Here is a 72,089-nt window from a genome sequence, read left to right as displayed (position 1 = left end):
TAGGCTTGAGTCCGAGGACCATGCAAGGCCTTGGTTCTGTCCAAAACTTGTGTTTTTTCTTTTGAGTACTTGGTTTCCCCATAGGCTTGAGTCCGAGGACCATGCAAGGCCTTCGTTCTGTCCAAAACTTGTGTTTTTTCTTTTGAGTACTTGGTTTCCCCATAGGCTTGAGTCCGAGAACCATGCAAGGCCTTGGTTCTGTCCAAAATTTGTGTTTTTTCTTTTGAGTACTTGGTTTCCCCATAGGCTTGAGTCCGAGGACCATGCAAGGCCTTGGTTCTGTCCAAAACTTGTGTTTTTTTCTTTTGAGTATTTGGTTTCCCCATAGGCTTGAGTTCGAGGACCATGCAAGGCCTTGGTTCTGTCCAAAACTTGTGTTTTTTCTTTTGAGTACTTTTTTGTACCTATTTGCTTTTTCGAAGGTCAGCCCCTTGACCATGGCGGGGAAAGTTGGCTTGAGGCAGGAAGCCCCTAGAGCTGCCCGTGCCGTTGGCACCGCAGGACGTAGCCCCTGGTAGAAGTTTATGTCGGAACAACAACTACATGTCACCGGAGATGGGGGAAAATCCGCGAATCTCTGCTTGCTAGAGAGTTGACTCAAACGCCACCTGCGCCAACGCACAAGCCTTCCCACAGACGGCGCCAATTGTAAGGACACGATTATTTAACGGCCTAAGAATGACGTTGGGCTCGCACATGAAAGATCTCTCACAATATGAGTGGTAGAGAATGGGCTTAAAAGGCTTGCCTTTGAACACGGGGCGACGGTCCGTTCTTGATTTTAGGGGGACTCATGTAAGAAAGGGTTCAGCCTGAACATCCAAGCCTTACAGCGTCGTAGCCTGAGGGGTTGGACTCCTCGGACTTAGTCCGAGGAGCATTAAGTTCTTCCCCCTCTTCTCCTTTTTCTCCCCCCCCCCCCTTTTCTCTTGGCTTTCGTTTCCTTTTATACTCGTATTCCTCCCTCTCTTTAGGGTCCACGTGTGAGCTTTACCTTCGGGGCAGAAGACTTGTCCCATCCGCCCATACCTCAAGTGGTTGGGAGTAGACGTAAAGGTTGAGTAGCTTGGTCAAGAATAGAGGCTTGTCAGGCACAGAGTTCTCTACTACAGTATGAGCAGTCTTTTCACTTATCCTATCCGTGCATTAAACTCCTCCTTGACAATTGGTCTCCTCAGATCAGGCCCTGGGCCTTGATATAGGATGGGCCTGGGCCATGAATTTTCTGGCCCACATATATATATATATATATATATATTAAGCCATATTTTTTTGATATAGTCTCTCTTAACCAATAAAGTCATCCCAATAATTAAATCCCACACAATACAATTTATGCTTATGGTTTTTTGATATAATCTCTCTTTTCCAAGATGCAACTTATGCTTATGTTTTAATCTAATAAATTAATTTCACTTATTGTTCCTTACTTCTGATAATTAAAAGTCTATTATTAATATTTTAAGAAAAACTAGTTTTCTTTCTATAAAAAATTATTAAAAAAAAAAAAAAAAACCCATGTTTTAACTTCTATTCCAATTAAAAGTCTATTATTAATATTTTATGAACAACTAATTAGTAAATTGATTTTATACATTTAAATTTCAAAAAATTTAAATTAATATTATTAAATTAATATTATGAATAACTCACTTTTTTTTTCCTCAAGTTGCATCTTATTAAATTAATATTTTATTAGGATATTAAATTACAAGACTCTTGACGAAGGGATAGGATTTAACAATAATTTAATTTAGATAAAACTTTATCATCTAAGTTTTAAAATTTTAAATTCTATTCCCACTAATAGTCTATTATTGAAAGTTATATATAAGTCATGGCTTTTCAATATAATCTTTCTTAACCAATAAAGTCTTTCTTAACCAATAAAGTCATTCCTATAATTAAATTTTCACACAATACACCCCACATTGTTGTATTTTTTTTCTTTTTTTTCACTTTCTTTTTCCCAAGATGCAACTTACACTTATGTTTTAATCTAATAAATTCATCTTACTTATTGTTCTTATTTTCGAATTTGCGTGCAGGATATTATGCCAAATGAGGTTTACTATAAAGAAGCAAATTAATAATGGACACTCATCTAAGTTCTTGGTTTTCTTATATAAGTTTTCAAAATATATATATATATATATATTTTTTTTTTTTTTTAATTTTTGAACTGTTTTTGTGTATGTTTTGATTTTAGGTTTTGGTTATTGTATTTAATTTGTGAGTGTGTTACCTATATACCTTGACAAAAGGTATTCCTTATACTTGTAACACGTACACATATCATAATAAAAGGTATTTACTATACTTGTGACCCATAATAATAAAAATCATATAGATTTGAAAAAAAAAAAAAAACTTACAATTAAATAATTAATGCTAAAAATGAAAGTGAAAGTTCAACAATGTAGAAGGGAATTGAATAATGGAAGAGACAACAAATGAAGAGTAGTGAATTCGGAAGGATAATAGAGATTATATATTGTTGAGGATTTGAAATGAGAAACATTAAAAAAAAAAAAAAAAAAAAAAAAAATTGATAAGATAACACAATGAAAACAAAAATAATCTGTTGGGATTTTCTGAGAAAATATTGTTACATTTTAGTGTTTTAGGTGCCAAAATACTATCATGTATAATATACTGTGATTGGCTATATGTCACTTTCACATGAATCGACCACTTTTTTTCACATTCACAATCAATCACATCAAATAATTGTGAAAATTGATGTGAAATTAATTGTGGTCCTAGAAATTTTCTTTAAAAAATAAAAAAATAAAAAAAAAAAAGAAACCGGCCTTGTTTTAGCAACTTTTCTGATCAATAGACTCGAGTAGTAGAGCAGCAAATCAAACCAGGCAGGAATGCACTGCACTAGCAACAAACCAGGTAGAGTATTTCAATACAGAAATTTGTGGATAAAAAAAGTAGTAGAAAAAAAGGGATAGCTCCATATAAAAGTAACAAACACCCAAACATAATCTGCCACGTAAAATATATAATTGTAGCAATATTATGAATACCAAATTTGTGGACTCAATTCAGTATTCAAAATGCCGAGCTATATGGACCCATTTCTCTCACTTTTAGCCAAACAGTGTGAAAAGTAAAGATCAAAGGATAAACCAATTTTGGTACTCATTTTACAGAAATTTATCTTTCTCCTCTTTCCCTCAAATAACTACATGTAATAAAGTGATGTTCTATTTACCCATAAACAATATTCCGCAAATCAATCTTGGAGAAGGACTATTTCCCTTGTTTGTATGTGTTTAATATTTCTATTGCCGCAAAAACAATACAGATACACTTTTCGTTTTTTTTTTTTTGAGAAGGAAATACATACACACTTTGATGTAAAATTTAGCCACCATTTGTTAGCTAAATCAATCAAATCAAAGATAAACTAAAACCAAACAGCATTACAACATTCTTTCTCTACTATTTTTTACTTTTGGAGAATCTGCATTTTGTAAATGGGTTTACTTTATTGCAAACTTGCAAGCTTAACTCTGAATTTTACATTAAAAATTAATATATCGTTGTCTACACCTACTACTTGAATTGACCACAGTTGTCCACATTTCTCAACCGGAGCCAGCAACTGCCAGCAACTGCCAGCAACTGCGGATAGCAGCAAATTAAGGTCACATTCATTTTTCCTCTTTCTGGATAACCTAGTATATATAAATTAATATGGGCATAAATATTCTTGTTAAATAAAAAAGGACTTCTTCTTCTTCTTCTTTTTTATAAGATAAAAGTGTTTAATTTAAACAGTATTCTTACGTTTATCAAGAAATAGGGAAAAAAAAATCCTATACAAGGTAGTCCTAATTCTACTTATAGTACAAGTTTTACATCACTCGGCTTAATCTAATGTAAACTTAGAGTAAGCTACTATATATACGCCACACTAAGTTCAATGCCTAATACATAGATTTTAATAATTAGGATGTAATTATTTAGGGTACTTCGTTCTAGACGTAAGTTATCAAGCCGAATCCAGTGAAGAATTTATCTAATTCAATATAACCTTTTTTTGTAGAAAATATCAAACATAATCTAATCAAAATTTCTATTTAGTTTAAACTAACATAATTTAAAACTATTATATATATAATGACTTGAAAAGAAATATGGACTTTTAAAGCTTATCTAAATGTTAGAAAACAAAATTCGAGGACTTTTAGAAAACAAAATAAAATTCGAGGACTTTCATTTTATAGAAAATGTTAAAGATATAAACTTAAGTTCATATATTATACAGTAGGTATTTTACCCTTGGTGCCACTTTGACATGTTCACAAGATTTGGCTTAAGATTTTGTTTCCTTTACATTTGATTGGAATTTATTCCCACAAAAAAGGAACTTCTTGTGGTGCTTCTTAAACAAGTATGATCTAAACTGAGATATAACCTTGTTACTTGTTAGGTAAATGTTATTATAATATTTCCCCAAAGTGAACCACAATTTCAAAATAAAACCAACAACTATGATAAGGGTGTCTTCCATTTCTCTAGTTTTGTTTCTGTTTATTATTGCTTGCACGAGTCGGCAATGAATTGTGAGACGCACAGATCTAGTAAGTTACAAAAATTATATTGAAAATATATGCAATAAGAACAAAAATGATTTAGACTGGTTGCTAACTACAAGATCTTCCAAATTCCAATTACATAAATTGATAAGATTAGCAAGTTAAGTCAATATGCCCGTGACACATTAGTTAGTGCTGATTTTAATAATATTCAAAGCAACCTACTATATAACAAAAAAACATCTTGACATTCTATAATCACAATAATATATGAAAAAAAAATAATAATGTATGCTAGAAATTAAAGTGAAAAGGAAGAACCGACACAACCTTGAGCAGCACATTTGCATCAGCTTGATTGATTTTGTCAATTTGCAATCCAGTATCTTTGACATCAGTTTTTGATTTATATGAAATTCGCATATGTTCTAAGAACGAAATTTCAAAATACTACCTAATTAATTTATTTAAGTTTTGCAAACTGCTACGACGGTTGAGTGATGCCCTGTCAAATAAGGAACTAGCAGCTGATTGTCATGTCATTGTATCTTTCATTGATGCATGTGTTAAAAAAATAATAATAATGAAAATAAAACCGTAAATCTCCATGTCATTATATGCATTTTTTTTTTTTGTAAATTATATTAGAATATTTTTCTATATACCACTTTTTAATGCGGCATATCTTACAAAAATATCAAGAGTTTTTTAACTCAATCAACACTTTTTAATATTTCTAGTATAAATGTTCAAGATTCAAATCTCACTTCCCTTCCTTAACTGTATATATTTGATAGAAACTTTTTTTTTTATCTAATAATGTGACAGACTTGTTTTTGTAATGGATACTGTCACAATGATCATCGTTCGGAGCTGATACATGGAGTAACCATGACATGTAGCCAATCAAGTTCTCAAGTTGGGACGACATTTTTATTAAAAGCAACAGTGGGGGAATGATGGTGATCACGTATATAATTCGGGATGTCGTTGGCACAGCATTCAAAACATTTGAGCCGAAGGGGACAATGATATGAGCATAGCGTCAGCTTATTTATTAGCCATGTAGAAAACATGTGTTATTTAATTAGTTTGTGTATGTATGGGTGCCTTCTTCTTCTAATTTATATTTAGCATCTTCTCAAAGTTATTCATAAAGTTTTGTTGAAAGTTGTGTATTTACTGGTTAAGAAATTATAATAAAGGCATAAATATTATTTTAGTTCTTACGTTATGATAGCAGTTAAATTAGTTTATATTATTTTCAATTTATAGTCAATTTGGTTCATATTATTTTTAATATATAGTCATTTTAGGTCCAAATCTGGTTTTTCTTTTTCTTTTCTTTTCTTTTTCAGTTTCTAAGTTGATATGTATGTTTATCGGATTTAGAGATTGACAAATTTGATTCATGTTTTTGTGTTTAGTTGCTAAGAAATATAAAGATCAAAATAATAGTTTTACCCAAGAGTTCCCCATCAACTATTTTGGAATAAATTTTAATAATACCTACTTTGTAACCGGAGGAAAAGGTGGTGCACTAATTTGTTTCGACTGAAGGCCAAGTGGTTCGACCCAAAAGACTTTCTATATAGACAATAATGGATAGTAATAGCATTCTTGAAGGGGGTAACACTTTTATTCTACGAAGCAAAACTTGGTGCAGAGGTTCTGTTTCTTGTCTTTAAAAATATACCATCATATGGCACACTATATTGGATTGCTTGGAAAAAGTTTATTTAGTCATATAAAATGGACATGTCCCCATCGTTATATCAGTCATACAAGTGGGTTTGGTAAATGTGAAAGGAGAGTTAGGAAGAAGATTAGTTTGGTACATTTTCCATGTGGACGCGTTCTTGATAATTCATATACTGAGTCCCCACATCCAATGAGAGAAAGTCTCTCTTTTCTTTTCATAAACATATCAAGTTACCCATTTAACAAGGTACTGATAATTGAGTGAATGTCATGTGATCCAATTTTTTACTTCTTTATATCAAAGTTGATTTCACCAACTTTTCATGTGATATTTTATTATTTGGTTTGTTTATTTATTACGTAAGTAACTCGATATATTTGTCACAAGAAATACTTTTTCGGCAATCCAACGGAGAGGAAAGAATTGCTCACTCGATGATAAGATATCTAATGCACCTACATGTTGTACTAGTTACAGACACAAAGACTCAAAGAGAAAACTATGGAAATAGGAAAAGAAACTTGTTCTATTATTCGTGCTTGAATAGATAAATGGCTTGGATCATTACTTTGATATTTTGTGAGATCATTTAAAAGCCATACTTTTTTTTTTTTAACCCAATTATTGTCTAAACTCTAAAGCATCTATTCCAAGTATTAATTACTTTGATATTTTGTTAGATCATTTAAAAGCCATACTTTTTTTTTTAACCCAATTATTGTCTAAACTCTAAAGCGTCTATTTCAAGTATTAATTTATCTATGGCCCTAGTTTGGACCCCAACCTTGACTATTTTGTGTTTGCCTACCTTCATAATCAGAGGGAGCAAATTACATCAACATTTGAGAAAGTCTACATCGGTCTATTAGTACAACGTGGACTTTGGTTGCGGGTTTACCTAAAAGAACATTTAATTAGGTTGAATATCATAAGTGGCGTACAGCATAGCTTATTGATAGTTTTGGTGTTAGCGTGTGAGTGTATTTCCTTATTTCATCCCCTTCTCCCACATGTGTGTGTTTCTCAAATAAAAATATTTTATATTTTGTCTTCAATCATTCGCATTTCTTTTTTAAACCAATTTGGTAGAGAATAATTATGTCAACAAAATGTTAAAAGGTGTGAAAAACATTTTTGGGAAAGTTTAACTATTCTTTGGTATAATTTACTAATTTAGCACCAATTAGAATGGAGTTTCTTTTGTTGATTTTTTTGTCAACGGATGTTTTCTCTATGTAATTATAATCTTGCATCAAGTTGCTTGTTTAAGATTTGTAGTTATAAGTAATTCATTTTTCATAATGTTGAAGTTGGACCCTGACTATATGTATTAATTTACAATTTATAATCAAGAATTAAGTTGATATATTTAATTATGGTGTTAACGTTATTTTCTAATTGAAGTTATCAAATTATAATTTTATATTTATTAAAATATATTGATTGTTTTGAAGTTATCAAATTACTCTGACTATAGTAAAATATATTTAGTACTCAATTGACTATTGAGGAGCCATAAGCAATCTTAACTCTTAAGCTATAAAGTAAATCAGAAGAGATTAATCGTGTCTGTTCTTAGGTTAGGCCACGTCCTTCTTCTTCTTTTTTTTGAGATCCAAGATAGAATATATATTAATATTATTGATTGAAAAGAGTGTTACAAGTAAACTTCCAGCAGGTTACATAGAAGTTAACAAGGCTGGATATAGTTACAGTACACGTAGGCCTGTTACAGAGACACTAGTTTTTAGTTACAAAATTGCAAGCCTGTTAGGCCACGTCCTTCTTCTCAAAAAAAAAAAAAAAAAAAAAAAAAGGTTAGGCCACATCCTCTGTTAACAAAATACCTCAAAATTACCATAATTGATGACTGTATACACTTTTTTTTCCTTGATGACTAGGTACACTTTTTTCTTTCCTTGACGACTAGGTACATTCTGAATGTCTCTGTTAATAAGAAACACTGGAAGATGTCAATTACCAACAACCAACTAGTTAAGCTACTTCTCTTGACTATGAATAATGATAATAATAGGAATAACACATAATGAAGAGTCTTCTATCAAGATTGATTGCTTGTCTAAATCATTTTTATATATAAAGATTGGCACTTGTAAATTTAGGTCATTTAAACAATTATGGTCATTTTTTTTTTCTTTTTTTTGAGGAAATTACGGGGTTTTTTTTTTTTTTTTTTTTTTGAGGAAATTATAGGCATTTGTTTTGAGGGTAAGTAAGTGAAACAAATATAATTATATAATAAAAAATCTTCTTATTATAAAATTTATAAATGCATTATTCCTTTTTTCTCATATATGCAATATTATTCAATATCTATAATCTATAATATCTATAAAAATAATAAAATAAAAGTCATTTGGCTATTGATTGACTTTTTTTTTTTTTTTTGGGAGAGATGGCTATTGATTGACTTTATAATATTATTATGCGCATAAGCTTTTGAGTCCTTACCATTTTACACATTAATATCTTCATATATTTTAATTAAAATTATATTCTAATCCATAAATTTAAATTTTATTCCATAATTAAATCCTCCATAGAATCTTGGTACATCATTTTTTCTTTAAATAGTATATTACATGATTTCATATACAAACATAATCATAATATATATACACAATGGTATAATATATAATCTCATATATTAACACATTTATATTAAATGTCCATTAATAATTATCAAATTTGATATTTAGACCCAAAATAAATAAATAAAAGAGAAAAGAATCCTATTATGTTTTTTTTCTTTTTTACCCCAAAAAACTTGTACTGTGTTAAACTTTCCCATAAATTTCATGGGTTACTAAGAGTGGGAGGGCTAATTAAGAGAAGGGATGTATATAAAATTACTAAAACAAAGTTATTAAATAAATAGTAATAACAAATTATAAAATAAGTACATAAATTTAATAATAATAAAATGGTTTAAGTTCTATCTGTTTAGATTTTGGACTTTATTAGTATTTATCTATTTTTATATTTGAAAATTCTCTTTGTGCTTTGTGTTAATTTCTTAATATGAGATATGAAGTGATTTTTTTTTTTTTTTTTTTTGAGAATCAGATATGAAGTGATTTTGATCATTCCTATTTTGGTTATATTTAATCTATGCTTTAGTTATCACAAATAATAATAAACAAAATAGTTCCTATATACAAATTTTTTTCTAGTTATAATCTAATCAAAAAAAAAAAAAATCAACACACTCATAAATTAAATATAGGGTCATGCTAATGAGTGCCCTTAGGACATTGGTTAACAATCTATTTTAGGAAAGTTTTGACACCATTTTTATGAAAAATAAAAAAAGCTGTCAAAACATTAATTGTTTTTTTTTTTCTTTTCCTATAAAAATTTTATTTAAATAGATTATTAACCAACGCCCTAAGGGATTCACTAACATTTCCCTTAAAAATATAATACCCAAAACCCAATATCAAAACATACACAAAAGAGTTCAAAAATTAAGAATAAAAAAACAAAAAACAAACAAAAACTTACATAAGAGAACCAAGAACTTAAATTGCCGGTATCCATTGTTTTGCTTTTCTATAGTAAACTTCTTTTGACATAATCTCTTGCACACGCAATTCAAAAACAAAAAATAATAAGTAAGATGAATTTATTAAATTAAAACATAAGCATAAGTTGCATATTGAGAAAAACAAATACAACAGCATGGGGTGTATTGCGCGGGATTTTACTATAGGGATGACTTTATTGGTTAACAAAGATTATATCGAAAAGTCATGGCTTCATATATATATATATATATATATGAAAATTTTAATAATAGACTATTAGTTAGAGTAGAATTTAAAATTCTAAAACTTACATGATAAATTAAAGTTTTATCTAAATTAAATTATTCTTAAATCTTATTCCTTAATCAAAAGTCATGTAGCTTAATATCCTAAATCCTAATAAAATATTAATTTAATAAGATGCAACTTGAGGAAAATACAAAAACACAAACGTGAGTTATCTGGGATTTAAGCTTAGAAAATTTTGATTATAGACTTTTAGTTTTATTTAAATTAAACAGTTGTTAAATGTTATCCCTTAATTTGAGGAAATATATCATAACATAAATATAAAATTAATTTACTAATTAGTTGTTTTTAAAATGTTGATAATAGACTTTTAGTTGGAGTAGAAGTCAAAAGTTTTTTTTTTTTTTTTAAGAAAGAAAACATGGGTTGTTGTTTGGGAATTTAAGTTTAGAATTTTTTATAATATACTTTTAGTTTAAATAGAATTTAAATTTATTTAAGTTTAAATGTATAAAATTAATTTACTAATTAGTTGTTATTAAAATATTGATAATAGACTCTTTGTTGGAATAGAAATCAAAACATGGGGTTTTTTTTTTTTTTTTGAAAAAAAAAAAAAACATGGGTTATTGTTTGGGATTTAATTTAGAATTTTTCCATAACAGACTTTTAGTTTTTTTTTTTTATAAAAATAGACTTTTAGTTTGAATATAATTTAAATTTGTTGAAATTTAAATAATAATGTTTTGCCTAAATTAAAAAAATTGTTAAATATTATCCCTTAATTCGAAAAAATGTATCCTAACAAATAATATAAAATTAATTTGCTAGTTAGTGGAAGTAGCCACTTGACGAAACTACAGCTTCTGAACTCAACTTTTATTATATAATATATGACATTGTATGGTTTTTGCTTATAGTGAGTGGATATAATGTACTCAAGAATAAGGTTCTTGACTAAGAAGAGAAAGAGATACCCAATAATAATGTTTTACCTAAATTAAACAATTGTTAAATATTATCCCTTAATTCAAAAAAATATATCCTAACAAATAATATAAAATTAATTTGCTAGATAGTGGAAGTAGCCACTTGACGCAACCACAGTTTCTAATCTCAACTTCTATTATATAGTATATGAAATTGTATGGTTTTTGCTTGTAGTGAGTGGATATAATGTACTCAAGAATACGGTTCTTGACTAAGAAGAGAAAGAGATACCCCTTGTTGTGTAGCCCATAAATAGTAGACCTCCTGTAGGCAAAATGGAAATTATAAGCAGAAAGATATTAATTGATTTCCTTCACTGATTCAAGAACTATTTTAATCAAACGTGTCAATCATGGTAACATGTCGTCTTATTGAAGTGTTCATGGCGTACACCAAGGCATTTTCAGTTTTTAGAGACATAATATGTATACAGTTACACGTAATTTTAAACTTTATTCCACGAAATAAAAATAATCTATTTTTAAACAATGTCACATGCACCATATATACTCTTAGATTTTTTTTAAATAATATTTTGATCTTGAAATACTGAGAGTGTTGTAGTTTTCTTTTTCTTTTTTGAAAAAAAAAAAAAAAAAGTATTGTTGTTTAGTGGTATTATTCAATTCTCCCATGTAATTTCATCATTTTAGAGGTTCTCTGGAGAATTACTATCAGTTTAGAGTTTTTGAAAGTATCTATGTAATTTTGAAGGTATCAATGGGTTTTTAAGACTTTGAAGATATTTTGATCATTTTGATATTTTGGGCATATTTTTGTTATTTTTAAGGTTTTAGTGGTATTTTTTTTCATCTTGAAGGTTTTTGAAGGGGTATTTCAATTATTTTGTAGGTTTTGAGTTATTTTGATAATTTAAATATTTTAAGGATACTTTTATAATTTTGGAGTTTTCCATGGTATTGTGGTCAGAGGGGGAGGAGGGTTCTGTTGTTTTACACCTTTTGAGGGGTAAAGCATTATTAGTCCAAAAAAGGATGTTTGTCTTAACTAATAGTAAGTGATTTTGATTTGACCAAGTTTTCCGGTTGATCCAAATGCTTGAAAATGATGAAATGTTTTTCTGAAAAAATGATGAAATGTTTCCTTCCACAAATCCACCTAATTAAGAGCATTCACATCAGTCTTACCATTTTAATATTTCAAAAAAAATTTATCTAAACTCAACCAAAACAAGTGTACATCAACCTTACTAAATTAACTAAAGTTTTTAAGGAAAATAATCTCATCTCTACATGTAGTGAGCATTTATCATTACTACATTAAATTTCAATGTTGATAAAGTATTGAGGCTGATGTATGTGTATGAAAATAATAGATAGCTAAACTAGCAAAAATAGAGTTTTTTGAGTTAATTTAACTAAATATTTGAAGAGACTGATGTGAATACTCTAAATACTCCCAAAAAATTAGTTTAAAACCTAGTAGTTTCCTCTCTTAACTTTTCATATTAAGTATTTTGTGCCCTCCATTACTATTTTACGTCAGTTAAGCAAAATATTAAATTAAAAAAAAAAAAAAAAAAAGTATGCCCTGTACATATACGAAATTAACCCTAATATCCTCATCACTTTCTTATAACTAACAAGGGCATATTGGAATTGTTGAATACTTGGGGTGAGTTCGGCATCAGTTTTTAGCTTTTAGTTTTTATGTACAGTTTTTTAAAACTTTATTTTTTTCCCGCATTTTCTCACATTTTTCAAATTTTTTCAAGAAACAAGTATACTTTAGCACACTCTCAGTAAAAAGTTTTTGGCAAAAAACTAAATAAGTTATTCCCAAGCAAACCCTTAATGGTGGCAACTTACAATCCATCATTTTTTTTTGTTTAATTATTATTATTTTCCTAATGATTATGCCAACACAATTGTGGCAAATTACAAATCATCCACCTTTCTTTTCTTTTCTTTGGTTTAAGTTATACATTTTACCGCAACACAATTTTTAATTAAAAAAATTGCCACAACAAAGTTCAACTACTCTTTTTTTTTCTTTGAAAAAAGTAAAATAAGATGCCAATATTCCCCCCCCCCCCCCCCAAAAAAAAGAATATAAAACATATCAATTCAAAATTTCAAAACTAGAATAAGCCGATCCAACACAAAACATTGTCATGAATGATTGTAATTTATAATCTTCTAACATGACTTTTGAGTTGAGTTGTGGTGTGCCTTTATTTTAGAACCATTTCCCTCTCCCTTGTGTGTGTGTGTGTGTTTTTCAAAAAAAAAAGTATTTAACAGTTGCCATGTTCCCTCTTAATTATAACATAGTGGTGATGATATTAAGGTCAATTTAGGATAGGAATGGACAAAAAAAATTATTAAAAAGAAATTCATTAAAGAGAAAAAAAAATAGTCAAAAAATGGTCAAAATGCTTATTATGAAAAGTTATTGAGGGGGGGGGGGGGGGGGGGGGGGGGGTGTGTAATTACAATATATTCGATGGCACCAAAGCCTCACCACAATATATTCGATGGTACCAAAGCCTCACCACCAAATATCCTAACAGACAGATTGATTGATGTTCGGCTCTTTTTTCTTTTCATGCTTTGTACTCTGTTTTTACTTTTTGGGCTTTTCCAAGCTAATTTCAATGAAATATGCAGGTTGCATCAAAAAATTAAGAATAATAAAAACCACATAATAGAATAATGAATTCAAAAGTCACTAATGAGGTTTTCAAGTCTAAAGCCTACCATAATAGAATAATGAAACTTGACCCGACCACCACAGCACAGGGAGACCACGTAAAAATCCACTTTTGTTTTTTCTATTTATGTTCTTGTTTTTATTTTTTGAGATCCACTTCTTTGTTACCATGTTACCCAGTCAATAATTCAATTAAATTGAAAAATTATTTATTTTAATTTGTAAGGGTTGACTCTCACAAATGATTCCAATAAGTAATTAACTAAATAGTAAAAATTTGGATTAGGATCTCGAGTAATACATAGTCTAAGGTATTATCTATTTATGTTCTTGTTTTTGTTTTTATTTTTTTAGATCCACTTCTTTGTTACCATGTTACCCAGTCAATAATTCAATTAAATTGAACAATTATTTATTTTAATTTGTAAGGGTTGACTCTCACAAATGATTCCAATAAGTAATTAACTAAATAGTAAAAATTTGGATTCGGATCTCGAGCAATACATAGTCTAAGGTATTACATCGGAGCAATTACCAATAATTCCCCTAAAAAAATTATTTCTTCACCTTCTTCTTCTATTTTTATTCAGGGTTGAGATTGCGAGTTGATTTGTCAACTCGCAATTAAAACCATTGTCAATACTTCAAAATTTTTGAGAAAAAAATAGTCAAATTTTGCTCAAATCAACTCGCAATTAAAACCATTGTCAATACTTCAAAATTTTTGAGAAAAAAATAGTCAAATTTTGGTTGAGCATTCCCATGATGTGTACAAATGTGGAGGGAGCATCGTCAAATGGTTGGCTTACACATTTGCTGCTTTGTTTGACTTAGGCAACACGAACTGCACGCGCGAGCTCCATATTCATATATTTGCTTGTTAATTTCCAAGTAGTTTCTCCTCTACTCAATCATTTTCCGGTAAAATTAAATACTAGTCATTAAAAAAAAAAGGTGCTTCGTACTCGCAATAAGTCCAGTGAAATCCTATTCATTCCAAATATTAGAATCTCAAATCTTGGCATATATGTCCAATGAAATCCTTTTATATATAAAATCCAATGAAATTTTATATTTTTAATCTAAAACACAAAAAAAAAAAAAAAAATCTAAAATATTAGAACGATTTAAAAATTAAAACAACTTTAATAGTAAAATGCTATTGCAATTGGGTTCTTAATTTAATTAACGTGTAGCATAAATTATCAGTATCACACACCCTATCTTACCAGCTATACAAGTCCAATGAAATCTTATATTTTTTATTATCTAAAACACAAAAAGATTTCTAAAATATTAAAATAACTTTAATAGTCAATACTATTGCAATTGGGTTCTTAATTTAATTTATGGGTTGCATAAATTATTAATATTTTTTTTTTTGGGTAAAAAATTAGTACCACCAGCCTAGCTTTCTAGTTCACATTGTTTGTCTATCAAAAAAAGAGAGAGAAAAAAAAGCTCACATTGTCTGACTTTGATAATGCCACTCTCAAAAGTCATACCGAAATTATAGCCCACCCCGGCTACTCTCTGAAAGCCGAAACAAACTGCCTATAAAATGCCACACCTATTGCCATATATCCCTCAAACAAACCACACACACAACCAGTAACATTTTGCACCAACAAGCCACAAAAAATGGAGCAAAATTTCTACCTATCCCTTCTTCTTCTCTTTGTTTCCTTCATCACTCTCTCCCTCTTCTTCCTCTTTTACAGGCATAGATCCAACTTCACTGGCCCAAATCTCCCACCAGGCAAAGTTGGGTACCCCATGATCGGTGAGAGCTTTGAATTCTTCTCCACAGGATGGAAAGGTCATCCTGAGAAGTTCATCTTCGACCGCATGTCTAAGTACTCTTCTGAAGTGTTTAAAACCTCTCTTTTGGGACAACCAGCTGCTGTGTTCTGTGGTGCTGCAGGTAACAAGTTCTTGTTTTCCAATGAGAACAAACTTGTCACTGCTTGGTGGCCTGACTCTGTCAACAAAGTTTTCCCTAGTTCGCTCCAAACTAGCTCCAAAGAAGAGGCCAAGAAGATGAGGAAGATGCTTCCAAATTTCCTTAAGCCTGAAGCTCTTCAGAGATACATAGGTATCATGGATACTATTGCACAAAGACACTTTGAGTCTGGATGGGAAAATCGTGACGAAGTTCTTGTGTTCCCTCTCTCAAAAAAGTAATACTATATCTCATTTCTCTCTCTCCTTGTTTTTTTTTTTTTTTTTTTTCAAAGTCTAATCATAGAGAAAAACAGTGAAGTTGTAATAATTTTACCATAGAAAAAGAAAGAACTTGCATGAATTTGAATTCGTTAAAAATAATAATAATAATAATTGTTTTAATTATTTTTTTATAAACATATATATCACCAAATACAAAAATGTTCTCGAAAAAGAAAATTACAAAAACATAATTTAAACATTTATTTATTATGTTAATGAAGTGACAAAAATTATATTTATTATCACCTCAAATCGTAAATTTTCTGTACTAAAATTTGTAATAAAATTATTATTTATTTTTATAAAGTAATATTATAGATAATACAAATTTTACTGTATAAATCTTATAAATTAAGGTGAAACTAATTACAAAATTTGAAATGAATTGATGTTACAAATTTTTTTTACTAAAACTACTTCACAGTAGTTTTAATATATATATATATATACACTTTTTATTGAAAGATATTAATACCTTAGATTTGGTAATATTTATCTAGTAAAATAACTCAAATTTCATTGTATAGGTCTTATGTGATTTTTCTCTATACAACTCAAATTATAGCTCTTATGTAAGACCTATAACTCTATACATAAGACCTCACCTATAACGCTATACATAAGACCTATAACTCTATACAACTCAATTTAATACTCAAATTACTAGGCAAAATCACTCTAATAGTAAAATAACTCAAATTAATACTTTTGTTATATCATTGTCAACAGGTACACTTTTTGGTTGGCATGCCGTTTGTTTCTTAGCCTTGAGGATCCCAACCACATCGCAAGATTTGATGACCCATTCAAACTATTGGCCTCTGGGATCATATCAATGCCTATTGACTTGCCAGGAACACCATTTAACCGTGCAATCAAAGCCTCCAACTTCATCAGGAAGGAACTTGTGCTTATCATTAAGCAAAGAAAGATTGATTTGGCAGAGGGCAAAGCATCCCCTACTCAAGATATATTGTCCCACATGCTTTTGACTTGTGATGAGAATGGAACATACATGAATGAACTAGATATTGCAGACAAAATCCTTGGTTTGTTGATTGGTGGACATGACACAGCCAGTGCTTCTTGCACTTTCATTGTCAAGTATCTTGCTGAGCTTCCTCATATTTATGATGGAGTCTACAAAGGTGAATATCATTTTTTTTAGTTTTCTATATTCTTTGCATTTCATGATCTATGCCTATAATTTATTTGATTTTCTATGCCTCTAGATGAAAATTCTGATTGTATAGGTCTTATGTGATTTTTTAGTGTTTGATGGTCTTAACAATAAATAAATAAAAAGCTCCTAATGGGTTAATTATAGAGAACTTTCTAAGCCCAAAAAGCAAAAAAAAATAATAATAATCAAGAGAATAGATAGAACCATAAATTAAAATCGAGTAAAAAAAAAATCAAGGAAAAGGGAGATAAATTAATGTTGTCCCTTTTGGAAAATCAACTTTATAAAAGTTGCTTTCGGGAATTAGTAATCTGAGTACTAGACGTGTGATCCTGACTGGATCAACCATGTTCTAAAGTCAAACTCTTATATGTTTGAATACAAGGAATGTTTTTATATTGATGACTAAAATAGCATTTACAAGTAACCAATCTTAATCTAAGCCTAAATTAGGGATACAACTTTTCACAATTTTTTCACAATCTTTCAAAAATTATAAAAAATATTGCATCTAAGTTATTGTTTATACTGCATCAAAGTTATTTTTTTTTGGGGTAGAATATATTGCATCTAATTAAGATATTGTTTATTTTCTTCTCCAATAAAAAAAAAATGTTATTTTTTACTTAAACACGTTTAATAAATCTAGAATTTGACTTTGCAAGTCACATGACCCAACAACCAACAATTGGTGTCCGCACCATTAATGATAATATGTATATACTAAGCATCTTCTTTTTTATTGGTGAAAGAGAGAGATTTTGCCTTTTGCACATGGACATCAAGGCATAGACTTTTTTTTTTTTTTTGGATAAGACCGGGACATAGACATAATTGACTAAATTTAATATGTTAGGCGGCCGTCTAGGACTAGTAAATAAGCCGAAAAAGAATATGGATCATCAAAAGCAATTGGAATTGGAATTGGAATTTTTTAATTACTTCACATTAATTGAACTCTATCTTTATTATTCCTTTTTGTCTTTGTTCAGAGCAAATGGAGATTGCCAAGTCAAAAGCACCAGGGGAGTTGTTGAACTGGGATGACATTCAAAAGATGAAATACTCATGGAATGTTGCTTGTGAAGTGCTTAGACTTGCTCCACCCCTCCAAGGTGCTTTCAGGGAGGTCATTAATGAGTTCATCTTCAATGGTTTCTCCATTCCAAAGGGCTGGAAGGTAAATCAATTCAGGAAAAAAAAAATTGATAGAGATGCATTACTTTTCATAACTATCAGTTATAATTGGAATAACATTATTTTCACTTAAATCTATAATTGAAACAGACTTTTTATATACACTAATCACAACATATCATGTCAACAGTTGTTAAAAAAATTGTGAAAAAAATCTTTAGATTAATTGAAAAAATAAAATAAAATAAAAAGTTGGAACATGGCTAGCTAATAATATTTACAAAAAAAATATTTATGTCATAAAAGTAACTTAAATGACTCTTCTTGTTGTTGTGTATGCAGTTGTATTGGAGTGCAAATTCGACTCATAAAAGTGCACAATACTTCCCAGAGCCTGAGAAATTTGATCCAAGTAGATTTGAAGGACGTGGACCTGCTCCTTACACATTTGTTCCCTTTGGTGGAGGACCAAGGATGTGCCCAGGAAAAGAATATGCAAGATTGGAAATACTTGTTTTCATGCATAATTTGGTGAAAAGGTTCAAGTGGGAGAAAGTTCTTCCTGATGAAAAAATTATTGTTGACCCCATGCCCATGCCTGCAAAGGACCTGCCCATCAAACTTTTCCCACACAAAGCTTGATTTATTGGGATTAAGAACTTAAAAATCTTAGGTCCTTATCCTCCTTGGTCATTCTCACACACAACATAAGGAGAGAAATTAAACCTTACCCCTTTTTTTTCAATTTTCGTCCTTGTATTTGTTTTTTAATGTTGTGTTTAAGTTATTCGTCTTGATATTTCAAGGACATAAAGAAAAAGTATAATGGAAAAGAATAATTAAGTTGTTTACTCAGATGTCATATGATGTAAGTGTATAACGAAATTGTATTAATAATTATTGGTTATGGCTTTGGTATACAATATTAGGCACTAAATGGAGCCAATCTTGACTTGGTATCATAGTTTTTTTTTTAATTATTGACTTGGTATCATAGTTAAGGAGCTACATAAGTGCACCCACCCCCTCCAAAGAAACAAAAGTATGCAAAAATATGATGGTAAAACAAGAAAAAAATCTATAAACACAAAAATTTGATAAACGATGATATGATAAATTATTATTGATAGATGAAAAAGTGATATAAATAGTGAGCTCAGAAGAAAATTAGTACAAACTTGTCAACTCCTATGTTGTAATAATTGTTCTCAACTTTCTTTCTTTTTTTTAATGTGCGTAGCAATATTCCTGTGTCAAACAGTCATGGCCGTTAACTTTGATCGGCATATTAGCACCGTTTACTTTTTGGTAAGGTGGAATGTTAGCCACCTGAGAAAGCTTTCACACTAATTGGTTAGCTAGTTATGGTCGCTCTCTCAACTACCATTTTATAATGCACTTTGCACTAAGGTATTACAATTAATTTTTAAATAATAGTACAAACCAGAAGGAAAAAAATAATAATAATAATAATAAAAAAAACCGAGAAAGCAACTGCAAGACTGATAAACCTTAAGAAGTCATCCTTCCTTGGACCACAAATCATTGAATTTGATGTGATATATATCTTTTTTTTTTTTTTTTTTTAGTAAAAATTTTATGATGTTTCATAAAAAAATTTGAGTAAAAGAAAAATATGCCAACTAGTATATCTTTAAATATGGCAAATAAATTGGCTTTCAGTCTCAAAGAAAAAACTTGTCAACCACTATCTATGTTGAACGAATTGGTATCTCCCCTTGTCATGAGTGCTTGGGGTTATTTATGAGCTCGTTAGTTCGTTCCTGAAGTAGGTGGATTTGAGGTGGGACTTAAATATTAGAATTTATAAACTTGCAAAAAAAAAGAAAAAAAGACTTCCACTTGTGATCAGGAGACCTTTTAGCACTTGTAAGCATATGACCTGAATTATTGCTTGAATTAAGTTATCAAATTAATATTAATCAAGATATCTCGGTCAACATTTTTCTTTTTGAATACTGTATATATACCCTTACCAACTTTTTTTCACTCCCCCTCAAAAAAAAAAAAACTTTTTTTCACTCATTTATTTTCAGGCCCCATAGACTCTCTTTTGGGGGTCTTGGGCTCAATTTTAGTTCAAGTAGTTAGAATGGGCTTGTATGAACTCGATCATTATTATCATAGGACTTTTATCATTCATTGTTACGTCTTTTCTTTCTGACAAATTCCTTAAAGGCAACTTCAAGATGTTGACTAGGGGACGGACTTGCTGACCAATGACAGTGAGACGGTCTAATCCATCTTTGTTGTTTGATTTTCATCACTATTGTGACAACCCAAACTAATCTTATTGGGAATTTTAGCTTTGTATTTGATCTTGACTTTCTTTTGTATGGTTTTAGTCCGTTAGCTTTTTAATTAAGAATTAGAGAAATCTTTTTTTTTTAATGGATTTTAAATGGGTAGGTTTTTTTTTTTTTTTTTAAGAGAGTTTTGATTTATTGTGTTTACTCCTTTATCATCAAATCAAGATACCAATCAGTTTTTTATGTAAGTGGAGATTAATCTCTAAATCTCTTATTCAACCATCAGAAACTTTACCAGTTGAATTAAGCGAAGCCCACTTTAAATGATTAGTGATTGGTCTTCTTACAGATTCAGCAGCGGGGTGAAGTAGTAAAAGGCGATCCAAACCTGGGTTGAAAAACAAAAAAAAAAAATGTTTCAGTTCTATAGTTTAGCATAAAGAGACATTAGCAGTATTAAATTAAGAGACACGTGTCTTAAATTAACTGGTGGTACATGATGCAGGACAGGAACTTTGGGACAATGGATACACATTCCAAATCTTCTGTCTCATCAATTATGCTCCACTTCGTACTCCACCAATAAAATTTGGACAACTAACCTCTCTCATTAAATGAAATAACACTAAATTTAACACTCACGTTACTAAAACGTTAACGTTAAAATTCCTTTCTTTTTTTTTCTTCCGCAGCTTTATTTCTTCTCTGTTCCGGCTTTTGGTTTTTTTTTTTTTTTTCTCTTTCTCCATGTGGTTTGTCTCTTGCCACAACTTTTGGGATTGATTTGGACTCTTCCCCTATTTTGTCTCATTGTAATCCTTTCTCCCAAAATCAAAATCAGGATTTTGCTTTTGTTTTTATATGCCACAGAGGTCCTATTCTCCTATAGGTGCAGATTTGTTTCAACTTTTGAGAGGCTCCTACTGCAACAAGCAACCTACAAGGCTTGTACTTATTGTCCAGTCACAAAGTAAGTCCTCTTCTTTTGGTTTAATGTAAATAAATTTCTTTTTTATCCAAATAAAATGATTATTCATGTTCAAAGGATTTTTTTTTATCATTTATTTACAATTAATTTTAGAACAAAAATACATTTTAATTTTCAAGGATTATCATTTAAAAATTATCCGACAAATAATAACAATAACAATAAAGCCTTAGTCTCAAAATTTTGAGACCAACTATAGATCCTTAAAAAAGAATTTATAATACTCAAATCATTAATTCTTTAGTTATAGGTATTTCCAACATAAACATCTAATATTCAGTTCTCCACACCCCATTGTAACTATCGACTATCGAGTATACAAAATAAGAATAATATGTATAAGATTATCTTAAATTGTTAGATTTACATTTTAAAATATATTATCTCTATAATATGATGAAAGTTCAAATTCTAAATAAAACTAAACAAAACAAATATCAATACTCACAAAAATTTTAATCTTGCTAGTTTATGCCCTCAAAAAGTTATTACTTTCAAGATTTGGGATTCTCAGCAATCAAGCAAAGCCCTATTAGCTTTCAGTTCTCCTCTTGTGATGAGTACCATGTGTGATGTGTGTAACGCCACCATAGGAGCAGCACTGAAGCTTGATTTTAAAAAGAAAATAAGATGTAGCAAAATAAGAGCAGGGAATGCACATGATGTGACATGATAATTAAGACTCAACCAGGAAGCCACTTAAATTAATTTTGATCAAGCCATGGGAGTGGGGAGTTTTGGCTGTATTCCATTTTCATAAGTCAAAAAAATAAATAAATAATAATAATAATAATATAATTGTCAAAGTGACCCGTTATTATTAGTAGTGAAAAAAATGATATCAATAATAAAACTAAACGAAAACAAAATAAAACTCATCGACTAAACTGTTGTGAAAAAAATATTAGAAAATTTGGCATTTGCATTTACTGAGTTTATCCTATGCTACGTGGAGTTCCTTTAAGACCGTAGTGGCAATCTCAGCAGGATAATGACTTACCATGATAGAAATTGTTTCCTCGATCAGAACCATAGTTTTTTTTTTTTTTTTTCCCTGTTAGAATGAAAGCAAATAGTTGAAAGTATCTTGCACATGCATGCACCTGCGTGGTTAAAGCCATTTATAAATGCGAGAAACGTTTTCCACTTTGGCGTGCTGTGTCCAAATCACAGTTGACTGTAACTGTGATGGCGTTGCTTGGAATTCAAACAACCTAATAACTCTCCTATCTCCTGATTTGGACTCGCGAAAGCAATATGAAAATGTTGGGCAGGTTAGTAACGCGCGCATAAAAAGTAGGGTCATGCTAACGAATGTTCTAGTTTTAATCTTGCTAGTTTATGCCCTCAAAAAGTTATTACTTTCAAGATTTGGGATTCTCAGCAATCAAGCAAAGCCCTATTAGCTTTCAGTTCTCCTCTTGTGATGAGTACCATGTGTGATGTGTGTAACGCCACCATAGGAGCAGCACTGAAGCTTGATTTTAAAAAGAAAATAAGATGTAGCAAAATAAGAGCAGGGAATGCACATGATGTGACATGATAATTAAGACTCAACCAGGAAGCCACTTAAATTAATTTTGATCAAGCCATGGGAGTGGGGAGTTTTGGCTGTATTCCATTTTCATAAGTCAAAAAAATAAATAAATAATAATAATAATAATATAATTGTCAAAGTGACCCGTTATTATTAGTAGTGAAAAAAATGATATCAATAATAAAACTAAACGAAAACAAAATAAAACTCATCGACTAAACTGTTGTGAAAAAAATATTAGAAAATTTGGCATTTGCATTTACTGAGTTTATCCTATGCTACGTGGAGTTCCTTTAAGACCGTAGTGGCAATCTCAGCAGGATAATGACTTACCATGATAGAAATTGTTTCCTCGATCAGAACCATAGTTTTTTTTTTTTTTTTTCCCTGTTAGAATGAAAGCAAATAGTTGAAAGTATCTTGCACATGCATGCACCTGCGTGGTTAAAGCCATTTATAAATGCGAGAAACGTTTTCCACTTTGGCGTGCTGTGTCCAAATCACAGTTGACTGTAACTGTGATGGCGTTGCTTGGAATTCAAACAACCTAATAACTCTCCTATCTCCTGATTTGGACTCGCGAAAGCAATATGAAAATGTTGGGCAGGTTAGTAACGCGCGCATAAAAAGTAGGGTCATGCTAACGAATGTTCTAAGGGCATTCATTAAAATTCCATTTTAGAAAAGTTTGGACATTACTTTTATGGGAAATGAAAAAAACTGTCAAAACATAAATTACTTTTTTTTCTTTTCCCATAAAAACTTTCTTTAACTGGATTCTTAACGAATGCCCTTAGGACACTCGTTAGCATTTCCCTAAAATGTAAAAGAAAATGAGAAATTTTTTTCTCTTTTGATCAATTAGATTTTTCCAATAAACTCCTCTTATATATAGATAGATTTTTTTTTTTTTTTTTTTTAACGAAATACTACTCTAGCCTAACCTATATACATATAACTCATTCTTAGAAAGTTGAACCACAACCCTTAAACCCCTCTAATTGTGACACCACGTTAAAGGTAGGGCAGTCACCGAACCACCCTGATCTGAAAATTTTTAAAAACAAATTATATATAATATATTTAAAATTTTATGATTTGTATACCTTAAAGAAAAAATTGACCACCCTAAAAAAAAAAAAAAAAAGACCACCTTGAGAAAAACCTTTAGATGACTATTTGGTCGACTTCTTCTTTAGATCTTCATCGTCTTCTTGCTCAACTCATGTGCTTTGTCTTCTTCAGTTCTTTCTTCTTTGTTTCATTTTTCACTCTTGCTGTTGTCCGGCCCTCCCCACAGGTGAATAAAGTTATTAGAGTTTGAAATTTCAATAGATAGTAAACTACTATTAAAGAATAAAGTGACGTAACAAATTATTGACTTTAATCTTAGAGAATAAAATGACGTAACAAATTATTGACTTACTCTTTTTATGAAACTTGGTCCACGTGTAGAAGGCTTTAAAGTTTTTTTTTTTTTTTTTTTTTTTTTTTGAGAATCAGAAGGCTTTAAAGTTATATGTTATATTACTTATTGAATTATCGTGATATTTAGGGCTGTACACGGTGCGATGCGGCCGGTTATGGGGGGAATTTTTGCACCGCACCTATAGGGTGCAGTTTCCCTCATGCCTGACCGGACCTCGCATGTAAAGGGGCAACAATCGGTCTACTCCAGTTTCGGTTCACCCTAACGGTGCGGTGTGGTTAGTTCGGTGCAAAGTTAAAACAAACATATAAATTAAAAATAAAAAATAAAACAAATCAATCCTCAAACAAGCCACACGGAATTATCAAACAACCCAAATATTCAAAAAAAAAAAACAAACAAACATGTTCTATATATATATCTAATTTCCACACAAAATTTTCAAACAAATTCCCAATATTTATAGAAGCATAGCAAGGAGCCAAGGAGAGGTAGCCTAGGTATTGAGCATCATACAAATTCACATACCTGTTATTGAGCATCAAAACATACTCTAGAAATTTCTATATAACAGCCATGACAGAGGAGAGAAGAGAGAGGAAAGCTTGGAGAACACTGCCATCAATCTGTAGAAGACGTTGTTGGTGAGTGGTGGCAAGCGGCACAAGTAGGTGGGAGAGAGGCGGAGCTGTTGAGAGAGAGATAGACAGAGAGTGAGGAGAGGTTTGCGTCTAACGAAGGATTTTTCAAATTGAACCTAACCTATAAAAAAAACGACGTTGTTCCTGGCGTTCCTTTTTTTTTTTTTTCTTTTTTAATTCTAATACTAAAACGACGCCGTTTTGAACCTGATAGTAAAATTTTTAAATGGTTCCAAAACGGCGTCGTTTTGAATCAGATTTTAAAAAATAAAATAAAATAAATGAAACGGCGTCGTTTCTAACTAAATTAACCTACACCCTATTTTTCCTTCTTCTTCCTTTGCCTCTTCAGTTTCACGCCTCTCTCAGTTTCACGCCAAACTGGTCCTCTCTCTCTCTCTCTCTCTCGCTCTCAATTTCTTTTATTTTAAAACTGATGAATGATTATATATTATATATGTATAAGTTAAAAATATATATATATATATATCGGTTCGGTTCGGTTTCTCTTCGGTTTGCAGATCTTGCTGCCATATATATATATATATATATATATATATATCGGTTCGGTTCGGTTTTTCTTCGGTTTGCAGATCTTGCTGCCGGCCACCGCACCGGCCGACATCGGTAACGGAAAAAGCCTACCGATCATCGCGCCGAGAACCTTCGGTGGAGCTTTTGGCGGTCGGATCTGCAAGGTTTCAGGCGGTTTTGTTGGCGCTGGTGAATTCTTGAACAGGCCTAGTGATATTCACATTAATTTGTACAATTTTTTTTTTTTTTTGTCTATTTTAGCATAGAAATGTATCTTTTATATTTTACATAATCATTTTTCAAAACACCTCATATCATATTATTTATTTTATAATACATTTTATTAAAATATTATTTTATATCAATTTTTTTATTATTCTCCCAATTCATATATCACTTTACATAGCAATAGTAACAATGTTCTTTTTTCTTTTTCTTTTTCTTTTTGGTTACACGAATTTAGCTAATCTGTGGGTGAATTTTAGGGTTAAATGTAAAAAATAACCTTTTATACTATTTTGTATTAACCTATGTGAGTGCTCTTAGAATGTTTACTATTGATTTATTGTCTAATTGTCTCTTGAGTGAAGCATGCATGGGAGATGGGTAGCAATTGTTAATTAAAATAAATTTTTTTATCCAAATAATATTTATTTTAATTTTCAAGGATTATCATTTAAAAAAATTATCCAAAAAATAATAACAATAACAATAAAGTCTTACTCCCAAAATTTTGAGGCCGACTATAGATCCTTAAAAAAGAATTTATAATACTCTAATTATTAATTCTTTAGTTACATGTATTTCCAACTGAGACATCTAAGATCCGTTGGGATAGAACTTATTTTGCTGACACTGAAAACACTGTAGCAAAATCATTTTTAAATGTGTAAATAGTGTCGTGAGACCTATTTTTAATGACAAAATTGCTAAAAAGTGAAGTTTGTGAGACCCATAAACAGTGCACTGTTCACTACTGACTTGGTCAACAACTGCAGCTGAAGCCCAAAAAAAAAAAAAAAAGGTGGGAAAACGCAGACTTAAAACATAGACTTGGATCCAAACCCACGCCTAATATTCAATTCTTCACACCCCATTGTAACTATTGACTGTCGACTATTCAAAATAATAATAATGTATATATAAGATTATCTTTAAATAGTTAGATTTACATTTTAAAATATAGTATCTCTATAATATGATAAAAGATCAAATTCTAAATAAAACAAATATCAATAACTTAAAGAAAAAATTGACCACCCCGAAGGAAGGGGAAAAAAAGACTACCTTGAGAAAAACCTTTAGACGACTATTTGATCGACTTCTTCTTTAGATCTTCATCGTCGTCTTCTTGCTCAGTTCATGTGCTTTGTCTTCTTCAGTTCTTTCTTCTTTATTTCATTTTTCACCCTTGCTGTTGTCCGGCCCTCCCCACATGTGAATAAAGTTATTAGAGTTTGAAATTTCAATAGATAGTAGACTACTATTAGAGAATAAAGTCATGTAACAAATTATCATTTTACATAGCAATAGTAACAATGTAGTTCTTTTTTCTTTTCTTTTTTGGTTACACAAATTCAGCTAATCTGTAGGTGAATTTTAGGATTAAATGTAAAAAATAACCTTTTATACTACTTTGCATTAACCTATGTGAGTGCTCTTAGTACGTTTACTATTGATTTATTGTCTAATTGTCTCTTGAGTGGAGCATGCGTGGGAGTGGGGTAGCAATTGTTAAAGACAAAAAGTAGTCTAGTTGAAGTCATTGGGGGTGAGGCAGTGTGTTTATAGCTTTTACACGTAGAAGTTTTAATAGAGTAACACTATTTACAAAAGCAAAATTAAAGTATTAGGAAAAATTCATAATGATATGCATCAAACCAAAATAATGTAACGGCAAAAATCAAAGTTAAGTTGAATTTTCATCTTAATTGAGTAATGCTACAAACATAATAGTGGATGAAAGATTGTTTCGTTATGTACATTGAAAAGATGTAACTTATGGTATTGGTAATGAAACTATCATATAACGAATTCAAAATATAAAAATTCGTAAAATAAAATTATAAAACTCCATGCATTTGCATGCATATTTTGTGATGTTGATATATTCAAGTTTTTGTATTTATTAATTTTTGTATAATTTAAGTTTCTTAATTAGTTACCACCCTAAAAAAATTTCCTAGAACTACTACTGAAGCCCCCCACCCCACTCCACAAGAACTTGTATATAAAACTCCATGCATTTGCATGCATATTTTGTGATGTTGATATATTCAAGTTTTTTTTTTATTAATTTTTGTATAATTTAAGTTTCTTAATTAGTTACCACCCTAAAAAAATTTCCTGGAACTACTACTGAAGCCCCCCACCCCACTCCACAGGAACTTGTACTTGTAGAGTAAGAACTGAGAGATTAATGTAAAATAAATAGAAAAATGCATAAATTTAAGTTTTTGAATTAAACGGTGTCTTTATAAATTATATTAAGGGCTCGATAATGATTGTACATCTCGGCCTATTTGGCCAAGCAAGAGATGTTGGATTGTGTGGCCAAATTGCCATCCATGTGTGCAATCACTAAAGATTATTTTATATGTATTAAACTTTGCAAAATATTTTACATTAGTTAATAAATTATTTTTATCAATAAAATAATTAGAGATTATGTTGGGCCATGATTGGCAATATGGGCTGGGTTTGACTTAGTCAAACATAGAAATTTTGAGTAAAAGGATCATTTATATATATATATATATATATAATTTTGAAGATAAACTTATTATCTTTATAAATTTTAATATACATAAATTGCCTACTTTGCAATCAATATGTATAATAAAAAAAATTTATAATTTTTTTATAAATTTTTTATTATAATTTTTTTGAGTACTATCGCTCTCTAACATTAAATCTCCTCAATTTAATTTTTTTTTTTTCATTTAACATTTTGAGTTAATTCAAACATTGATAAACTATTTGAAACTTAACAACAACAACGAAAAGCTTAATTCCAAATAATAACAATCTGCAATAGAAAATTGTTTTTATTAAATACTCATTATATGAACTTGACAATTAAAACTTACCAAATAAGAGAGGGAAAAAATAAAAAATGAGAAACGTTGTCTTAGTAGTATTTTCTTTTTTGGGGGTTAAAAAATAGACAATCAACTATGGGTTTTAAAAGTTTTATGATGTTTCATAAAAAAAATTTGAGTAAAAGAAAAATATGCCAACTAGTATATCTTTAAATATGGCAAATAAATTGGCTTTCAGTCTCAAAGAAGAGACTTGTCAATCAGTGTCCATGTCGAGCAAAGTGGTATCTCCCCTTGTCTTGAGTGCGTGGGGTTATTTATGGGCTCATTAGTTCGTTTCTGAAGTATGTGGATTTGAGGTGGGACTTAAGTATTAAAATTTATAAACTAGCAAAAAAAAAAAAAAAAAAAGACTTCCACTTGTGATCAGGGGACCTTTTAGCACTTGTAAGCATATGACCTGAATTATTGCTTGAATTATGTTATCAAATTAATATTAATTCAAAATGTAATCAAGATATCTCGGTCAACATTTTTCTTTTTGTATACTGTATATATACCCTTACCAACTTTTTTTCACTCATTTATTTTCAGGCCCCATAGACTCTCTTTTGGGGGTCTTGGGCTCAATTTTAGGTCAAGTAGTTACAATGGGCTTGTATGAACTCGATCATTATTATCATAGGACTTTTATCATTCATTGTTACGTCTTTTCTTTTCTGACAAATTCCTTAAAGGCCACTTCAAGATGTTGACTAGGGGACATAAATTTAATAATACTTCAATTGATTATACAGGGCCCTAAAAAAATCACAAGACTAATCCATTAAAGGATAACAAAAGAGTGACTTGCTATTCAGCAAAAAAAAAAAACAAAACAAAACAAAAGAGTGACTTGCTGACCAATGACAGTGAGACGGTCTAATCCATCTTTGTTGTTTGATTTTCATCACTATTGTGACAACCCAAACTAATCTTATTGGGAATTTTAGCTTTGTATTTGATCTTGACTTTCTTTTGTATGGTTTTAGTCCGTTAGCTTTTTAATTAAGAATTAGAGAAATCTTTTTTTTTTTTTTATGGATTTTAAATGGATAGGTTTTTTTTTTTTTTTTAAAGAGAGTTTCGATTTATTATGTCTACTCCTTTATCTCAGTTTTTTATGTAAGTGGAAATTGATCTCCAAATCTCTTATTCAACCATCAGAAACTTTACCAGTTGAATTAAGCGAATCCCACTTTAAATGAGTAGTGATTGGTCTTCTTACAGATTCAGCGGTGAAAAAAAAAAAAAAAAAAAAAAAAAAAAATGTTTCTGTTCTATAGTTTAGCATAAAGAGACATTAGCAGTATTAAATTAAGAGACACGTGTTTTAAATTAACTGGTGGTACACGATGCAGGACAGGAACTTTGGGATAAAGGATACACATTCTATAGTTTAGTATAATGTATTTCTATGACAATGGAATGAGAAAGTCGCAACCACATAAAATCAACCATTAATAGCACACCCTTACAGTTCTTTTTTAAAACTATTTACATAAAATTAAATTACGTATTTTTCATCCAAATAAAATGATTATTCATGTTCAAAGGATTTTTTTTTATCATTTATTTACAATTAATTTTAGAACAAAAATATTTTTTTTTCATCCAAATAATATTTATTTTAATTTTCAAGGATTATCATTTAAAAATTATCCAACAAATAATAACAATAACAATAAAGCCTTAGTCCCAAAATTTTGAGGCCAACTATAGATCCTTAAAAAAGAATTTATAATACTCAAATTATTAATTCTTTAGTTATAGGTATTTCCAACATAAACATCTAATATTCAATTCTCCACACCCATTGTAACTATCGACTATCGAGTATACAAAATAAGAATAATATGCATAAGATTATCTCTATAATATGATGAAAGTTCAAATTCTAAATAAAACTAAACAAAACAAATATCAATACTCACAAAAATTTTAATCTTGCTAGCTTATGCCCTCAAAAAGTTATTACTTTCAAGATTTGGGATTCTCAGCAATCAAGCAAAGCCCTATTAGCTTTCAGTTCTCCTCTTGTGAGAGTACCATGTGTGATGTGTGTAACGCCACCATAGGAGCAGCACTGAAGCTTGATTTTAAAAAGAAAATAAGATGTAGCAAAATAAGGGCAGGGAATGCACATGATGTGACATGATAAGACTCAACCAGGAAGCCACTTAAATTAATTTTGATCAAGCCACGAGAGTGGGGAGTTTTGGCTGTATTCCATTTCCATAAGTCAAAAAAATAAATAAATAATAATAATAATATAATTGTCAAAATGACCCATTATTATTAGTAGTGAAAAAAATGATATCAATAATAAAACTAAACGAGAACAAAATAAAACTCATCGACTAAACTGTTGTGAAAAAAATATTAGAAAATTTGTTGTGTCTTTTGTCATTTGCATTTACTGAGTTTATCATATGCTACGTGGAGTTCCTTTAAGACCGTAGTGGCAATCTCAGCAGGATAATGATTTACCATGATAGAAATTGTTTCCTCGATCAGAACCATAGTTTTTTTTTTTTTTTTTTTTTTTCCCTGTTAGAATGAAAGCAAATAATTGAAAGTATCTTGCACATGCATGCACCTGCGTGGTTAAAGCCATTTATAAATGCGAGAAACGTTTTCCACTTTGGCGTGCCGTGTCTAAATCACAGTTCACTGTAAGTGTTACTGTTATGGCGTTACTTGGAATTCAAACAACCTAATAACTCTCCTGTCTCCGAAAGCAATATGAAAATGTTGGGTAGGTTAGTTAGACGCGCATAAAAAGTAAAAGAAAATGAGAGATTTTTTTCTCTTTTGATCAGTTAGATTTTTCCAATAAACTCCTCTTATATATAGATAGATTTTTTTTTTTTTTTTTTTTTTTATACGAAATACTACTCTAACCTAACCTATATACATATGACTCATTCTTAGAAAGTTGAACCACAACCCTTAAACCCCTCTAATGGTGGCACCACGATAAAGGTAGGGCGGTCACTGAACTACCTTGATCTAAAAATTAAAAAAAAAAAAAAAATTATACATAATATATTTAAAATTTTATGATTTGTATACCATAAAGAAAAAATTGACCACCCTAAAAAAAAAAAAAAAAAAAAAAAAAAAAAGACCACCTTGAGAAAAACCTTTAGATGACTATTTGGTCGACTTCTTCTTTAGATCTTCATCGTCTTCTTGCTCAATTCATGTGCTTCGTCTTCTTCAGTTCTTTCTTCTTTGTTTCATTTTTCACTCTTGCTGTTGTCCGGCCCTCCCCACAGGTGAATAAAGTTATTAGAGTTTGAAATTTCAATAGATAGTAAACAACTATTAAAGAATAAAGTGACGTAACAAATTATTGACTTTAATATTAGAGAATAAAATGACGTAACAAATTATTGACTTACTCTTTTTATGAAACTTGGTCCACATGTAGAAGGCTTTAAACTTATATGTTATATTACTTATTGAATTATCGTGATATTCACATTAATTTGTAAAAAAACTTTTTTTTTTTTTTTTGTCTATTTTAGCATAGAAATGTATCTTTTATATTTTACATAATCATTTTTCAAAACACCTCATATCATATTATTTATTTTATAGTACATTTTATTAAAATATTATTTTATATCAATTTTTTTATTATTCTTCCCATTCATATATCACTTTACATAGCAATAGTAACAATGTTCTTTTTTCTTTTTCTTTTTGGTTACACGAATTTAGCTAATCTGTGGGTGAATTTTTGGGTTAAATGTAAAAAATAACCTTTTAAACTATTTTGTATTAACCTATGTGAGTGCTCTTAGTATGTTTACTATTGATTTATTGTCTAATTGTCTCTTGAGTGAAGCATGCGTGGGAGATGGGTAGCAATTGTTAATTAAAATAAATTTTTTTATCCAAATAATATTTATTTTAATTTTCAAGGATTATCATTTAAAAAAATTATCCAAAAAATAATAACATTAACAATAAAGCCTTACTCCCAAAATTTTGAGGCCAACTATAGATCCTTAAAAAAGAATTTATAATACTCTAATTATTAATTCTTTAGTTACAGGTATTTCCAACTGAGACATCTAAGATCCGTTTAGATAGAACTTATTTTGTTGAAACTGAAAACACTGTAGCAAAATCATTTTTAAATGTATGAATAGTGTCGTGAGACCCATTTTTAATGAAAAAATTGTTAAAAAGTGAAGTTTGTGGGACCCATGAACAGTGCACTGTTCACCGCTGACTTGGTCGACAACTGCAGCTGAAGCCCAAAAAAAAAAAAAAAAAAAAAAAAAAAAAGTGGGAAAACGCAAACTTAAAACGTAGACTTGGATCCAAACCCACGCCTAATATTCAACTCTTCACACCCCATTGTAACTATTGACTGTCGACTATTCAAAATAATAATAATGTATATATAAGATTATCTTTAAATAGTTAGATTTACATTTTAAAATATAGTATCTCTATAATATGATAAAAGATCAAATTCTAAATAAAACAAATATCAATAACTTAAAGAAAAAATTGACCACCCCGAAGGAAGGGGAAATAAAGACTACCTTGAGAAAAACCTTTAGACGACTATTTGATCGACTTCTTCTTTAGATCTTCATCGTCGTCTTCTTGCTCAGTTCATGTGCTTTGTCTTCTTCAGTTCTTTCTTCTTTATTTCATTTTTCACCCTTGCTGTTGTCCGGCCCTCCCCACATGTGAATAAAGTTATTAGAGTTTGAAATTTCAATAGATAGTAGACTACTATTAGAGAATAAAGTCATGTAACAAATTATCATTTTACATAGCAATAGTAACAATGTAGTTCTTTTTTCTTTTCTTTTTTGGTTACACAAATTCAGCTAATCTGTAGGTGAATTTTAGGATTAAATGTAAAAAATAACCTTTTATACTACTTTGCATTAACCTATGTGAGTGCTCTTAGTACGTTTACTATTGATTTATTGTCTAATGGTCTCTTGAGTGGAGCATGCGTGGGAGTGGGGTAGCAATTGTTAAAGACAAAAAGTAGTCTAGTTGAAGTCATTGGGAGTGAGGCAGTGTGTTTATAGCTTTTACAAGTAGAAGTTTTAATAGAGTAACACTATTTACAAAAACAAAATTAAAGTAATAGGAAAAATTCATAATGATATGCATCAAACCAAAATAATGTAACGGCAAAAATCAAAGTTAAATTGAATTTTCATCTTAATTGAGTAATGCTACAAACATAATAGTGGATGAATGATTACTTAGTTATGTACATTGAAGAGATGTAGCTTATGGCATTGGTAATGAAACTATCATATAACGAATTCAAAATATAAAACCTTGTAAAATAAAATTATAAAACTTCATGCATTTGCATGCATATTTTGTGATGTTGATATATTCAAGTTTTTTCTTAATTAATTTTTGTATAATTTAAGTTTTTTAATTAGTTACCGCCCTAAAAAAATTTCCTGGAACTACTACTGAAGCCCCCCACCCCAGTCCACAAGAACTTGTACTTGTAGAGTAAGAACTGAGAGATTAATGTAAAATAATTAGAAAAATGCATAAATTTAAGTTTTTGAATTAAACGGTATCCTTATAAATTATATTAAGGGCTCAATAATGATTGTACATCTCGACCTATTTGGCCAAGCAAGAGATGTTGGATTGTGTGGCCAAATTGCCATCAATGTGTGCAATAATTAAAGATTATTTTATATGTAATAAACTTTGTAAAATATTGTACATTAGTTAATAAATTATTATTATTAATAAAATAATTAGAGATTATGTTGGGCCATGATTGGCAAAATGGGCTGGGTTTGACTTAGTCAAACATAGAAATTTTGAGTAAAAGGATCATTTATATATATATATATATATATATATATATATATATATAATTTTGAAGATAAACTTATTATCTTTATAAATTTTAATATACAAAAATTGCCTACTTTGCAATCAATATGTATAATAATAATTTTTTTATAAATTTTTTATTATAATTTTTTTGAGTACTATCACTCTCTAACATTAAATCTCCTCAATTTAATTTTTTTTTTTTTCATTTAACATTTTGAGTTAATTCAAACATTGATAAACAATTTGAAACTTAACAACAACAACGAAAAGCTTAATTCCAAATAATAAAAATCTGCAATAGAAAATTGTTTTTATTAAATACTCATTATATGAACTTGACAATTAAAACTTTACCAAATAAGAGAGGGAAAAAATAAAAAATGAGAAACATTGTCTTAGTAGTATTTTCTTTTTTGGAGGTTAAAAAATAGACACTCAACTATGGGTTTTAAAAGTTTTATGATGTTTCATAAAAAAAAATTTGAGTAAAAGAAAAATATGCCAACTAGTATATCTTTAAATATGGCAAATAAATTGGCTTTCAGTCTCAAAGAAGAGACTTGTCAACCACTGTCCATATTGAGCAAAGTGGTATCTCCCCTTGTCATGAGTGCTTGGGGTTATTTATGAGCTCGTTAGTTTGTTTCTGAAATAGGTGGATTTGAGGTGGGATTTAAGTATTAAAATTTATAAACTTGCAAAAAAAAAAAAAAAAAAGACTTCCACTTGTGATCAGGGGACCTTTTAGCACTTGTAAGCATATGACCTGAATTATTGCTTGAATTAAGTTATCAAATTAATATTAATTCAAAATGTAATCAAGATATCTCGGTCAACATTTTTCTTTTTGTATACTGTATATATACCCTTACCAACTTTTTTTCACTCATTTTTTTTCAGGCCCCATAGACTCTCTTGGTCTTGGGCTCAATTTTAGGTCAAGTAGTTAGAATGGGCTTGTATGAACTCGATCGTTATCATTCATTGTTACGTCTTTTCTTTTCTGACAAATTCCTTAAAGGCAACTTCAAGATGTTGACTAGAGGACATGAATTTAATAATACTTCATTTGATTATATAAGGCCCTAAAAAAATCACAAGACTAATCCATTAAAGGATAACAAAAGAGTGACTTGCTGACCAATGACAGTGAGACGGTCTAATCCATCTTTGTTGTTTGATTTTCATCACTATTGTGACAAGCCAAACTAATCTTATTGGGAATTTTAGCTTTGTATTTGATCTTGACTTTCTTTTGTATGGTTTTAGTCCGTTAGCTTTTTAATTAAGAATTAGAGAAATCTTTTTTTTTTTTTTTTTATGGATTTTAAATGGGTAGGTTTTTTTTTTTTTTTTTTATAAAGAGAGTTTCGATTTATTGTGTATACTCCTTTATCATCAGATCAAGACACCACTCAGTTTTTTATATAAGTGGAGATTGATCTCCAAATCTCTTATTCAACCATCAAAAACTTTACCAGTTGAATTAAGCGAATCTCACTTTAAATGATTAGTGATTGGTCTTCTTACCGATTCAGCGGTGAAAAAAAAAAAAAAAAAAAAAAAAAAAAATATTTCAGTTCTATAGTTTAGCATAAAGAGACATTAGCAGTATTAAATTAAGAGACACGTGTTTTAAATTAACTGGTGGTACACGATGCAGGACAGGAACTTTGGGACAAAGGATACACATTCTATAGTTTAGTATAATGTATTTCTATGACAATGGAATGAGAAAGTCACAACCACATAAAATCCACCATTAATAGCACACCCTTACAGTTCTTTTTTCAAACTATTAATATAAAATTAAATTACGTATTTTTCATCCAAATAAAATGATTATTCCTGTTCAAAGGATTTTTTTTATCATTTATTTACAATTAATTTTAGAAAAAATATATATATTTTTTTTCATCCAAATAAACTTATTATCTTTATAAATTTTAATATACACAAATTTCCCACTTTGCAATCAATATGTATAATAAAAAAAATTATAATTTTTTATAAATTTTTTATTATAATTTTTTTGAGTACTATCGCTCTCTAACATTAAATCTCCTCAAATTTTTTTTTTTTTTTTTCATTTAACATTTTGAGTTAATTCAAACATTGATAAACAATTTGAAACTTAACAACAACAACGAAAAGCTTAATTCCAAATAATAAAAATCTGTAATAGAAAATTGTTTTTATTAAATACTCATTATATGAACTTGACAATTAAAACTTACCAAATAAGAGAGGGAAAAAATAAAAAATGAGAAACGTTGTCTTAGTAGTATTTTCTTTTTTGGGGTTAAAAAATAGACAGTCAACTATGGGTTTTAAATCACTGATTAGTTGTTTAATTCATTAAGAAAAAACCATATACATTAAGGCTGTGTTTGGTTCTATGTAAAATGTTTTCCAAGTGTAAAATGTTTTCAAGTGAAAATATTTTTTGGAAAAGAAAATATTTTCAGGTGTTTGGTGGTACTTTAAAAAATACTTCGGAAACTATTTTTTAGTATTTGGTTGTGTTCTTGAAAATACTATAGAAAACACATTTTCTACTTGTTGCTCACATTTTCTCAACTTCCAAACAAATATATAATGTCATTTCTCAATCCAAAAACACAAAAGAAACAAAACCCAAAAAAAAAAAAAAAAAATCATCAAATCTGGTCAAATTGAGAGAAGAAGGAAGAGAGAGAGAGAGGCGACTGGGTTCAATCTAGAGGCAAGATCGTGTGGCGTTGGAGTCAATCTTTGCTTGATCATCGGAATGACTGTGGGTGGAGCTCGAATTGTGGGTGGATCGGTGTGAGTGACTCAATGTGGGTGGATCGGTGTGACTGTGAGTGAGCTAGTTTCTTTCCTCTCTCTCTCTCTCTCTCTCTCTCTCTCTCTCTCTCTCTCTCTCTCTCTCTCTCTCTCTCTCTCTCTCTCTCTCTCTCTCTCTCTCTCTCTCTCTCTCTCTCTCTCTCTCTCTCTCTGTGTGCACGTCTAATGAGTCTAGAAATGGTTTGAAGTGAAAATAAAAATGTAAACTAATTTCCGGGTCAAAGCCATAAAACACACGGTCAAATGAAATGTTTTTCCGGAAAATTTTATTTTCCATGCGCAACCAAACACACGGTGAGGTGTAGAATCATTTCCTGAAATGCTTTTACGCCAAAACAAACGTAACCTAAGAGAATTTTAAATAAAATATTGGGCAGCCCATGGCCTCCAAGCTATGCTATGGGCCTATGGCTCCGCCCCTGGCATGGTGCATAGCCCAATCAAATCCTTATCTTACAGCCCAATGTTCATCATCTAGATAGGAGGCTTTAATGCTATCTTTATAATATCTTCATTACAGCCAAACCAAATTGTCATTGCAACATGGCAATTAAAAAAAAAATTGCCCTTATTTCTACTTCTTCACAACATAGTGCACAATTAGCATCATCAGTCCCTAATCTCCTCGAAAAATTATCTTTGGTTAGTAGCAAATTCGATCTAATCCTCTACAATAACATTTTGACCCTTTCATTGACCTTGATCTTCCATAGTTTTTGCCAAGGTATAAGAGGATTAACAGAGCTCCCTGGCTGGTCTTGGCTAACTTTACACATAGATTTCACAGAGAAGATTCTTTGTGTCCTTCACCCATATAAGCTTATCAAACCTAGATCTTAGAGGAAGGGGAATCTTTAAAATTGCTTGGGTAGAATTAGAATCAAACCATTCTTGCAACAATAGTCTAGTCCAGCAATGATTTCCAGAATTGAATAGGCTAGACACCATCAAAGGATTCAATTGAGTTGATTCATCCTTTGGTGTTGGTTTGAAATTTTCTAACTAAGGCACCCAATGATCCAACCAAACATTAATAGAAGCACCATCCCCAGCTATATAACATGCACCCTTTATGATCAAGGATTGTGTCTTCTGTATAACTCTCCAAATTGGCGAAGCATTATTTATAGGCTCCTTTTGAAGCCAGTCATCTCTCACCTTGTATTTACTCCTTACAACACTCATACACAAGCTCTCTCTTTTTTAGGCAATCATCCAAGCAAGTTTTTCTAGTAAAGCTTTCTTAAATGGAAATTGCTATAGCTACAAACTTTTTTACAAATTATTGATGTGATGAATGATTATTGGTAAATGAAAAACTGATGTCAATAGATGACTCAGATGAGGACCAGTAAAAGTTTGCCACAACAACAGTTTGTAAAAATAATTTGTGGTTGTAACATTTCTCTTCTCAAATTCGTTGCTCTTTTTAAAACCAAGGGCCCCTCTACTCTTAAGGTGACAAAGTTTGTTGCAAGCCAAGTACTTGTCATTTGAATTTTTTGAATTCCACCAAAACTTTTTGGTCAAAACATCTAAGTTGTCACACACTTTTGAGGGAACGTCAAAGGTTGACATGGAGTAAGTTTGGATAGCTTTAGCTACAGATTTAATCATGGTGCATCTCCCTGCCCCTGAAATACGCTTCTTCAACTTCTCAACTTGGTTTCTAACCTTTCTTGTAGGAACTTAAAATATTTTGAGGTTGCCTTTGAAAGGAATAGAGGAGCACCCAAGTACACCGCATCATGTTGAAGGGATTTCATTTCGAAGATTTGTTTAATACCCTACATGTTTGTTGGTGAATTTGGAGAAGTGAACCCCTTAATTATCTATGTTTAGTAGAGTTGGCCAAACCATCTACAGTACATATCAAGATAATCATTGATAGCAGATGCTTCCCTCCTACTAGCTTTTTAGAGTAGAACATTATAACCAGAGTACATAACATGAGTGATGGCTGGGCTACTAACATTCACCTTCACCATACTGATTCTACCCTCTCTAAATTATTTCCCCAATAACCTAGAAAGAACTTATCGATAATGAACAAGTGAGGGGATAAAGGATCCCCTTGCCTTAATCCTCTCACAGGCCTTCTATTGAAACACTCTCAACAATCCAATTCATAAATCTTTCATTGAAACCAAAGTTGATGAGCACGCTTGAAGAATTTTCAATTAAGTTTAAAAGCCATCAAGCTAGCCTTAAATTTCCTTGATCTGAAACTATCTTTTCTAACCCATTACGTGACGAATTACAAAACTATCCATATGTATTATTTAAACTAGTATGTAACCCGTACTAATGCAAGAGAATAATAAAATTATAGTGGTGCTACTGACGTTAGCTAGGGTTATTAAATATATAGGATATTAGTTCAATCAGGATATTTAGAGGTACTAAAATGATTTTTCCTTGCAATTTTCATGATATTAGTTATGCCAAATTTCTTATTACACTACTATTACATATATAATTACATATATAATTTTAAAAATCATTATTAGATACTACATATACAATATCAATTTACAATCACTGTCCATGAAATTTTACTAAATACAATACAAAATAAATAAATAAATAAATTGGGCCAATAGTATTTCACTATTTCTTATTGGGGATATGTGCATGAAACCGTTCAACTCAATTATAATTTATTATGTTCAAGATCTTTGCATACAAAATATCTAAATAAAAACCGTTTAAAAAATATACACATTAGTTTAGAGATAAAATAACAAAAACATCATCCCATAAGTGAATCAGCTTACATTACCCAACCAAAATCTAACTCAAGTTTTGCCTAAAAGTCTTTTTGTACCAAATAATACCTCTCAAGATGCAGGATACTTTAGACGTGGGTTGGTCAATTTATTTTTGCCATGAGAGAGGTACTTTACAGCCAAATATGAGCACCATGGCCTTTTCTTTTCCTTTGGAAAATCTCCATTGCCACTTCATAAAAAGGGCTGGCTTGGTTGAATTGAAGTCCACCTTCGTTAAAGGTGATTGAAAAAAAATCCAAACCACAAAAAAGATGTTAAGATGATTGAAAAAGATCCAAACCATGAAAAAGATTTCATTTTTTTTTATAGGATGTTAGTAAGGTGTACATGACAAGATCTTATTACATTACTTAAAAAAATGAAAACTCAAACACATCTATCTTAATAGGAAATCCAATTTATACACTAACTTAACTCATTTGCCACAAAAATTTAAAAACTTAGATTAAATGTAACACATGGCACAAAATTATACTCTAATTGAATTCCAATTTGATATCTAATTGAATCTTCTCTCAACTTTGTCTATTAATATATATATATGTGTGTGTGCAGTTAATGTGTGCCCTGCACACATTAAGCTATCCATTTTTGAAAACATTTTCTCGAAAATTGAAAAAACTATCAATATTTTTTCAATTCTCAAGAAAACATTTCCAAAAATGATTAATTATTGTATGCCCTTAGGGCACACATTAGCAAAATCCTACATATATATATATATATATAGACAAGTCACCTGACTCATTAAAAAAGTTATGTCACTAAAGCTACACAAATGATCTATCAAATAGTAACATAATAAGTAGGAGCAAGATAACTCCAAACTGATTTGGAGGAAAACTTTTTCCCGCACTCAAGTACCCTTTTAAAAGCGAGTAGTTCTGGTGCCACACCTTTGTGCACAACTTTGTGCACAACTCGGCCACGTGGCGAGTTGTGGTTGGTGGAGGGGTGACCGCACCCCTCCACCAACCACAACTCGCCACGTGGCCGAGTTGTGCACAAAGTTGTGCACAGAGTTGTGGCACTAGAATTTTCCTTTAAAAGCCTAGAACATGAACTTCTGGAGGAAATAAATTGCAGTCCAATACCGAAAGAATAAAAATAAATAAATTAGGAGAACTTTTTCCTTGGATTTAATGAACAATTTAACTGTCAACAACTCCCTATTTCAAATGAGAGAGCCAGAGACAAGTAAGCAATCAAATAGATGAAAAAGATGCTAAAATCAATTTACTAATAAAATGAATGGGTACACATTTATAGCTACACCTCACAAGCTGTATATGCTACAAATTTGGATATAATTTGAACATGTGCATGATACAAATAAAAACTATAAACAAAGGATCAACACAACTCATTCTCCAAGGAACTTCCACAACTGAAAATCTGGATGCTTTGGAGTCTCCGGTACATGGAAAAAGGCAGTGTGAAACTTTCAAGAAGCATAGACAAGACCACCACCCAAATGAAACTCTAGCAGGATGTATGACCCGATAAAGAATGAGGACTAAATTGCTGAAGAAATTCTCAATAAACACACATGAGATCATATTGCCTCCTAAATAATGAAAAATGAGAAATGATGGATGAAACCTAGTTGCTACATACTCAAGATTGATTAACATATAAGACTGGCACCAACCCAGCCATCTTGCCATCCCTCCCAGGGCGTTTCTTCTTCACCTGTAACAAGAGTGATGGAATATTAAGCAGAGACTTTACTAGTAAAACTGATATCCTATCTCCACCAAGCAGTCAGTAACATTAGCAACATGTTTGAAGATATTCAATTACATGTAGCCTCTTGCTATCTAGACTCAGCACTAACAAGTAAAAAAACTTGGGTTTCTTTTTTCAAATTTTTATCCCTTAATTCCATTTACTTACATAGAACCAACCATCCACTTCGTCCTCGATTTCTACCTCTTCTCCTGCTGTTAAATTTAACTGCAAGAAAAAAGACATTTAATCATATGCATGTTTGTACCCGAAGCAGTCAACAGATTAAACTTTCACAAGAGACATAAATGAATGAGCAATGTAATTGGCAAGAAGCTCAACTGAATTGATTGTGAATGGTTTGTTGATTTAAAATAAAAAATAAATAAATAAACCTCAGCTTTCAATTTTCCACAGAATCGAAAGCATCAAAGGGGTAGTGTGCATGCTAAAACACTGGTGGCCAGACCTGCTTGAATCATTTGCCTAACAATTTGTAGTCCAGAAAACAGATTAAATCAACAGGACTCAACTAACCTCATCATCTCCACCTGCAGTGAAGTCATAGAGTGCCGTTCCAAACTTTGGATTTCCAGATGAAGCTCGTTCCTCTTCTTGGGACCCAAAACTCTGGGATCCACGCCCAGCTAAGGGGTTCTCATATGACTCAAATGAGTATGGAGGAGGCTCTTCTCTAATCTGATGGAAAGGAAAAGAAAAATAAATGGTGAATTAATAATTTAAGTCTGATCATACAATAGTAAACTAGTTATATGTTTCTCTTGATAAGTACAAAAATTGACAGAGAAAAGGCAGTGAAACTAACCGGAGAATTTACACCCTCATACATAGAGGTAACACCTGTTGATGGATTGCTAAACCTGCTCGCCATTGGCCTCTCCTATTATAGGGTAACTGAAGTGAGTCACAATTAATCCTTCAAATCAAAAGGACGTTGTATTTGCAGTGACAAAGTTCAAAACACCAAAAGAGGCTACTAAGCAATGCCTTGCATCTGTTTGTTAACATTCAAGTAGAGCTATGACTGAAGAGGATAAAAAGTGGATTTCCATTAGAATTACAAAAGCTGGACCTGACTGCTACTTTTTTGCCCAGATTGCAACACTATGTTCATGGAGATATAAAAATCAGCGATGCCAGGTCTGTCTTGATCAATATCTGATAAGATGCGCTTTTTTCTCTTCCCTAATATTTCAATTTAGGCTCAATTTTCTGGAAGTTAAAGGAAAGGAAAGAAGTACTTGGAGAATTTAAAGTATGTGGGGTAGAAAAAAGAGACTTCGTGGTGGAATGATGAGGTTCAAACAGCCATTTGATTAAAGAGAGAGAACTATAAAAACGTATCCAATGTACAGACAATACCGCTTCTCAAAATTATGAAGTGGCAATGAAGTAGGCAAAGCAGGTTGTCAGAGAGGCTGGTTTAAGGATTATGATTAGGTGTTTAGCAAGGGACTACGAATGGAGAAAAGAATATTTATAAACTTGTTAAGACGAGATATGAAGTCAAGAGACTTTAAGTGTTTCAAGTACATTGAAGTTTGGAAATGTCTGGGTAAATTGGGTGTAGGATGTTTGTCAACCTTTTCAATAAGATCTTTAGCATCAATAAAATGCTTAGAGAGTGGAGTAAGGGGTCCACAAACTCCCTACTACATTTGCACATATAACACCAATCTATCACAAGCAAACGTCTCTTATGCAGATTGTCTATAATCAAGATTTTCCCCAAAGCCACAGTCCACAAAAAGAATGCAACCCTGGGTGGCACCTTCGACCTCCAATGCTTTTCCATAGAAAAGACATGTCACTAGTAGAAATCAAGGAACAACAGATAAAAAAGGTGATCCTCTAAAGTACACTAAAGTGATTAAGGATATGTAAACGAAGTTGTAAATAGTGTGAGAACAAGTTTTGGCATCACAAGCGAGTTTTCAGTCACAACAGGTTTACATCAGGGATTAGCTTTGAGTATATATCTCTTTGCACAGGTTATTAATGAACTTACTAGACCAGTTCAAGATGAAGTCCCTTTACTTTTTTAAAAAACAATATAGTTTTAATAGGTGAGACTAGACATTGAGTTAATCCCAAAGTTGGAAATATGGGGGGATCCTTTAGAATCTAAAGGTTTTAAGTTAAGTAGGTCTAAATAATAGTAAATGGAGTTCAAGTTAGGTAAAAGTAGAAACAGAAATAAAGGATTTGTAAATTTTGATCATCAAGAAATACCAAAGAATGAGTATTTCTTTAACTTTGATTAATAATTCATAAGAATGGAGAAATCGAAATTGATATGAATCAAAGGATAAGAGTAAGGCGGATGACTAGGAGAAGTGCACCAGAAGTATTGTGTGATCACAGAATATCTAATAAATTATATGGGATGCTTTATAAGCTACTATAAGATCCACCATACTATATGATATTGAATGTTATACAGTTTTAAGAAGCAACATGTTCATAAAATGAGCGTAGTTGAAATGAAGAAGTTAAGATGAATAAGTGAAAAATAAGGAAAAATACAATACAAAATGAAGAAATTTGTTTAAAAATAGAGGCAGCTCCTATTGAGGAAAAGATGAGATAATGTCATTTGAGACAGTTTGGTCATATGCAAAAGAAAGCGTAGCTAAAATGAGAATCTCAAGATAATAAGTGGAAAAACAAGAGAAGATGAAATACAAAATGAAGAAATTCGTATAAAGATTAGGGTAGCTCCCTTTTAGGAGAAGATGAGAGAGTCATTTAAGAAAGTTTGGTCATATGCAAAAGAAGAAATTAATACACCAATTAGGATGAGTGAAATACATTAAGGGATCAAAAAGAGGTAGAGATAGAACTAAAATAACACCAGTAAAAATAGTAAAAAAAATATGTTAATTCATAATGTGACAGAGCATTACTTCTTTTTTCTTTTTTAAAAGGAGTGAAAGACAAAGTATGACTTTAGATATAATGAATGACAAAAGAAGAATACATTTGATCCACCTCAATTAGTCTCTTGACGATGCATACCTGACCTCAAAAGTTTTTGGAAAATGGCTTTGCAGTTGCTATTGTTGTATTAAGGAAATGAAAGGAATGGAATAGAATAGAAAGGGATAAAGTATTTCCTTCTAGTGTGTTTGGGTGCTATAAATTAAAGAATCAAAAGGAAAGAAATACATAATTCACTCTTATGCCCTTTCCATTTCACGGGTTTTAAAGGGTGTAATTTATTAAAGAATTAAAAGGAAAGAAATACATAATTTTCTTCATATGACCCTTATATTTTATGGGCTTTAAAAGAAAATGGACAGTAACATAATTTCCTTAATTAATGAGGGCAGGGGATCAAACATTCCACCCAAAAGTAAAAATTTTGGACACAGCCCATTGTCTATAGTGGAATGGATAATTCCTTTCCATTCCTCAATTCAACATGGTATCAAAACTTACTTTAGCTTCCTCATGTTAACATTGCTTTTAATTTTCTCAACTGTACAGTCTGTACTAATGTACAATCAAGGGACTACTATGCACTTTTTTATATAAGGAACTACTATGCACTTTATCAGTCTCCAAAAAAGAAAACAGCTCGGTATTGGTGCTGTGTTGTTCAAAAGTGTGCCTAAAGCACAAAATGTAAAAACCCCAAGGCCAACCGCTTTGCTTGCCTGATAAGTGAAGTGAGTTATTTTTTTCATATTATTATTTCTTTGGTAAGTAAGGTGAATTTTATTGCAAAGCGACTATGTAAAATAGACACAAAGGAGTCTAAACAATACAAAAAAACTAAATTATGTACAGAGAGACAACAACTCTATAATTTCACGAAGGGAACTGGTACCAGTTGTTATATGTTACAAATATTTCTATTAGAAGTTATTGTAAATTATATTTGAAATTTATGCATTTTACTTCTATCAAGTGCACACTTGCCGAAGTGTGCCTGACACTTTCAAGTTTTAACAAAATTGTCCTAGGAGCGTGACTGATACAGAAAATGAACAAAGAAAGAAAAAAGAAAAAACAGAGATGCATTGCATTGTCGTACCGAAGTTTGTGAAGCCCCATATGTGGTGGGCTTTGAACTGAATAATGAAGGGTAGTTCATTCCACCAAAGTGGGATGATATAGAAGATTCAACTGATCCTGTTGACTCCGGTGAAGATGTCCCAGATGACCTTGCATCATCTTCCTGTGAGCCAAGAAACAAAGTAAGTCAATAAGAGTTCTATCCAGGAAATCGTTGGAGATATGTATACTTCCAAGCTCCAGCATTTTGTATGCTAAGCCCAAGTTTAGGATTTGACAAAATCATACCTCCAGTTCTGTAGTTTCTAAGAGTGTCTTTGCCCACATATCATCATAGCTAACTGAAGGTCTAGCAATGATGTTCTCCTCGTCAACATCAGGAGCATCCGTTCCAACACCGGCAAGAAATTCATTAACCTAACACGAAGTAAATTTGAAATGATCCTTTTGCTCAAAATATTCAATAGTGGCTCAAAATCAAACCAAAAAAAAAAAAAGGTGTACAATTCAATATTTAGCAGAAGATTCTGAATAACTCAATATCAAAATTTAAAGGCTACTAGAATCCAAATTCCAGAAACAAGTTCATACACCGCTTGTACCTTCTAATTAACAAATAGTACTGCAAATTTTTTTTAGGCACAAAAATCATTCAGGAAAGAGAAGTAAAAGGCCATTCTCAATTTATGCAAGACACAGTTCGCCCATACCAAGATCAAAGACAATTACATCCAACAAAACTCTAAATGACTTCTCAGTAAAATGGCAAAATCCTTTATAGATCCAAGGAAATCAAATATACAAACCATCAAGGTGGAGAAAAATTTATTTATATATTCACTTATATTTGAATGGCAAATAGTAATAGACATGAGCAAAAAGAGCACGATTATTTTTTACGTAAATAAACACTCGCTAAACTTTTCACTGTCTCTTCGTGTAAAAGGCCCTTGATCTGGTGAACAAAGACCCATAATTTTATGTATAAATTGGTGGTATCAATCTTTATGTGGCACAGCCCCATCACAGATTATCCCTGTGCATGAACGCACATGAAGTTCCACTTCCAACACTCAGAAACATTCAGAATGTTTTCTGGAGAGAGGAAGCTAAGAATATAATGCTCCAGCCCCATGCTTAGTTATTAACACTTTTCAGAAAAATACAAGAGTGACCACATGTACTTTCTAACCCATAATTAAAAAGATGAAAAACCTTTTTTTTTAATTCAACAAATAATGAAAATTCAGTAAAATGCGGAAAAGGGCAACAAGCTATATACATGGGAGTATACAGGAGAATCTGTATAAGTCAAAAAGGATACGGAAGTAACTCAAACTGCCCAATTCAAATTTAACAGAAAAGTAAATTCTTACTCTATTCATTGCTGGTGCATTGTTTCCCAACAAGTCATCATCGCCAAGGTTTGCAGCCCAAGCATTTACTAGGTCATCATCAAGTGCATCAGGCTCAGCAGGGGCAGGTTTAGACTCATAGACAAGGTCAGAAATTCCAGTAGCAACGGCAGGATCACTCAAACCAGTCGATGCACTTATATTGTGCCGTGTGCAATAAATGTCAAGAAGTTTTGCACTTTAGGTTGAAAGAAGAGGAGTGGGTAGAATCAAAGATCAGAAATGTGAAAAGAAAACATTAGAAACTATATTAAACATGAAATTAAAGAAAGATCAGCCACAACAGAACAGAAATAAAGCAAATTCATAAGTTCTCATCAGAATTTCAATCACAAGATAAAACCTCAAAGCATAGATAAATAAAACACTTCACACACTAAAAGAAACACTAAGGTCGTCATTGATCTCAAACTTTTCAATTACGACAGGGGATTATCATCAATCAAGTCAAGCACATATGGATAAATGTGTACCTTATTGGCCCCAAAGGTAGATACTTTGCTCTTGGAACATAACAAAACAAGGAAACTAGATCTAGCAACCTCTCATGGGTTTCATAAAGTTTCTTGAGTTCTTCATCTGTCCATTCTTTTTTAGCATTGTCATGATTCCGTATTTCCCTGTTTATCCACATTGGAACATTTATGAGTTTTTATAAAACCAATGATACATTTTAACTACGCGACAAAAAAGAAAACAATTAATTAAAAAAACAAATACCAAACTCTTACTTGATCAAATCATCTTGCGCTCTGTACATTTCATCAAGAACCTTTATCATAGGACTTATTAAAACTCCAATGCCTGTGCCACTGGCCCCTTGATCTTCCCCATTACTGAGATGCATCTCTGAAAATTGAGACTGCAAACCACCCTGGGCTAAAGTGTGTAAGAATTCATAGATCTGTAGCCTAAAAGGCTCACCAGACCTGATTGCCATGGTTGTAAGAGCTTGAGCAGCAATGATTCGAATCTGCAAGTGTCCATTTAGTACAGCCCATATAAGAAAAAGGAAAAAAGTAATATTCAAAAGTATAATGACAATAAATAGAGTACTCATCTAGAAAATAGAAAATGATGCAATTAAGGCAGTTAACCTCTTAAAATAAATTTTAAGTTAGATTAGTTTGACAAATAAAATTCATGTTTGTTAGTCAAAAAGAGACTCATAGCACACTTGTACACACCCATCTATAAAGCACAATAAATTAGGGCAAGGCTTGTCAATGCTCTAACAGACATTATAATTCTAATTATCAACATATAAACATTCCACAAATCATTAAAACGATTAATGTATGATCAGGTGAGCACCGTACTGACAGGGGTAGGTGGGGAGCTAACCATGTTTAGAATACTAAAATGCATCTCAAAGATATATGCAGTAAACAAGTAACCATTGGATGACCACTCAGGTGGGAATTTATACCTCCCAGCTGCCACTGAAAGCACACCTCTGAAGTCGAGTCAATGCACCAGCTAGAGTAGGGTTACGTGAACTGGCAGCAGCGACCATTTTATCTGCATCTAACATCATCAATGCTGTACCAGGTGGGGTTGCAGATTCCCAAGCATATTCAGAAGCAGCATAATTTGCATTTTCTCCAAGAAACCATACCTGCAAATATATTTTCTCTACACATATTAATTCAGCGATCAATAATGAATGAAATTTAGCCTATAGGACTTGCAGAATAAATTTTAACTTCAGAACCCAATATATATATATATAGTATTAGTCAAATGCTTACAGCTGCTTGTACTAGCCTCTGTAAGGCCAGAGCCGCCTTTGGATCAGATGCAGAAACACTGTCAACTGAAGTAAGCCCCAACATTGACCCTGGTTGAGGTGGTGGCAGATCAAGAACTATAGTGACTGCCTCTAGAGCTGTGTGTTTTCCATCAGGGCCAGCTCCAACAAGGCATGTCTGGAAACAGAATTATAAAGCATATAAACATCGTTTCTGGATACTTTCAAAGTAACCAAATAAAGCAAAACATGAGGCAACTAAACAAAGAAAGTAGACGGTGTGTTAAGACAGAGGAGATAATAGCCAACAAAGGACAAGCAAAAAGTAAAAAACGAAGAATGATAATAGCAAAGAACAAGAGAAATGACAACAACAAAAAACTAGCTATAATAGACCAATGCATCTAAAGGACTCATTGTATTACAAGTGTATCCTACCCAACCAATTGATGAGCATACTCCACTTAAAGCGTATTGTACATCATATAATAGTTAATAATAATAATATAAAGAATAAAAAAAAATAAAAGAATAAATAAAATTTTAAAAAGCAGAAGAAGAAGTTGACTTTATGTTGAACAGAAACACTATATCAAAACAAATGCAAAACCAGTGGGCCATGGGAGAGTGACCCTCCCTCAACTATTATAAATAGTAACAAATATACATGAGTTGGGTTGAAGTTACACCTAGTGTAACTTAAAACGAGTTACACATTTTTTAACCCAATGATTTCTATGAAATCTAATGGTTAAAAAGTCACTAATACCATGTCATCAATTTAAAATCAGTGACTTAATAGCATTAAATGTCGTCGCAAATCTCTCTCTCTCTCTCTCTCTCTCTCCTAGACCTCTCTGAACTCACCTTCACTGGACCCCGTCATCTTGTTCATCTTCTTCAAATAGATCCATAACACCTAGTGCAGTGAGTACAAAATTGAATTTTTAGCATATACATAAATCACTATAAATTCAGAGGATGACAATACTTGAAGTTCCAGTGCTTGAAAAGGATTTTTGCTTGCTGCATATATGCATCAGATTTTTCTCATCCATGGCTTCAATGTTTTCCACAAGGAGAGAACATGTTTCCTTCTCGTCTTTTTCTGTTGTCACTGTATTTTTTTCTCCAGCTGTTTTGGCTTGTTAAAGGCGTTAACAAGCTGTAGGAATGGAGTCCAACAACAATTTTATATTGCCTATACTAATTCTTATCTTAGTTACCCTTGAATTAAAATTTCCACCGTTTAAGTTTTTTTTTTTTTTTTTTTAAAAAGACTTTCCAGTTTGATTGATGTTTGATTTTATCATTTATTCGGTAATGGGTTAGATCTATTTTTGGTTCAAAAAAGAAAAAGATGTTACACCAGGCTAGGACTGCCAGTATTGATTCCAAATTAAAGCTTTGAAACCGGCTATAGTTTTTGCGGTGATGCATAATATTTTGATTGATATGGAAAATACACTGTAATTTAATCCTTGCAACTACAATTCCAACATCCAAGTATAGTCACCAGAACCTCTATCTTGTTAAGGTAGGCAAGACAGCCTGGAATGGAACCTTCAGGGATTTTTTTCTCTCTTCTTCATTGTGCTAGGGGAGGAGCATTTAGTTCTGATTGGAAATAATTAAGGATAGTGAGTCCTGTGTCCAGTGGAGTCTCAAAGAGCTCCAGGTAGCAGTGTTGTTGAAGAACAGCCATTTATCGTTGAGAGAGAGAGAAAGAGAGAGAGAGGATGTCCTAGAGAGGAAGGAGGGTGGAGAAAGAGTTAATGCTCTTAAATGATACTAAATCATTAATTCTTAAATGTTGATGACATGTCACTAGTGTTTTGTTAACCATTAGATTTTATAGAAACCAATGGTCTAAAAAAGATGTAACTCTTTTCAAGTTACACCAGGAGTAAGGAGTAACTTGAACCTCTCTCACTAACTCTCTCTCTCTCTCTATATATATATATATATATGTGTGTGTGTGTGTGTTACTAACTATATGTTTATCGGAACAGTGAAATTCACATTAAGAATTTGAGATTGCAACAAGTTGGCATTCTAGACATTTGCAGAAAGGGATGACTTCAAAAGCTCATTGCAGTGGCTCTTTTCTTCCTGTTTGGCAGGAAAGACTTGTTCATGGAATGATAACTTTAACTGGAAGTAGTGTCAGTCAGCACAAAGTAATCATTTAAAAGGCATTCTGAGTGAGTTGTATCAGATCCATGCGTTCTTTCCTTTAAACCAATGTAAACCATCCCTTCCCATGTCAACAACTGCTTCACGCAGGCTGACCATCGATCAGTTTATTAGCAGCAATTGCATACACATGGAAGAGATAAAATTGGAAGAATCAATAATACCAACATGCAGAATTTTGCAGTAGGAAATTTTCAAATAGTATTTGGCTGATTTAAGAAAAGGGTGTTCAAACCCTGGAATAACCCTAAATTGCATAGTACGTATTTGTCATCATTTACATAATTCATTCAAGACACACAAAAAATGCATAGCCCTCATACAAATGTGCGTGTGTGTGTGTGTTGGTCATCAATGTTTCTCCATGTCACTACCTAAAAATACAATAAAACAAAAGAAAAGCAGGAATATATATCTTTTTTGTGTTGATAAATAGCAGGAATATATATCATTAAAGAAATAAAAAGAACTAGAAAAACGTAAGGAAAAAAAATTATAAAACAAAGAGGAACAAACTATTGTAGGTCAAGCTCGCATGAATACCTACTTTCCATAGTAGTTGCAACACATCAGCATCAATCTTCCCAGGAACTTTAGTAGCAAAAATCCTTGCAATTTCAAGAAGAGTGACAGCCATATCTGGAGTTGCCTAATGAGCCAACAATAAAATTGAGGAAAATAAACCATTCTTATTACAGTTGGGATATAGCAACTATGTACACAACATAAAAGGAAGTACACATTCTTGGATAGCCAATGATTGTACAACGGAAGATATTGCTCAAAAAATATGATTCATAATCAGCCTCTTACCACAACTGGTACTTCTCTAGACTATATCATTGACTTTGTCACAAATTCTACCCTCAGCTAAGTGTACAATATCAAAAACTTAATCAAAATTCAAAGTGGGACACGTCTAATGTATTTTCAAACATATTAGAGAAAATTCAAGTTTAGACGATAGCTCCTTCAGCAAAGCATCAGTTTTAAGACATTTGAATAACAAAAAATCAAAATCAACATCAAATATTTTAAAAACCTTTAATAAGTGAACACAAATATTTAAATACCTAATCAGAAAGTCCCTTTTTAATTGACCACAAATAGAATTAGTACCAGATTTTGCTGTTTTGTCTAACCAGGTCAGTACCAATAAGCATAACAACAGAAAGAGAGGCTTTTAAAATAATTAAAACTAGATTTGCATTGGAGAAGATTTTTATTCCGTTCTTTATATTTTGCATTGTGAGTATAGAACTAGAAAACTAATATTTTTACCCTCAATATACATTAATTCTCAAAGGTTTCCATATAGAGTGTACAAGAAGTGAAAAATAACAAAAACAAAGAAGTCTGCAGACAAGGCCCCATGAACATCTAGTATCTACAAAGTAGTATTCCTCAAAATATAGAATCCCAGAGCATCAAAAGGCCAACAGATTGACATTTATTTCTCCTGATCAACTATACCCCGTAAAATGATAGTTGAACAATCAGTATGTTAGCAAAGGGACCTCAAAGGGACTTTCTATGGGGTGATAGCAAGACTCATCTGGTAGGATGGGATAAAGTTTATGCGCCTATAGCCAACAGTGGCTTGGGGATAAGGAAACTTACTACTTTCAATAAGGCCTTATTGGGGAAATGGTTGTGGCGGTTTGGGAGGGAGGAGGATCAGTTATGGAGGAGGGTGGTAGCTTCAAAATATGGGGAAGAATGGGGGGATGAACCTCAAAGCTAGGTAGGGGAGTTCATGGGTGTGGATTGTGGAGAGGTATTCGCATGGGATGGGAGGATTTTAGCAAAAATTGTTAGTTTGATGTTGGATTGGGGAATAGAGTGAAATTTTGGCAGGATGGGTGGAATGGGGATCAACCTTTCCAATTGGCTTTCCCAAGGCTGTATGGTATTGCCATTGATAAGGGGCATCTATAGAAGCTTCTTTGTCAAGACAGGGGGCAGAGGATAGAAGATTTTGGGATGTTCGTTTTATTCGAGAATTTAATGATTGGGAGATGGATGAAGGGCTGATTGGGAGATGGATGAAGGGCTGCATTTTTTCCATATATTGGGAGCTAATACTCCTCCAATGGATGTTGAAGACCAGATGAGATGGAAGTTGAAGTCTAATGGGGATTTTGACATCCGATCGTATTATAACAAATTGCGGGATTCTCCCTCAATTGTCTTTCTTTGGAAAGGTATATGGAGAGTTCAGGCCCCTAGGCAAGTTTCTTTTTTTGTTTGGTGTGTAGCTTGGAATAAGATCCTAACGGGTGATAACTTGAGATTGAGGGGATTGGATTTTGTGGATTGCTGCATTATGTGCTGACATTGTGGAGAGACAGTGGACCACTTATTTCTTCATTGTGAGATGGCTTATCGGTTATGGAGCTTTGTCTTTATAAATTTTGGGTTGTCTTGGGTTATACCTAAATCAATCCCAAATTTGCTTTTTGGTTGATGGAATTGGTTAGGGAAGCATTCGTCTCAGATTTGGAACTTAGTTCCGTTGTGCATCCTATGGTGTATTTGGAAGGAGCAGAATCGACAAACTTTTGAGGATTTGGATCACCGTTGATTGGTTTTCTTTTATGTTTTTTCTCTGTTTTCTTCTTTTTGTATTTTTGGGTTTGCTCTATGTTATTCATGCATAGAGTAGTCATTCGTATATATAACATTCTTACTTATCAAAAATAAAAAACAATCAGTATGTTAGATAATGTCTCAAATTCCTAATTTAATTTGTTTTGGGTTTCCTTAGTGTGAAAGGAAAATCTATTCCTTATCCACTAAGGAAAGGTATTCCTTGTCCACCAAGAAAAGTATTCCGTGTCTACCAAGAAAGGTACTCATGTCCGCCAAGGAATAGGTATTGAAGTCTTATAAATAGGCAATACTACAGAAGGTTTTGTGGCTTTGCCAAAAGGTCCTCCCACATATGGAGACTTTGGATTAGTTTGAGAGCACCACAATTAGAAGATGAGAGAGATCTCTTTGGCAATCTGTGTTTGCAACTTAGTTATGCAACTTGGAATCTAGTTCCCCAATACCTTCTGTAGACACTATGGAGAGAGATGAATCATCATACTTTTGAAGATGTGGAGCTTTGGTGGTTCAACTAAAGTCATTTTTTACTAGATTATTGTTCAAACAGTCTCGTATTTAGGGATATAGTGACATTCTCATTTAGATTTCATTCCTTTCACTCCACTCGTAATTCCTTTTTCTTTTTCCCTTTTTTTGGCATTCTTTAGACTATCTTATGGTCACATTAAACATACATGGGTGGTTCCTCTTTTTCAATAAAATCTCATTACTAATCCTCCCCACCACCCCCCCCCCCCAAAAAAAACAAAAAAAAAGGCAACAATTTTTTAATCACAAAATATATAATTAGTAAAAGAGATATTGGCACCATATTACAATAATAAGAAGGAAACTAGAAGGTCAAGTTAAAAATTATCGAACCAAATGCATTAGAAGAATGTCTTTGCAATGAAAATTCCATAACTTAAGACGGAAAATATGATTTTTTGTCTTTACATACCTTGAAACGAGCATGCAAGGTGAGTAAAATATCATTCAATAGCGTTGCTGGCCAAGCTGGATCTGAGAGCTCTGATGCAATAATTGATTCTAGTTCATCAAATGAATCATGTGGACTTTGCATCCATATTAATGCCTTGATTACCATTGCTCGAACATAAACGCATTCACATGCTACTGTTGTACGCACTACTTCCATCAATGAAGCTAGTAAACCTGCAATTGTATCCTTGCCACCTGTTCCATTAGATATAGAAGACGCTTTTCGGGTACCTAGAGACCCAGAGAGATAGAGAATGGAATGCAATCAGATAAATGATCCAAAATAGAGCTAATTCAAGCCCACCTAAAAAAAAGGTGTACAAATAAAATAAACATAGATAATATATATAAATATTTCACAGTGCAAGTGCAAAGAGCAGAAGAATTCTTCAAAGGAAGAAAGTTTTGCTTAGCTATCAATAACAATTATATGCCAGAAGTAACATCTGAAGTGTTCCAATCCATTGCTGCATATTATTTTGACAAAACCATCTATAGTGTAAAGAAATATTGAATTAAACATGACTTTCAACTAAATATAACTTAACTAATAAGTGCATACAGAATATACACATTAGATGATGTAAATAATGTCATGGAGGGAGCCAAGATACTAATCTTGCCACATAACTACATTTGCCTATAAACCAGCCTTGCTCTTCCTCTTGCAGTATTTCCCCCACCTCCATGACATAGTATTTGCATCACTTGTATGGGTTATGTACATCCTAGAAACAAGTACATATGCTTCAGGTGCATGTGGCTTTTAATTATTTTTTGGTCACATTTGGTAAACATTCCTCTTAAATAATATATATTTAGGGGGAGGGTTGATGCCATCATAGAAGATCAATTAGTTACAACTTCGTAAATCTGTCTATTTAAGATTTTATTTTACGAGGCCCATGTGTGAAGTCCAATTGAAGTAAAAGTAGTGTGATTTCAATGGTTTAGGTATGAGTCTCTGAAGTTAAAACATTTTTTTTTTGTGGGGGGGGTGTTTATTTTATTGGTTATTGTCAATTTTGTATTGGGGGGAAAATCTTTAATTTCTGCCATTCCGGCAAAATAAGGGTATTTTGGCCATTTTTGCAATCCCAGGTATCTTAGGTTTCATTTTTTGTTGAGTCCAAGTTAGTCTTTCGTTATGTTTTTAATTTACTAGTTAAACTAGGAGTCCTAATACTATTAGTACAAGATAAATTCTTTTATATTTGTGCTCAATGTACTCAAAGGAGGGAGTTGATTAATAAAGTTATTGAATGTTTTAAGCATTGAGGCATGTTGACCCTTCTGTGTTCTTTTCTCCCTTTCCCTTCTCTCTTTTCTTCTTTACTTTCTTGTGATTTTGTTCACAAGTACTGTTCATTCAGCCCCTAAATACCATAAAATCCTTTTTTTTTTCTATAGGTAATCAGAAATTTATTAATAAAGAGAAAAAAGAAAAGAAAAGTACAAGTTGTTCATAATGATGAACAAGAAGAAAAAAAGAACAAACAACACAGCAAAACAAAAAATCAGGAAACTAAGCTAAGGGAACCATAAAATCCTTTCTTTTCATTCTTCCTTACCACCCCCAAATCAAGCCCTTTCTTTTACCTATCAAAACCTTAAAACCCCACATACTCTCTTCTAAAAGATAGCGATCAAATTCAAACTGAATTTCAATTCCTAACACAACCCCATAGCCCTTTCTTTAACAATTCTAAACCATAGATTCACAAATTCTCCTAACCCTAAACCCACCATAAGTACACGTAGACTAAATCCCCCATTTGTCCTACATCAGGTTGCAGAAGGCTCTTGCAACAAAAAATCACTCAAAGTCAACTAGAGTTAAGCTACAGTATAAACACCAACCACTATTTAGAAGAAACTAAGCAACCTAAACCACCATATACAACCTTTGCCAAACCAACACAATTTAGCATAGTTGAAATGAGAACATCACAGTTAGATTCTAACATGTACTATAAATGACACTATCCAAGACACGAACCAGAAAGCAAAGAAAAAATATTACCTTCAGAGTGTGAGTTCTCATTAGTATCTGAATCGTGGGAGTCTGCAGTCTCAGCAAATGAATTAACATGAGCTCCTTCATCAATATCCTGTAAGCCTACAGCAAAAGCTGCAGCCCGACTTTTTCCCATCTCCTGCACAACTCTTGCTGCCATATGAAGTATTGGCCTAGAGAAACTACGGAAAGAACTCTCCAACCTGAATCAAGCAGCGAAGAAAAAAAAAAAAGAAAACAAATTTCAAATTTAAAAACCCATAAATAAGACAAGCACTGACAGAACATTTAACTGAACTTGAGAAATTCAAATAATCCACCACCTGAAGAACCTCACAGAATAAATTTTCTAATACCAGAGAGAGAAAGAGAGAGATGTTTCTACCTTCTCATTACAAGTTTAATAAGGGGTTGTGGACGCTTTGCCTTTTGAGATTTTTCTTTGGAAGCTTCCTTTGATGATACAGATGGTGCTTCTGGCAACTTAAGAATCTCTCGCGTTAAACGATACCACCCAGCAGCTCGCTCTTCAGTCCTACAGTATGCAAATGTAAGGAAAACTGTATCCCAGCAAATTATCAAAGCAGTGACACTAAACTACTTGCCATGTAATTGTAACCCTGTAAAAGATAAGAATATAATAAGAAAGAAGTGCAGATACAAAAGTTAACAAAACAAACCTCTCTGTGTTGTCGCTCTTTCCCAATACACATAAGATTGCCTCAAAACAGACTCTCTCGCTAGGATCCAGGAGGAGTTGATATAGCACCGAGTTGAATTGAGATTTAATATCCGGCCTCTCTATTGACAAAAGTTTCAAGAAACCAATTTCTCAAACACTGAAGGAGAGAAATACCACTTGGGATATAATATTTTCAATTACTAACCATCTAGTGCTCGAGCTCTAGCTATTGTATGGCACAACCTGGCTAGTGAAACTCTGGCAAGAACATCATGCAAATGGAGAACATCCTGCAAAGCACCTGCTTCATATAACAACCAAACATGCTAAGGTTGTATGAGAAGCTTGGACAAAAAAATGTCCTTACTCTCCTAGAAGAAGCAACTAAACCAATAGAAGCAAAACAGAGATTTCTCATTCACATGATCCAATTAATACTCGAAATAAGTTCAATGCAAAAGTCATCATGTTACACATCTTAGAATAGACTTAAGACTTTTCTTTGCCTCTTATAAATAGAGCAGAAGAAAAGAAAACATCAACTTGCATTAATCTCAGAAACTTAAAAGAACAATAAGGTTTTGAAATGAAATGCTGCCACATGCACCTAACAATTGTACAAAGATCCCAAAAGAAAAAAAGGATTTGGACCTAATTTGAACAAAAGCTCAACAGAGTTATCTGATATTTCCCTTCTCCCCACAAGGTCCAAAAAATGGGGCACTAGTCAAAATTTTGCCTCAAAATCAAGAAAAAATGGTGAATTGTCTCTAACATGTGTCTTGGCAAAGAAATTCATTTTCATTTGATATCCAGTTCCGTTTCTGTTACTTGACAACATATTTTCATGAATGTGACACAGCTATACAGAACTGACAAAAATGCAGATACCAAGGGCTAGATGTACTTTATGCACTTGATTTCCTTTTGTCTTTGATGTATATGTCCTGTATACTCAGGTGACACCCTTCTTCTTTCTAATATATTCTTATTACTTATCAAAAAAAAAGATACCAAGGGCTAGACAATCATGAAAGAGTTTCTGATACGCAACTGTGCAACTCAAAAAATCTGATGAAAAATGGAAGAAATATGCATAGAAAATCATGTTTGCTCTTGATTTGGATTATATGGAATCAAAACCCAGAAACTTCATACATACATACATACGTACATAAATATAAATAAATAAATATATATATATAAATGAAATATTGCAATTATGAAACTTCAAACAACAAATGCTATCTGTAATAATGGTAAGAAGTGGAGGAAGCTAAAAGACAACAAAGATTGATTGGGAAGAATACCTCCAGGCTGTGCAAGCTTTCCTGCACAAGGGTTAAACCGGTACAGTGTCAGAATACATTCTAACAACCAACTTTAATTCTAATATTACATCATGTAAACAAAAATGTTCTCATAACAACAAACACCATTAAATTTTGAAAGAGTTTAAGAGTCAAACAATGAAACCTAAGGCCATCGCCACTGCATAAGGGTCTCTAAGAGCTAATTCAGAGAGAATTTCCAATGAATGCCTCACAGCAACAGGATCAGCAAATGAAACTCTGCAGACAAAATAAAACCACCTCATTATTGACAACAAAAAACAAAAACAAAGGAGGAATGGTTAAAAGATATCATCCAACTGAGACAAAAACAAAAAATTTGAATCATAAAACCAGAGTTTCTAAAATGAAAGCTATTGATCCATTGTGACTTACAGCCACCAATGTGCATAAACATGTAAATACAAATCATGAAAGGTATAAACAAACGAAAACAAAATATATTAGCAAACTGACATAAACAGAAATTAGACTGCAAGATCATAAAATCACAATTAGATATATGACACCCAATATACACAGCTCAAATTCATAAATATAAAAGAATATGGCTTTTATAAGTAATAAAGTTGATTAAATCCCCTAGCTTGCAATGAGAAAAAAATCATAGAATAAGAGCTTTAGATCAAAAGGACAAATTGAGCTGCAACCATAAACTTCAGTCATGAGTGAATTGACTGATGAATGTGGTAAGTATGGAGGGAGAGGAATATGAGGACATTTGAATAACAATGACTTCAAAAATGAATGAAACTAAATTAAAATAAATATTAATTTTCTGTTCCCACATTAGGGCTACACCCCCACACCTCTTCTAAAGGAAAATCCACTAACTCAAGGTAATTTACAAAATCTGAGAAATTAGCATTGCTAGTGACATGTTATGGTAGCTTTTTCTCTCATTGGAAAATCTCACTACATTGAAATCACACCCCAAACACCAAGCCTAATCATGTTTCCTTCTAACCATCTTCAATTCCTACTATAGACTAATCCTCTCTCTATTATCATTCAAGCACAAAGGCTATCCCCTCATTTTCCTTTCCTCCTCTCCCAATATATTTCAGGTTTGATTCTGGGCCTTGTAAAAATTAATGAAGGTTTGGAAATTTTTTGGACTATTATTGTTTTGACAATCTGGGCTATTGATAGCCTCAAACTCCTCATTAGGCCCAACAGGCCATTAGCTCATGCCATGTCTCGAACGTGAGTTTAGGTTTCATTCATATTATTTTGGACCAAAAAACAAAGATTTTCCCAGTGTCCAATGGTTGGTCAATGGCTTGGACAAGCCTACAACCATGGTTAGGTTCAATCCACCATACTAGTTGTTTACCATCCTACCCAATTTCTATCTTAAGCAAGTTTTTGAATGTCATCCTCAGATATGTGCTTTGAATCAAGGAAATAATGATGAAAAAAAACTTATATTTGCATTTTAAAAAGCAAATTAAAAACAGCTTGATAAGTGTGAATTAAATGAAATCTCCAACATACTACTGTCCTATATGCTACATGTGATCAGCACAACGAAACTACTCAAAATGACGTTACCATGCAACAACTGTATGCCATCAAACAATGAAGAACAGAATGAAGAACTTACCCCTGTGCAGCACGATGTAGAAATGCCGGATTTCCAGGATCCAGAGGAAGTCTTCTCAAAGCACTCAGTGCAGCATATTGCAAATTACTCCGAATGACAGACTAAAAATTAAAATAAAAATTAAATCAATAAATAAATAAAACTATACAACCAGTTATCCAAACTCAAAAGAAAAAACAGATAAAGAATTTCATATAAAAATAAGTAGAGAAGAAATGGAAAGCATACTCGTTTCTGAAATTTTTTTTACTTAACCACTTGATATGACAATCAAATCTAAGACACATACAAGCAATAACACAGCTATAAAACTAGCAAAAATGGGTGACAAAAAACCAAATCAAAGTCTGGCATCATTGTAAGGTTCTATACATAGAAGTGTGGCTCCTTTGGTTGCTGATTGCAATGTTGATTTAACTTACTAACTTTACAGGAGTCATCATTTTTCATTAGTCATAAACATCACCAGGAATATGAAAATGAACAGAAAACTGCATGTCAAACCCGATACCAGAAATCAAGATACTATAACCAGAAATCAAGATATAATTATTCTTATTTGCTACCAAGATATCATATTAATCAGCATGGTAAGTAAAATTACAAAAAACATGCAAGGTTATGACATAATAAAGCATAAAACAAATAGATAAGTTAGCAATGAATTATAATTACCTCCTTATCACCACCTTTAGTCCCAAACATGCCCTTCTTACGTTTTTGCGAGCCATCAGCAACCTAAAAATCAAAATATAACGTTAAAAACATGATAGTTTAAAACATGATTTTGATATAACTAGAATAATGTGATGAACAAAAGAACATGTCAAGGAGGAAGTCATGCGCACGCACTACATTCTAAAAAGGCACACATTACATTGTATAAATAAGTTAATACATAATTATCCTAGTAATGTTCTTGAAATCAAAGAATATAATGCCAAATCATTGGTGAGTAATATATTTAGGCAAACCATAAATAAGTTCTATGACTGTCAATCAGTTTCACTTCACATCCCAGCTAGAGACACAATGGAGGTTTTCATAATTGAGACCGTTTGGTACAGCTTATTTTTCAGCTTTTTGAAAATGGAGTTGTTTGAAAAGACTATATAACTAGAAAAAAGTGAATAAAAAAAGTTGTACTTTGAAAAAGTGCAGTTTGAAACCGCATTACCAAACGGGCACTACATCTACTTCTAATTTTTTTGATCAGTTTTGGTCCCAAGAGACCTGGGAGATTCAAACTAGTGACCTCTTCATGAGGTGTAGTCCCTAACCATTTTTCATTCCCAACAAAGAAAAATTTGGCTATCCAAATCCACATACTCCTCCTTTACTGCAAAGATTAACCCAAAATCATTTCAACATGGACAGGAAGAATATCTAACAGCTTAATTCTTATCCATATTTTTTACACAAGTGGCTTGATGTCAGCTATATTGACCTTGTCCAATGACAACTTCAGTTTAGCTACTCAAAATATGGTTCCAATCTTACCAATTGTCAAGGCTTAATTGTCTTTCTTTCTTCCCGTGGCTAACTCTATATTACAATAACACCACCATCGTTGGTTTTCTTCATAAGTTCATGAGTCTTAACAATAGATACTCCCTGATTTTAGAAATGCTTTGGATCATTCCTTGAGTTTCAAAACAAACCCATTCTAATGTTGTGGTCTTACAATTCATCTTTTCCAACCTATCAACTTTTAATATGATCTGATCTAATTATTGTTACATAGAATTCTCTTTGCATGTACACTAATTCAATTTGGGGCACTCAAGAGATTTGCAATTTAGTTTCTTCTGTAAACTACGGTGCCAGAAGATAAGGAGTAACATGAATGGAGAGAAAGCCCCAGGACTGGATGGTTATTACAAGACTTTCTTCCAGCCATGTTGGAGTATAATCAAAGAGGACACTGTGTGAGTGTTTCAAGTTTTTCATGAACAAGGTACGCTTGAAAAAAGCCTCAATTCTACTTTTATTGCTCTCACTCCTAAAAAACCTAAGCCAGTGAATGTGAAGGACTTCTAAACTGATTGCCAAAATATTAGCTAATAGGTTGAGGGTGGTAGTAGAACATATCCTACTGAAGTGCATTTGTTAAAGGCAAACAAAATTTAGATTCATTCTTATTGTCAATGAATGCCTAGATAGTAGACTAAAACGAGGAGTTCCAGGATTATAATGAAAATAGGATTTGGAGAGAGCTTATGATCACATTAATTAGACTTTTCTTATTTACATGCTAAAAATATTTGGTTTAAGTAAAAAATGGAAGTAATGGATTTCATATTGTATCTATGATTCGCTTCTAAATTTTGGTTAATGGTAGCCCCAATGTTTCTTAATAGCTTGAGCTATTGAGTAAAATGATGGTTAAAGAAGTTGGAGGGGTTAATTTTTAGTTTTATGGTTTTTTTATAAGTGATAATTTGTTGACAATCTTACATTTTCTCTTTCTGGAAAATCTGATGATATTTGTGGAACTAACCTGGATCGACTTTGGTATTTGAGATATGTGTTCCATTGGTTTGAAGCTATACCGAGATTGATTTTTTTTCTTTTTTTGATAAGTAATAAGTTTTATTGATATCAAAAAGGAACACACTAGTACACAGGGAGTGTACAAGGGGTCAAGAAATTAAATACAAAAATTGCAAGAGTCTAGGAAATCAATAAAAGAAGGGAATGATTGTTTTTGCAAAGCAAACAACCGATCCACTAAAGTTACATATATCTAGAAATTCCTCCAAACTAGAAAAATGAGTGACTTTATTAAAAAGAGAGGGAAAAAAAACAAATTCAAATCACATCCCAAGTACACAGGAAGTTTACTATGAAAAAAAAAAAAACCAACAACAACTTAACAGAAAGTGCACGAATCTAAAAACTCTACAAATGAAGAAGAAGACAGGTCACTCAAGCTCAACATCCACTCAAACAGAGTACATGGAAAAAGAGTTCTTCTCAGTTCAAGAGTGGAAAGTTCCTTCCCCTCAAAAGTGCGGCAGTTCCACTCTCACCAGATCAACCACATTAGGCACAAAGGAGGATCTGAAGATTGGAAGAGACTTTATCTATCCAAGGCAGGTAGAAGTACTTTATTTGTACACTATCAAGGTCTTCAAAGGGTGAGAAAGACAAAATATAGGCCTGATAATCATATTCCTAAGATCTGTCAATGAGAAAATGATGGCCTGATAATCATATTCCCAATCTTGATCATGTCTCACAAAAGTGGATACCAATGAACCCCACCATTGTCATCTCCCATTTTTTAGAGCATTGCATGAAAAGATGCTTGCTTTTGGCTGCATCCAATTTTCTTCTATTTTAGATTTCATAGATCAGCTGAATTTTGCATGCATTTTTTAAGTGAACCTTCTTGTATGCAACTTTTATACTAAAGGTTTTCATTCATTCTAATAAAATCTCAGTATTACTTATGAAGGGGAGGAAAGAAAGTCCTGATTCAACATAAACAGCCTACTTGAATAGAGCCTACCACTGTCCTACTTTTTTTCGATAGGTACCTACTATTGTCCTACTTGTGACATTAAACAAACCCCACCACCCCCACCGCCCAAAGAATTTATGGAAAAGCTCAGCAAGTGCTGTTGCTCAAAGGTGTTTCCACTTTTTTATGACATCTAATTACATCAACAGACCTAAGAAGTTTTCACCACATATTTTAGTCAACTATTTTTTTTCCTTTAAAATAAACCAACATCCACTTGATCCTCTAAAATGATATTTGCCAAAAATATATTATATCGAGTTCTAGGAGTACCAAAATTTTAGCAAAAAAGTTTTATGTGCTCTAAAGCTCCATATCCCAGTTCAAAAGCTTCTAAAATTCTGGAACAACATTACTCAGTCCTTTAATCATGAGTTACCATTACTTTTGACACTCATCAATGTGTCTATGTTGTCTCAAGCTAGTGGACACACCATAAAACTTCAACATTTTCTCCACCAATCAAAATCTACTAATGGGAGCACGATAACAATGTTCCACCTTTTCCCCATAAGAATCAGTCATCCAACATGGTATTACAACTGGTTTTTCTCTATTCTCTCCAGTTCAAGCCATGGTATCCCCTCTTTCTGTTAATAATCCTAGGATTGTAAATCTGATTTTGTTGTGGGCTCCACAAGCAGTTTCATGACTTATAGTGGTTGTTCGTTAATTGTGAAACTTAAGTTTTGCATGAGCAAAATCTTTGATGATAATTGGTTATCCAAGAAGAACAATAGGCCAAACTTGCTCATTACCTGCGTATTCTCTTTCACCACCAAGTTAAAAGAAAATAAAAATTACGATTATACAAACATTAGTGATGAAGGACAAGGGGGAACTAAGCAAAATCAGATTAAGAATTTCTGGCTCAGATCTGGGCAGTGCTGGTATAGCTTCAATTTTGAGGAATTAGGGTTAGGGTTAGTGGGAAAAAGGTTGTAAAATAATAAGGATTATAGGGTTTCCAATGGAGGGAAGGAATAGTAGGATTTGAGGATGAAACAAAGGAGAAAAATCAAGATTTGAGTTGCTATTCTGGTACTGTGAACAGTGACTGTGTGAACGGTGATGGGGCTTTTGAGGGTTTTTAGGGCTATTAGATGAATGTGTGCTTTAGGGTTTTGAAGTTTTATATTTTAGGGTTTAAAAGGTGAATTTACAAATGGTAAAATAAAAAATAAAAAATAAAACATAAAATAAAAAGATAAACTTCCAGGCATTACACCTAGACTTCCTAGGCATCACACCTCGGAGAAGGTTGCATGTTGCATCACACAAACCTCTAACAAGCTTCATAGCTTCTCTAAAAATCTGAAAAACTTAATATCAATAGAAAGCATTACATCCCTTTAGATAGAAGACTAATACTTGTTCCTAGTAGAACTTGGATTTCTTAAGAAATTAAAAAATTGCCCCTGACGTTTAAAAAGAAAAATAAAACAAAATAAAATTTGCTTCTCACTGCCTGCATCAATTAACCTCTAGTAAATGCAAAGAACAAGAAGAAAGTAGCATTCTCTAGGTAGACATTTATGGAAGGAATCAAAATAGGACAAACCTGATCAAGTATGCCAAATACAATTTCGTACAATCTGGACAAAATATCAGAGTTGCTTGAAGTAGCATATGTAAGAGCCTTTAAAGCTTGCAATCTCCGTGCATGAACTTCAAAAATGATGGATGAAAAATGTCAAATCATTATATATAACCACTTTATATAGGAGTCAAATTCCCAATCTCAAACATAACAACCACTTAATTAGTAAGGAAGGACATTTTAAAAAGAAAATGCAATCACTTTCTTCCCTCTTGGATGATAGTTTCAATTTTGCAAACTAAAATAACGTTACAACTTTTGATAAGAAAAATAACATTACACCTATGTTACCATTTTCTCAAACCAATCAAGCCTCTATATCGTTTGAATTAGGCTGGCTCCTATAACCACCTTAAATTGAAGCCATATTTCCATTTTTATAAGTGACAAGCAGTTTATTTGTAACAATGCCATGGCCAATAAGCTCTAGATCAAATGGCACCTCCTCCACTTATAAAAGTAAGGTGGAAGGTGAAGTTGTAAGTTCAAGGCCTCTGGTTGCATGTGCAACTTACCAATCAAAAAATTGTACGAAAGGACAAGTTAAAGAGACACTGAAACCATTTTCTTTGGGCACCAGTTTCCATCTTGCAATGGAAAACAAAATTATACCTATGTTACCATGAGTCTATCACATACTTGAGATAAATTTAAGTAGTCATTTGGTTCAAGGTAATCTTTTAGGATTCTCGGAACCTGGGCACTCTCATAGTTGGTTGCAAATAGCTTAAGGAAATCCAGATGCCTATGGGCATCTAAATTCCTACTAATCCTCACCTTTTGAGGAATGTGGATTCCCTTTTAAAAAGATCAATATCCACATTCCCATGGTTAGGGAAAGTTCTACTTTCTTCAAAGTGACAATTATACCACCAAATTAATAACCTTTAACTAACTAGAATATAAATTTTCTCATCAAGTGTTCATGCTATGTATTCAACCCTTTTTTTTTAATTCAATTGTTAACATAAATGGGGGAGGGGAATATGTACCGTGGGGACAAAAATCAAGAACTAAAATTACAATGATCAAGTAAAACAGGAATGAGAACAAGTAAAATGCGATAGAGCCACACTCCAAACAAGGAGAGTACGGCAAAAAAAAGATTTAATCTCTAGCAAGGACCGTTCACATCTCTAGAAATATATATATATATATATATTATGGTTATATTCACCATTATTTATTGTTATCTCCTATTTGGAAATAATTGTGCCTCAAAGAACAATATTATGCAGTAATTTTTCTATAATTAAAACTATGCTGGTACTATGCACTCAAACAATCATAAAAGAAAGATAGAATGGTCAAAGCAAGCAGAAGCTCAAAAGAAATTTCACATGAAAAGTTAAACAAAGAAATGACTTTACATTCAACATCAGCATTCGAGGCTTCTGCTGTAAGCTGTTCTATTATTCGGGGTACAACATCAGCTCTAGTCACCCCCCCAACAGCATCAATGTCAGCCAGAGCATCCCAATTTGGAGTAGGAATCCCACCACCTGTGCTTAAACCTTGTGCTCCTGTATCTGATAAAATTCTGGCCAAGTAATAGTAGACATACCGTAGAACACTCCTATCTTCACACTGCTGATTGAGCTGCAGAAAGAAAAAAGAGGGAGATTGAAAGAGAGAAACCATATATCATCAACACAGTAACCAAGATTGTTTCACTCCATGACAGGTAAACATGTCAATGCCAAATGTTAAAGTTGTCATAGTATAAATTCAATAATAAGTAATACAATCAGCATAGCATACACAATTTTTCCACTTTCCAAATCAAGTCGCACCAATAATTCATACGTGATATCTAACCATAAAGGAATTAAAATGACAGGCAGAAAAGATATCCCTTTTCTTGTTAACCACAAAACCTTCTTTTGTTTATTCTGTTTGCTGCTCCTAGAAATTTTAATTCTCAATATTCATATTCTGATCAACCAATTCTTTGTTAAGTAAAATATTTATCAGAAGTAAAGAAGAGCGCTACCATGCACACATGGAGTATACAAAGAGATTCCCCCCCCCCCCTACATATATGTTAAGGCAGGGGAAAAAAAAAAAAAAGATGACTTCCTCTCATTTCCATATAGTCATTAGCGTCCAAAGCTATCACATTAAAAAATCACCAAACCAAATGTTCTGAAAAAATATTAATGAATTTTCAAACAAAAGGTTTTACTATACTCTATTCTATAAATGCCATAAAGATACCAACACTGCACCATGAGCACGTCAAAGTCCTCAACTATCTCATACCCAGAAAGTTCAAACTTTCCAAAGCACATAAAACAGTATTTCATTGTAGATCATATCTTTTTTTTTTTTGATAAGTATTTCATTGTAGATCATATCTTTGAATCATGCAACATCAAACAGAACAGGCCATTACAGAAACAGTTCTACTTTTAAATAATAATTATAAAAATAAAAATAAATAAATAAATAAACCCTAATTCTTGCTAAACAGGGAATGACATCTAAAATGAGAGAACAATAATAAGAGGCATCATACCATGAGTAGAGATGGCGCCAACGAAGGGTCAACAGAATTGTACACAGCAAGTTTGGGAAACACATGATGCAGCAACTGCTTCTGAGAACTTTTCTATACACAAGCAATGACAATTAAGAAAGAAAACAATAAACAAATAAGGAATGGAATTTTCCAATCAATATAATAAACAAAAAACAGCTTAGCGAATCACAAGGAGGGTGAGGCTGATGCTTACTTGATCAGACGTAGCAGCCAGTTCATGAATACTCCTAGCAAGTTGCGAATATGAAACAGGCTGTAAACACGAAGCAAGTTGCATTTAAGCACCAATACAGCAAACCATACAATCCAACCAAAAAACTAATTTACCAACAAGAGATTTTTCTTGTCTCTAATTACACACACACTCAACTCTGCCTATGTCTATGCTTATTGTCATTTATTTTGTCAATAAACAGTCCCAAGCCCCAAAAAAGGAGAAGGGTTGTTGCAGTAGGCTGATGGCCAGCATAAAATTTAGTTACTCTATTATGAATGGATCTACTCAAGTGTTTCCACAAAAGACCCACCAAACAGAGCCCAAAACACGAGTAGATCTTTATTTAAAAATTAAATTAAATTTAGGAACAGAGAGGGAAAGAGCAACTCCACATTCTTAAAACGTATTTCAATTTTCTCATAGTTTCTTTTTTTTTTCTTCTCCAAAAAGTTACAATTTCGGAGAGAAATCTTAATTGTGTTATATTTCACAACATTTTCTCAGTAATCAAACAGAGCCTAAAAAAGCTGAATAGATCTTTTTAAAAAAAATAAATAAACTTTAGGAACAGAGAGAAACAGAAAAACTCTACACTTTTAAAGATAAAATCTGAATTGTCTTACGTTTTGCAACATTTTCTCAGTAATCAAACACAGAGCGAGAGATAGAACTGGACAAAAACTAAATATCATCTCAAATTTTCTCACAGTTTCTGAGCTACCAAACAAAGAATGAGATTCTAGAGAGAGAGAGAGCAGCTCCACATTTTTAATTCACATTTCGATTTTTCACAATTTCAAAGAGAAATCCAAATTGTCTTATGATTCGCAAACATTTTCTCAGCAATCAAACAGAAAAGAGCGATAGAATTGGACAATAACTAAATATCATTTCCAATTTTCTCACGGTTTCTCAACTACTAAACACAGTGAGATTCTGAAGAGATAGAGAGAGCAATTTCAAAGAGAAATCCAAATTGTCTTAAGATTCGCAAACATTTCCTCCGTAATCAAACAGAAAGAGAAATAGACAGAATCGGGCATATAAACTAAACATCATTTCCAATTCTCTCACACTTTCTCAACCACCAAACAGAAACCGTGAAAGAGTTACCTTCTTTTTCTGATGCTTCTGAGGCATGATATTGGTACGGACTGGATGGAGAGCAGCCTTAGCGGCCGAAACGGTGTCGCTATGGATCTGCATCAGCGCCGATCGCTTCGACCTCTTCTCCCCGGACGGCTTTCCCAGCGCCGTCGGAGCCTGAGTCGCCGCCGTCGAAGACGGTGCTGAAGTCGTCGACGCCGGAGCCGGAGCCGGAGTCGGGTCCGCCGTTATCAGATCCATCAGAGTCGTACCCGACGAGTCCTGTAGCACCACAACAACAACAACAACAACAACTCGTATGTGAGTTTGGATTCGAAAATTGGTTTGTTTTTTTTTTTAATTTATTTATAAATAAATAAAAGACACATGTAGAAATCAAGCAGTGGAGGTGGATCTGAGGGGATTGTAATTACAGCCATTGTGTGCGGAAGCTTGTGAGCTGTAATTGGAAGAAAGAGAGAGACGACTCTTCTTCTATTCGGTTACTATGACCATATCATCGTCATATTATTATTCTATGTTCGTCTCTATGTTGAACAAAGAACCATGACTATCTCCTCTTAACGACCCTTTTTTTAATATTTTCTTTTTCTTTTTTTTCTAATAAATATTCTTTTTGCTACCTCAAATTTGAGTTACTATTTATTTTAAGCATTCCATTTTTGTTAGATTTTATTAGCGCTAAAAAGAGAGGTTTATGGTTTTTATTATTTACTGGGTTCTGAACACGCACTCTCTTCTATATTTTTTGAGTAAAGATTTAATATTTTACGATGATTAAAAATTGGAATTACTATATTTTTGGGTAAAGGTTTATTTTTTTGCATTTCTTTTATACAATTTGATACTTTTCCAGATTGTATAGTTTGTATTCTAAATTCAGTCTGTGTTCTATTGTAATAGTAATCAAAGAAAAGTACATATTGTAATCAAAGAAAAGCAATGAGAGCTTTAAGCCTTTAACCCACAAACGCATATTAAAAATAAATAAAAAAGATAATCATAAGAAAATAAAGAAATGAAGAAGACTCAAAGTCCAAATAATTAGAAAGCTATTGATTTCTTTATAAAAAACAAAATAGAAAAGAGCAATGTACATTAACATACCTGTTGAACTAGAACAATTAGAACTGCACTTTTGTTTTGTAACTAAAGTTTTTTCTTTTTTGGATTTTGAATTTAGAAAAGATGATGATGATAGTGTAGAGAAAAAGGACATAAAACTGAGAGGAATTGAGGAAGAAATAAACTGAAGAAGTTGAGTAGTCCTATTTTGTAGGCAGTGTTTTACATGGGAGTTAGAAATTATTTTTAGCATGTTATCCTTAAGTTTTATATCTACTTTTTAGTTTTTTTTTTTTCTTCAAAATCAAAACAAAGAGATTTGAGGGAAAATAAAAATAAAAACCAAACATGAGATGAGATTAAGGAGCATGGGAAACCGAGTATTAAAAAAAAAAAGTCAAGTCTTTTTTTATGCAAAAAAAAAAGAGAGAAGAAAAGTGAAAACGTGGAGTAATGCTTAGCTTGAAAACATGAGTCTTGGAACTTCCTCAGGCACCTACATGCTAGAGCAATGATATCGTGAGGGATTTTAATGAGATATTGCACTCCACTGAGAAGCAAGGCCGTCTACCTAAGCCATTGGCTCCAATGCTCGCTTTTAAGGAAACCCTTCTTTAGTGTGGCCTTGAGGACTTGGGATTTCAAGGACACACCTTCACATGGCGAAACGGCCATCTAGGGGACACTTTTGTGCAAGAAAGGTTAGATAGGGCTTGTGCCACCACACCGTGGCAGGTGATGTTTCCGAAGGAACAAATCTTCCACTTGCAGGTATCGTACTCAGACCATGACCCGATACTCTTGAATACATAGTTGGTTACCCTGCAATATCAAGCTCAAAAAAATCAACTTCACAAGTTTGAAGAGAGATGGGTAGCACACCTAGATTGTGAAAATGTTATAAGAGAAGCTTGAAACCGAAACCCGCTAAATGGCAGTCCAATGTTCAAACTATTTGAGAAGATAAAACATTACCACCATAATCTGGTTGCATGGAGTCGTAAAACGTTCGACAACACAAAATCCAAGATTGAAGAGAAGCAGAATGAATTGAAGGAGCTTATCAACCTAGGGTATGCAACAAACTTGGAACAGATCCATAAGGTGAGGGATGATGTCAATGACTTAATGCACCAAGAAGAAGTGTTTTGGTGGCAACGGTCAAAAGCTATATGGCTTCCAACGAGAGACAAGAATACTAAATTTTTCCACAAAAGAGCCAGTCAAAGAAGAAGGAAAAACTAGATTGACAGAATAATGGATGAGGGGGGCGTGTGGAGAATTGAAGCGGCGAATATAGTGGTTGTGGCAGAAAGATATCTTACAACTCTCTTCTCTACTTCCCACCCAAACACTATATATGAGGTGGTAGAGTTAGTGGATGCAGTAGTCATAGAGGAGATGGACCAAAATTTGCTTCAACCCTTCGTG

At 32.2% G+C, this 72,089-nt stretch overlaps 2 protein-coding genes across 3 annotated transcripts; one reads left to right on the top strand and one right to left on the bottom strand.

Moving 5' to 3' along the window:
• The first annotated feature begins 15,289 nt into the window (after positions 1–15,289).
• On the top strand, positions 15,290–19,187 carry LOC126705312 (beta-amyrin 28-monooxygenase-like). Its single transcript, XM_050404209.1, has 4 exons — positions 15,290–15,898; positions 16,674–17,092; positions 18,120–18,307; positions 18,607–19,187. Exons 1-4 carry the CDS (start codon positions 15,360–15,362, stop codon positions 18,904–18,906), a joined length of 1,446 nt encoding a protein of 481 aa, XP_050260166.1. The 5' UTR covers positions 15,290–15,359; the 3' UTR covers positions 18,907–19,187.
• Positions 19,188–41,430: 22,243 nt separating this feature from the next.
• On the bottom strand, positions 41,431–70,173 carry LOC126707169 (uncharacterized). Of its 2 annotated transcripts, XM_050406769.1 has the most exons (27): positions 70,007–70,172; positions 69,600–69,854; positions 68,463–68,522; positions 68,246–68,338; positions 67,098–67,326; positions 65,689–65,795; positions 61,277–61,339; positions 60,602–60,702; positions 59,120–59,214; positions 58,954–58,974; positions 57,849–57,944; positions 57,642–57,762; positions 57,347–57,496; positions 56,968–57,164; positions 54,904–55,175; positions 51,898–51,999; positions 49,156–49,332; positions 48,834–49,022; positions 48,136–48,377; positions 47,878–48,024; positions 47,366–47,582; positions 46,278–46,406; positions 46,009–46,152; positions 42,775–42,849; positions 42,486–42,647; positions 42,117–42,176; positions 41,431–41,912 (listed from the first exon to the last, which is right to left on the bottom strand). In XM_050406769.1, the coding sequence occupies exons 1-27, from the start codon at positions 70,010–70,012 to the stop codon at positions 41,838–41,840; spliced, it is 3,585 nt and encodes a 1,194-aa protein (XP_050262726.1). In that variant the 5' UTR covers positions 70,013–70,172; the 3' UTR covers positions 41,431–41,837. The 2 variants fall into 2 exon arrangements, 1 of the variants encoding a protein (XP_050262726.1); XR_007648849.1 differs by lacking the exon at positions 41,431–41,912 and having other exon boundaries at positions 42,115–42,176; positions 42,775–42,863; positions 70,007–70,173.
• Between the last annotated feature and the right edge of the window lie 1,916 nt (positions 70,174–72,089).

Source organism: Quercus robur, chromosome 11 (assembly GCF_932294415.1).
Source record: "Quercus robur chromosome 11, dhQueRobu3.1, whole genome shotgun sequence".
NCBI lineage: Eukaryota > Viridiplantae > Streptophyta > Magnoliopsida > Fagales > Fagaceae > Quercus > Quercus robur.
Note: the sequence above shows the minus strand (reverse complement) of the source record. Positions and strands in the feature narration are given on the sequence as shown.

What these genes read in the sequence shown, in the direction of transcription:
- LOC126705312 (XM_050404209.1), top strand. Translation starts at nt 15,360, where the DNA reads ATGGAGCAAAATTTCTACCTATCCCTTCTTCTTCTCTTTGTTTCCTTC. An exon ending in GTGTTCCCTCTCTCAAAAAA is followed by an intron (nt 15,899 to 16,673) that starts GTAATACTATAT and finishes CATTGTCAACAG; the next exon opens with GTACACTTTTTGGTTGGCAT. An exon ending in CCATTCCAAAGGGCTGGAAG is followed by an intron (nt 18,308 to 18,606) that starts GTAAATCAATTC and finishes TTGTGTATGCAG; the next exon opens with TTGTATTGGAGTGCAAATTC.
- LOC126707169 (XM_050406769.1), bottom strand. An exon ending in CTACATCGTGCTGCACAGGG is followed by an intron (nt 59,215 to 60,601) that starts GTAAGTTCTTCA and finishes TTTTGTCTGCAG; the next exon opens with AGTTTCATTTGCTGATCCTG. An exon ending in CTTTCAGTGGCAGCTGGGAG is followed by an intron (nt 48,378 to 48,833) that starts GTATAAATTCCC and finishes GGACACTTGCAG; the next exon opens with ATTCGAATCATTGCTGCTCA.